General features: G+C 43.9%; 2 protein-coding genes across 4 annotated transcripts in view; both read right to left on the reverse strand.

The window, feature by feature from the left end:
* SLC6A20 (solute carrier family 6 member 20) overlaps window positions 1–4,149 on the reverse strand; it is a 46,004-nt gene extending 41,855 nt beyond the window's left edge. Inside the window, exon 1 of the mRNA XM_004368703.1 lies at window positions 4,029–4,149. Coding sequence (XP_004368760.1) covers window positions 4,029–4,149 — 121 coding nt within the window. The remainder of the gene's footprint in view (window positions 1–4,028) is intronic.
* A 27,364-nt stretch (window positions 4,150–31,513) lies between these two features.
* Window positions 31,514–51,607, reverse strand: LZTFL1 (leucine zipper transcription factor like 1). Of its 3 annotated transcripts, none has more exons than XM_023726272.1 (10): window positions 51,520–51,607; window positions 45,062–45,186; window positions 43,185–43,379; window positions 41,872–41,932; window positions 39,937–40,008; window positions 38,316–38,381; window positions 38,152–38,229; window positions 35,764–35,940; window positions 34,855–34,958; window positions 31,514–33,815 (listed from the first exon to the last, which is right to left on the reverse strand). In XM_023726272.1, exons 1-10 carry the CDS (start codon window positions 51,520–51,522, stop codon window positions 33,797–33,799), a joined length of 900 nt encoding a protein of 299 aa, XP_023582040.1. In that variant the 5' UTR covers window positions 51,523–51,607; the 3' UTR covers window positions 31,514–33,796. The 3 variants fall into 3 exon arrangements, with proteins under 3 accessions (XP_023582040.1, XP_023582036.1, XP_004368512.1); XM_023726268.1 differs by lacking the exon at window positions 51,520–51,607 and adding an exon at window positions 49,003–50,060; XM_004368455.2 differs by lacking the exon at window positions 51,520–51,607 and adding an exon at window positions 48,659–50,060.
* Window positions 51,608–54,691: the final 3,084 nt, after the last annotated feature.

Genomic DNA, 54,691 nt, shown 5'->3' on the forward strand with positions numbered 1-54,691 from the left:
CCCCCCCCCCCCCCCGCACACATATACACTTTACAAATGAACAGCGGTAGTGCTGTTCATCCACCCCTCCATAGACTAACCTGATGTGGATCAGTCTCAGGCTGGGTGCTGGACTGAAGAGCTGTAGCCCCCACAGCACCTGGGTCCAGGGGTGTGCTGGGGCTGGCTCAGACCAACTCACAAGAGACAATCGTGCACATCTTTCCCCAAGCCCTCATTCAGTGACATTATGTTGGTAGTCTGAAATCAGCCATGATGGGAGTATTTACACCACAGGAATTGGCAAATGCTGCAAATTAGGCCCTTCTCCCAAAGCCAGCTGTTAAATATTTCCAGTGTTTAAATGCTTGACACAGTGGCTGCAACAATGGGTTCAAGCATAACAACGATGGTGAGGATGGACGCAGGACCGGGCCATGTTTTGTTCTGTTGTACATAAGGTCGCTATGAGTCGGAACCAACTCAATGGCACCTAACAACAACCAAAACAGCAACAAATGGTAACCCTGCCTGACTTCTAACAGCTGGATGGCCTGGGAGGCACAAGAGCTACCCTGACCTTCCTCTAAACCAGTAGCTCTCAAAGTGTGGTCCACAGATTCAGCAGCATCAGCACCCCCCGCAGGATCTTCTTAGAAATGCAAAACCTTGCCCTCACACAGCCTTCTGAATCAGAATCTCTGGAGGTGGGGTTCAGCAATCCGTAGTTTATCAAGATCCTTAGGTAGATGGAAAATGTGAGCTGTAGTGCTCTAAGCAATTTTGAGTTGGCTGAGTAAAAGGGGCCCAAAGAGCTGTCTTCCCATCTGAGTGTCATATTCTCACCGAATCGTCAAGTGGCCTCTGATTTCTCCTCTTTATCCTTCAAATATCCTATACAGAAAATTTAAGAGGGACAAACCTCCATGTTCCCACCAGCCACACAACTGTTCTCATTTCTCCACTTTGGTCCACTGTTCGAGCCCATGTTTATATAAAAACAAAGCTCTGGTGTATTTATCTTTTTACACGTTAGGATTTAGCACATTTGCATCCTGATTTCTTTCTGAACCACCACTGCCTTAGTCTCTCACATGGCTGTCCAAGACCCGTCAACTTGTCCAAAAGAGACTTTGTGAAGTTCCTTCATCTGCCTTTTCTTGCCTCCCAGAGCCAGCGGCCAGTGAGGCACTGAGATATTTGGTACCTGGCATGTAATCTTCAGGATTAACATTCCTCGTGCTGGGCCTGGCCGGGAGACCAGGAGGGAAACAAGCCTCCCCAGTCAGGGGCAGAGCCCCTGGAAAGAAGCACAGGCTCCTAATCCGTTTTATTCTGGGAATTATTTTGGCACAGCCGGGCCTCCGCGATTTATAAATAAACTCTTTGTTTGCTGGGGGGTGACGGGTCACAGCCCTGTTTTGAAGGAAATTATACATCCCTTTGGAACCATACATGATGTGGTTGGTTGACCCTTTTACCTTCAGGTAAAGAATGGGTTTGTAAACTGCCTGGATTTCAGACAACATAAATCACTAATTAATAGGTGACCCCACTGGGCAGGAAAAAGCTTGGGAAAATTACCGGCATCCCCACCCTGTTCACTCTGCAGCTTTTCATAACAGACCTGGCTCGTTCATTCAACCAAGATTGGGTGCCTCCTCTGACTGGGCCACTTCACAGAGATTGGGCTAGTGGGGAAGCAGAGGGACTCCAGAGCCACGTGCAGGTCTTCTAAGTGCTCATTTGGCCTGATAGGGAGCAGGAGGGGCAGGGAGAACAGGCGGGAGAAGGTGACATTGGGCCTGGCCTTGGAGGCCTGGAGCGGAAGTTCTCCAGGCTAAGAAGGCATCCTGGGTGGAGGAACTGTCTTGCGCAAAAATGTGGAAATTGAGAAGTAGGCGTTCACAGAGAGTTGTTCGGAACAGTTGAAGTGGGAGAAAATGCAAGATGAGTAGCAGGAAATGAGGTGGAAATACAGGCAGGTGTTAGATGGTCAAGGGCCTTGTGGGCCAGGATGAAGTGTTTGGTTTTTATTCTGCAGACACATATGCCTGAGAGGGTGCTGTCCACCCTTCCTCGATCCACCACTCCCAGTATCCATCCTTTCATCCACTCACCCAGCAATTCATGCATCCACCCGTGAACCCACCAGTCCATACTCTACTCATCATCCATCCACCTATCTATCCATCAATCCATCCATTCATCTCTTTCTCCATCCAGCCAGCCAACCAGCTTACCAGCCTACCAAGTAAACTCTGTACCAGGCACAAGATTTCTTTTTTCTGGGATCTGAAGTTCTTGAGGTTTCCCGAGCAACAACTTGATATATATTCTATTTCAGAACTACTCAGCCCCACTCATGTCCACGTGCAGACCATGCAGATAATAGTACAAGTACTTAAGTGACCATGAGACAGGCGGCTCAGCTGGCCTGATGTTTGGGAAATGTGCACCCAGGATATCATGGCTTGGTGTGCTGAGAGCAGAAAGAAGTGGCGATCTCATTTAGACAAATAATTCCTTCAAAAGGCAGCTACGAAGCTGTTAGAGCACATGGCATCATGCACCCATCACATAATTATGGTGTATTTATGCGTTTCAAATTAAAAAAAGGAATTAGAGAATTTAAAATCAGTGCTGTGGATTAACCGTTGTCAAGTTGTTTTTGAGTTGCTAAAGGGTGAGGGGAGAAGGGAGAAGTGTTTTTGGTCTTGAAATTCTTAAATGGGTAACACTTTGTAAATACATCCTGTATTGTCCCTTATAGTGAAAAAAATCATCCATGCTGATTATAGAAGATGCACACACACACACACACACACACAGAATACAAGGCAGCAGACAAAAATCATCCAGGGATAACTATTGTTAACATGTAGGAGTATTTTCTTCCATTCTTTTTTTTCTCTGCACATTTCAAAACATAGTTCAGATCACCTATTTTACACAGCTCTGAATCCAGCTTCTCCTCCCTCCACTTACTAGATGATAATACAAGAAAATACTCATATAAAATTTTATGGAAACACCATTTTAATGGCTGCTAAGAGCACCATTACTTGGATGTGCTATTATTTATTGAACCAGTCCCCTGCAGTTGAGGGTTTGGGTTGTTTCCAGTGTTGTGCTGTAATTAAAAGACAGCAGCTAGCCTCCTATTTTCTACCTTCTGTCTGAATCTATTTTCTTTAGATAGAATTCTAGAAATGGAACAACTGTGAAGAAATTTTTTTTCAATGCTGAGACTTGAATCCATATTGCCACATTGCCTTCCAAAAGGGTACTTGGTCTTCTGCGGCTCTTGGCATGACATAGGTGTTCGTGGCAGTTGTAACTTTAAGGGAATGGAGTGTATGGTGCTGGCTGGCTGTTTCCTGAGTAGGCAGTGACGCCTCCAAGCAAAAATTTGTAAAAAGCAGAAACTGAGTGATTTAACTTTCCTGACTTTTGTGTTTCCAAACTCAAACCAAACTTTTTATACAAATTTTAAAGAAACAGCTCAAGATCCCTTTACCCTGTGTTTCAAAGTGTGCTGTGGGGGATTTAACACTCACTTCGGAAAGTGGTTTGTTTCCCTTGAACAAGAGAACTTCCTACCCACTTTTTACATCAAAACTTTTACTAGGAGTCAGACCGTCTCCATCTCTCTTCCTTGCAAAGGGGGATGCAATATCCCCGCGCCTTTGAACGCTCACATAGTAGCAGCCTGGCCAACGAGAGTGTGGGTGGGGGTCTCAGCCGCCCCTGGGATGGAGTTGGGGGGCTGCACAGAGCTCCAGACAAGGACTTTAGATTAGAGCTCAGGCTCTGAAATGCGATGTCCTGGGTGTGGAACCTGGTTCTGTAACTGTGGGCAAATCACTTACGCTCTCTGAGCTTCAGTTTACTCGCCTGTAAAATGGGACGGATCCCACCGCGCACCTTCGGGCGCGTCAGGACTTACCGACATCCAGACCAGAAAGCGCCCGGCAACATCCCGGCCCGGACAGGCGCAGCCCCAGGTCTGGTGCCCGCGCCCGCGCCGCTGGGGCGCGCACACTCACCTCCGCCGTACATCTGGCACAGGTAAGGGAAGCGCCACACGTTGCCCAGGCCCACTGCATACGAGATGCAGGCGAACACGAACTGCAGCGGGTTGGCCCAGAGCGGCCGCGTTTTCTCCATGGCTCCGGAGCTCCGTGCGCTCGGGCGCCGGCACAGTGTGTCGGTGCGCGCTTGCCAGGCTCACCGTCCCGCCCCGGCTCGGCCTGGGGGTGGCCCCGCGCCTCTGTCGCCTCCGCCGCCGCTTGTTGCTTTTTAATTGCTAATCTTATTAACTGCGCGCCAGTCGGAGGGGCGAGACGGGCAAATAGATGACGGCCAGCCCCACCCCGCCTGGACGTCGCGGCCGGGAAGGCAGCCGGGATCGCGGGGTTCCCGGTGGCGCACAGGTTCCCCTCCTGCTCAACGTCAGGGCCTTTGTGTCGTCTGCGGAGCTCCTTGGAGTGGCCACGTCCCCTCATCCATTTAACCATCATTTACTGAGTGCCTACTGTGTGCCGGGCATCGTCTGGGAACACGGCTATGAAAACACTAACACCCGCACCCTCCTGGCGCTGATATGCTGGCAGAGGGAGACACACAATAAACGCTTAAGTCGGAAGGGATGAAATGTCCCATTTTCCACTCTATTTGACCTACAAAAAGGGCAATTTCACTACCAGACGCGAGGAAGACAAGGCAAAGCAAAGGGGTTGGGGGGCGGGGGGTGGGGAGCAGGTGGGCTGAGTGGTCGGTGAGGTCTTCCCAGAGAAGGGGACATGACATTTGCCCAGAGACCTGAAAAAGGGAACCCCCGTCCTGCACGCAGAAGAAGAGCCGCCCGAGGAGCCGCTGACCAGGTAGTTTCCCTTCTTCCGTTCAGCAGTCAGGCGCTGCGTGGCTCTGCAGCCCATGGTGGCCAGGAATCAGGTTTCAAACTAGCCACTGGGGGAATTCTAATTCTCAGGCCAGTCTGGGGGCAGGGGCATAGCTAGGGTAAGGAGCGTCCAGGAGCAATCTATAAGTTGCACCCCCTACCCAATTTCAAGATGAATAGACGTTGACAGCAGGACGTCTCAGCAGAAACGCCTTAACCCCCCTTGTCTGGCTGCCTCAGTCAGGCGCCTTTCATATTTGTGGTGCACCAGAATGTCACTCCGCACCTCCTCTGGTGCTCGCATGGACTTGAGACAGGTGGCAACTGCTCCTCCTCTATCCACCCTCCACCCCCCACCCCATGCCTCCGTCTGGGGGCCAGAGATTCTCATTTATTAGGCCTAAGAACACTTCTATTTCTACCAGCCCTTCAGCAAGGTGGTTGAAGGTGGTCTCTGGCCTCATCAAAGCCTGGTCCTTTGGAGTAATGCAGAATTTGGCCCTGAATCCCAGCTCTGCCACTTGCTCAGCTGTGTGACCCTGGGCCAGTCACTTAACCTCTCTGAGCCTCAGTTTCCTCATCTGTAGTGTGAACAAACATGCTTCCCTCAAAGGGCTCACGTGAGACTTGACATCTTAACCTAGTACCTGGCACGTAGCAAGTACTCAGTAAATAAGTGCCCAATGAGCTGAACGAATAAATGAATGCATGAGTTATTAAATGATACACTAGAACAGAGCCTGGCAAATAGTAAAAGTTATGAAAGTGTTAAATTATGTAAATAAAAATTAAGAAGGAATGACAAGCAGGGTTGCTAGTGGAAATCTTACTTGAGACAGGTTGCAGAGGAGAAAGGTGGGTGTGGTGAGGGAGGTGGTGTGGTTAGTTGTGGTGGGGTTGGCTTTAACTCATGGTGACCTCTTGTATAACAGAAGGAAACGTTCCCTGGTCCTGCACCATCCTCAGAATCACTGGTATGCTTGTTTGTTGCAGCTATTGTGTAGTGCCTTCCAACCTAGGGGGCTCATATTTCAGCACTGTATCAGACAATATTCTGCTGTGATCCATTGGGTTTTCATGAGCTAATTTAAAAAAAAAAATTTATTGTACTTTAGATGAAGGTTTACAGAATAGTTTCTCGTTAAACAGTTACTACACATATTGTTTTATGACATTGGTTAACGACCCCATGACACATCAACACTCTCCCTTCTTGACCCTGGCTTTCCTATTACCAGCTTTCCTGTCCTTGTCCCTGGGCTGTTGCGCCCCATTAGTCTTGTTTTGTTTTATGGGGCTGTCTAATCTTTGGCTGAAGGGTGAGCCTTGGGAGTGACTTCATTACTGAGCTAAAAGGGTGTCCAGGGGCCATACTCTCGGGGTTTCTCCAGTCTCTGTCAGACCAGTAAGTCTGGTCTTTTTTGTGAGTTAGAATTTTGTTCTATATTTTTCTCCAGCTCTGTCCGGGACCCTCTGTTGTGATCCCTGTCAGAGCAGTCAGTGGTGGTTGCCAGACACCATCTAGTTGTACTGGACTCAGTCCGGTAGAGGCTGTGGTGGCTGTGGTCCATTAGTCCTTTGGACGACTCTTTCCCTTGTATCCTGTTCTCTTCATTCTCCCTTGCTCCGGAAGGGGTGAGACCAGTGGAGTATCTTAGATGGCTGCTCACAGGCTTTTAAGACCCCAGACACTACTCACCAAGGTAGAATGTAGAACATTTTCTTTATAAACTATGTTGTGTCATTGGCTAATTTTTGGATATAGACCGCCAGGCCTTTCTTCCTAGTCTGTCTTAGTCTGGAAGCTCCTCTGAAACCTGTCCACCATGGGTGACCCTGCTCGTATTTGAAATACTGGTGGCATAGCTTCCAGCATCACAGTAACATGGCAGCCACCACAGTATGACAAATTAACAGGTGGTAGAAGGGAGGTGTAGGCTCCCGCAAACATACTACCTGTCCTCATACTTTCTTATCTCCAAAACCCAAAGCAGAAGAAAGCCGACGGTGCAGGAGAGACCATTTACTTTGTAAACTTCAGATTCCCGATGATGTTTTTCCTGCCCTCTCACTTTCTCCCCCAAAGGAACCCACCATCTTGGTTTCCATCACCATGAGATAGTTTGGCCTGCGTTAACCTTTATAAAAATGGAATCATACGGTCTGTGCTCTTTCGTATCTGGCTTCATTCACTTAACGTTGTTCACGGAATTCACTCATGTTGTAGCTTGTAGTTATAGATCGTCCCTTCTCACTGTTGTATAGTGTTCCACAGTGTGAAGAGACTACATTCTACCGCCGATGGACATGTATGTTGTCTCCAGTGCGGGGCTATTGGGAATAAAGTGGTAGTGAGCGTTCTAGTACATCTCTGCTGGTGGATGCATGCACTCACTTCTGGAAATTGCTGGGCTATAGGGTAAATATTGCCAAACTGTTTTCCAGGGCGGTAGCACAGCTGTCCACTCCCATCAGAGTTTCGGTTGCTCCATATCCTCACCAACACTTGTCATTCTGTTTTTTAAATTTTAACCAGTCTTGTGGGTGTGTAGTGATAGTTTACTGTGGTTTCTAATTTTAATTTCCCTGATGACTAATAAGCCTTGTACGTTTTAATGGTAATTGGGCTATCTGGATACCCTCTCTCGGGAAGAGTCTATTCAAGTCTTTGCCAGTTTCTAACTGCGCTTTCCTTAAACTGCTGATATGTTGCTGTAGTTGCTTAGCTGCCAACTCATGGGACTCCACGCACGATGGAACGAAATGCTGCCTGGTCCTACACCGTCCCCAGGATCAGTTGGGAATTGGATCACTGTGATCCATAGGGTTACCACTGGCCAGTTTTCGGGAGTAGATTGCCAGGCCTTTATTCCTTGTCCATCTTAGTCTGGAAGCGCTGCTGAAACCTGTTCAGCATAATGGCAACATGCAAGCCTCCACTGACAGATGGGTGCTGGTTGCACGTGAGGTACACTGGCTGGGAATCGAACCCACGGAGGGGAGAATTCTACACTGAACCGCCACTGCCAGCATATGCGAAGAACTGACGTGCAGTTCTTTACATATTCTGGATGCGGGCCCTTTGTCAGTTTTTTGTATTGCGAATGTCTTCTGTCAGTCTGTGGATTGCCTTTTTATCGCTAGTGTCTTCTGATGAGCCAAGAAACCAGACTCATTGCCGTCCAGTCGATTCTGACTCCTAGTGATCCATAGGATAGAGTAGAACTGCCCCAGAGGGTTTCTAAGGAGCAGCTGGGTGGATTCGAACTGCTGACCTTTTGGTTGGCAGCCGAGCTCTCCGCCACTGTGCCACCAGTAGTGTCTGTCTTCTGAAGAACGGAAGTTCTTAATGTTAGCGAAGTCCCATTTATCCATCTTTCATTTTAGCGTTCTCTTTTAGCCTTTTTTAGGCCCTCTTTAAGAAATCTCTCCCTTATCAACTCCAAGGTCATGTAGACTTTACTGAGAATTTAAATTTGTGGCGAAGTAAGTCTCATTGATTCAAACAAGGGGCAGCCTTTTTAATGTTGTGAAACCATTTGGGCAGAAGGCACATTGCTGCCTTCAGCTTTCTGCTTGACTTGTTCCTGTTCTCATAAGTGAGTTTTCCTTAGACGGTACCTGGCTATGCCGTGACTTTCAGGAAGTGGGCACCTCAGGGAGATGCCTAGTGCAGTAGTCTGTGACCTGGAAGCCGAGGCCCTTTGGAGTTTGGTGGTTTGACATGGGCAATGGCCCTCCCTCAACTGCCCACCCCAGGGATCAGGCTGTTGCCTCCCACCAATCATGCTGTGAGACGCCCCGGTGGGCCTCCACTGTGTGAGGCCCTGGGTGGGGCTGCCAGCAAAACAGAGAACAACTCAGATTACCCCAGAACAGGACGAAGTACATGCAAATGGGGCACTCACTCAGGGCTCCTGGTGAGGTCACCACGTCCTCCGGAAACACATTCAGTGGTTCTAGTCTGACAAGACCGGCTGTGCTGCTGAGGCTGCTGGGGCTGCTGGAGTGGAGAGGACAGGCCTGGGAAGGGTGGGTGGGCTTCCACAGGGAGCAGGCAGAGCAGAGGGTGGAGCCTAGGGTTGGGCTGGCAAATGTTTAACAACCGGCTCTCTGAAGAAAAAGCTCTGATCTGTGGCATTTGCCAATTTCTATGACATAAATAAGAGGAGTCCTGGTGACCCAGTGGTTAAGTGCTAGGCTGCTAACTGAAAGGTTGGCAGTTCAAACCCACCAGCTGCTCTGAGGGAGAAAGATGTGGCAGTCTACTTCCGTAAAGATTTACAGTCTTGGACACCCTATGGAGCAGTTCTACTCTGTCCTATAGGGTCACTATAAGTCAGAATTCACTACGAGGTGGAATTCACTGTGAGATGGAATCGACTGGACAGCAATGGGTTTGGTGTCTTAATGATGTAAATGGAGCCCCTGGGTGGTGCAAACTGTTAACGCGCTCGGCTGCTAACCAAAAGATTGGAGGTTTGAGTCCACCCAGAGGCCTGGCCATCTACTGAAAAATCAGCTATTGAAAACCATATGGAGCACAGTTCTACTCTGACACACATGGGGTCTCCATGAGTTGGAATCAACTCGACTGCAACTGGTTTCGGTGTAAATGCCCCCACCATGGCCAACCTGAAGCTACCAATGTGCTGACTGAATACGGAGTTGGGGAGAGACACGGAGTAGCACACCATTGTATAGTATTTCCACCACACAGGTACAATAGACATGACTCCCCTCAAGAACGCAGATAGTCATAAAATAGAGTAGATAATTAAGAAGCGATGAGGTTTGAGTATATATTACCTCTGGTTTTACCAACTTATTTAATTGTAAGTTTATATAACTTAATTTTTAATAATGTCTGTGTTTGACAGCTGGCTCACAAAATCCCAGAAACTTAACCTGTTGGCTCTGAGGAACCTGTGGGAGCTAGTTCCGGCACACCAGAGGGCAGCTTGCAGCCGGGGTAGCAACTTCTGAGTGGCAGAGGCAAGGCGGCCCGTTCAGTTCTCAGCAGGGTCCAGTGCTCAAGGGCAGCAGAGTGTTCAGCTGAGCTAAGCCGCACCCGGAGTGCTCCATGGGGGCCTCCCCTGCAGGGATAGAAGGACCCTTCCTGTCCACTGGCGTGTCCCATCAGGACACAATGCCCAGCAGAATATTAGACCAGCTATTCCTGAGTTACCTGATTTCTGAAAGAGGGGACTTCCCTGACTCAATTGCATGGGTGTGGGCCACGGCCCACTCCAGGACTCCAGATACTTAACTCACCAGTGATGAAGGCCACACAACTTTCAGTAATTTGCTCACCCTGCTGATTCCATTGTTACTTAACTGTGGTTCCCTGCTCCCCACAAGATAAAGTCCAAACTCCTTAGACTGGCTTATAAGGCCCAGAGGAATTTGACCCTTGCTCACCTAGGCTCCGGTGTAACCTGACCTTACTAATGCCAGTAAATTTCCATTAGTCCTTAAACTAGTCCAAGACAGGTTTGGCCCACCCCGCATGTGTAGAAGGGCCAGCTGTGGCCCCTAATGGACCTCAACAGGAGACGCAGCAACAGGAGGAACGGATCGGGAGGAAAATCATCACCCAGACCCTATTTTGAAGCAAGAGGTCCAAAAAGAACCAAGTCACCTCCTGTTTCCTGGCCACCTTCTAGAATTTTCCTTCCCCAGAACACCGGCGTGGCTGCCATCTTGCTGCCCAAATCACAGATAAGACCTGCTTCCGCATAGCTCAGGGAGCCGGATCTGAGGAACTTCCTCTTGGCTTCTTGCTCTGCGCATTGCAATAAATTTACTTTCTCAAAGATTGGTCTCCAGATAATTGGCAAGTCTAAGCGCGCTGGACAAGGACCCACCTTTCTGGGTTCGGTAACAGCAGGAGAAGCCAGACTTTTCAACTTCCAGAAAATGCTGTGCATTTTTATACTTCCAGGAAGCTCCCTCCACCAGGAACACCATCACCTTTCTTGATCCAGGAAAATCCGACCTGTTCTTCTTGACCCAGATGAAATATTACCCTTTTAAAGAAAGTCTGGCACCCCCATTCGCAGCCGGAAGGCATTGCTCCCTCTTCCCTGTCCCTAAGCCCTGTGCACATATCTAACGTCTAAGGCTTACTGTAAGGAGCCCTAGTGGCACAAATGTTTAAGCGCTTGGCTGTTAAGCAAAAGGTTGTTTGTTCGAGCCCACCAATGGCTCAGCTGGAGAAAAACCTGGCGATCTGCTTCCGTAAAGATAACAGCCAAGAAAACCCTAAGAGGCAGTTCTACTCTGTCACAGGGGGTCGCTATGAGTGGAAATTGACTGGGTGGCACCCAACAACAACAAGGCTTACAGTGCTGTGTTGTGTTGTGAGGAAGAGTGCCAGGCTGTGCACCCCCTGGGCTATGGCTGGCAGCGTGTCTTATTCATCCTTTCCTCCCCAGTGCCAGGCACAGGGTGGAGCTCAATAAAAGTTGAATGAATGAGACACCGGCTGCAGAATCTGAGCACTGAAGTCTAAACTCATCCTTATCGTTCCAGCGTCAGCAACACTGAGGGGCTGCGTTTCAGAACATGACTTCAGCACATTCAAAGCATTAATGCACACCTACCATGTGCCTGGGGTCGGCTAGGCAAAACCTCAGGACATGACTGTCCTCCCCTCCCTGCTGCCCCAGGCACCCGCTCACGTTCTCTAGGGGAGCATGGAGGCACGTGGTGCAAAGAGGAGTCTGGGAGCGGGGGGCCCCCACAGGCGATTCTGCAGAGGAAACGTTGGGGGCAATTGGCCCAACTCAGGTGGTGGAGGAGCGGGTCCCCACAGGAGCCCAGGTGTGTATGTGCATCTGACGTGTGTGTGTGTCTGTATGTGTATGTGTGCAGTGTGTGTGTATGCGGTGTAAGCGTGTAGTGTATGTGAAGTGTTGTGTGATGTGTATGTGTGTATATATGTGATATATGCGTATAAGATGTATGTATGTGTGCATATGTATGTGATATGTGTGTATATTTGATGTGTGTATATGTGTGTATGTGCATGTGATATGTGTATACCTGTTGCTGTGGAGTTGATTCCAACTCATAGCCACCTCATAGGACAGAGTAGGTCTGTCCCATAGAGTTTCCAAGGAGTGGCTGGTGGATTCAAACTGCCGCCCTTTTGGTTAGCAGCTGAGCGTTTAGCCACTGGCCACCAGGGCTCCAGTGATCTGTGCGTAGTGTATGGGTATATGTGGATATGTGGATGTGTGGATGTGATATGTGTACATGTGTATATGTACAGGTAGTCCCTGACTTATGATGGGGTTCTGTTCTGACAACTCTGTTGTAAGTCAGTTCTGACATAAGTAGGATACTTCTTTTTTTCTTTTTTTAGTTTTCATAGCTTGCTATACGGTAGTGTTTTGAACAGGAAATCATAACGTTGAACATCTGTGAGGGAACATCTGAGAATGATAACATCAGCAATTACATGCTGCAACACTATATGTAGTACATATTACTAACGATAAGAGGTACTAAAAAAAAACAAAAACCTGATGATCGTAAGTGCGGTTCGTCATAACTTGAATAGTCGTAAATCGAGGACTACCTGTATGTGATAATGTGTGTATGTGTGTAGCGTATATGTGTATGTATATGTGATGTGTGTGTGTTGCTGAGGACAGGGAACTGTCCCATCACTTTTCCTTCAGACCTAGGATCCTCTTGGCTGCTGGTGAACCTTGTGGCCTCAGAACCCTGGAATCTCACAGTTGAAAAAGACCCCTAGAGTAGGGATCCTTAAACATCAGCGTGCCCACGTATCCCCTGGGGGTTTTGTCAAAGTGCAGATTCTGATTCAGTGGGCCCAAGAAGGGCCCTGAGAGTCTACATTTCTAAGAAGTTCCCAGGTGGTGCCGATGCTGCTGGTCCAAGGCCCTATATCCCCAAATCCGGCCCGCCAGTGCTTCCCATATTCCAGGCATGTTTGCATACTTGTAAACCAGCATTTTTGCCACATTTGTGAACCACGTGGACTATTATTTTTTCTTTAAATCAATTTACTTTTTCACTTAAATACATTTAAAAATGAAACTTTGTATTGTTACCCTAAATGTAAAGCTAGTATTTTTCTTAATGCATTTTAAGGTTAATCAATAAATATTAACATTTAAAAAAATCTCTGTCTATGGTGCCACCTCAAACCACCGTATATACTCCCAGGGGTAGGTGTACCATATTGGGCGTCACAGGCCTTGCCCACAAACTGTGCCCACAGAGTCTCAAAATTCCCAGGATGTGTCTGTGGGATTGTGTCCAGGCTTGGGAAGCAGTGGTGGGAGCCCAGCCAGAGTAGCTCCACCGCAGTCTGTCTTTATGCATTGTCTTTCTGGGTAGAATTTTATTTGACAAAAGAATGCTCCTCAGAAATGAGGATGGCGAGACTTCGTCTTACAAACTTTGGACATGTTAGCAGGAGGGACCAGTCCCTGGAGAAGGACATCATGCTTGGTAAAGTAGAGGGTCAGTGAAAGAGAGGAAGATTCTCAACGAGATGGATTGACACAGTGGCTGCAATGATCAGCTGAAGCATAACAATGATTATGAGAATGGCCAAGGACCAGGCAGTGTTTCCTTCTGTTGTCAACAGGGTCGCTATGAGTCGGAACCGACTTGACGGCACCTAACAACAACAACAGAATTCTAGAAGAAGAAGAGAGACAGAGAGAGATGTGACAGAGGCAATATTTTCAGTACTAACAACTAAGCATTTTCCACCCACAGATTCATGAAACCCATTTAATCCTATTAAAAAAGGAAGTTTAACATGTTAAGATGCATCATGATGATGCTCCAGAACATCGTGGTGAGACTCTAAATTATGACATAGACCCCACTGCAGAGCAGTGTTTGATTTGCGGGATTGGGGGAGGAAAAAAAAAAAGGTAGAATTTAAGACTTGGACAGGTAGAATAGCATGTAAGTTAGAAGAAGAGTGATAAGAGTTAAAATGTTCTAGGGAGGTTAAGATAGGGAAGAACTTTAGCCTTTGTGAAAGTACACAAAGTAACAATTTCAAGGAGTTGCCCCCAAATGCCTTTTATAGCTATCTAGGATTTAATCAGAGTTCATACATTGCATGAATAGAGTTGTTTTTAACTTAGAACAGCTTTCCTATCTTTTTGTTTTCATGACCTTAACTTTCTGAAGAGACCAGGTGAACTGTTTGAATTGCAGAATGTCCTGCATTCAGGATTTGTCTATTTCCTTGCGGTGTCATTTATTTTGGCTTAGTTTGCCTTCTAACTTGAGGAGAATGTTTTCAATTTAGTCTTTATATGGTATATATATATTTTTTCTGTTATTGATTTCTAGCTTCACTGCTTTGTGGTCAGAGAAAATACTGTGTATGATTTTAATCTCTTTAAATTTATCAAGACTTGCTTTGTGACCTAACATGTGGTCTGTCTTGGAGAATGATCCACGCGCACCGGAGTGGAATGTATATTGTGCTGTTACTGGGTGGAGTGTTCTATACATGCCTGTTAAGTCTAGTTGGTTTGTAGGGTCATTCAGGTCCTCTGATTCCTTGTTGATCTTCTTTCTAGATGTTCCGTCCAGTATCGAAAGTAGCATATTCCAACTATTATTATAGCGCTGGTATATATTTTTTTACAGCTTCGTATAAGTTGTTGTTAGGTGCCGTCAAGTCTATCCCAACTTATAGTGACCTCATGCAACAGAGTAGATTTGCCCCATAGGGTTCTCTAGGCTGTAAGTTTTACCGGAGCAGACCACCAGGTCTTTTCTCTCGTGGAGCCCCTGGTGGTTTGGAACGGCCAACCTTTTGTTTAGCAGCTGAGTGCTTAACCATTTGTTGCGCCACCAGGGCTCCATAGCACTGTATATTAGGCAATTAACTATTGGATGAACTTTTGAAAAAAAATGAGCATATAATCTTTATGAGTTTATATTTTTCATCTGCAAAATGGGGAACAGTATTGACTTTTGTCTTAGTCATCTAGTGCTGCTCTAACAGAAATACCACAAGTGGACGGCTTTAACAAAGAGAAATTTATTTTCTCACAGTCTATTAGGCTAAAAGTCCAAATTCAGGGCATCAGCTCCAGGGGAAGGCTTTCTCTGTCAGCCTTCTCATCAATGTTCCCCTAGACTAGGAGCTTCTTCGCGCAGGGACCCTTGGGTCCGAAGGATGCGCTCTGCTCCCGGCACTGCTTTCTTGGCGGTATGAGGTCCCCAGCTCTCTGCTTGCCTCCCTTTCCTTTGATCTCTTTTAAGATAAAAGGTGGTGCAGGCCACACCCCAGGGAAACTCCCTTTACATTGGATCCTGGATGTGGCCTTAGTAAGGGTGTTACAATCACACCCTAATCCTCTTGAACATAAAATTGCAATCGCAAAATGGAGGACAACCACACAATGCTGGGAAACATGGCCCAGCCAAACTGATACACACAGTTTTTGCGGGACAATTCAATCCATGACAGCTTTCTTCACTGACCACGTGTAAGCAATTTAGAATACCTGGCAAAAATCGAACAAGAGGCAGACAGCCCCAGGATGGGGAGGAATTGCTTGCCAGAACTAAAGACGAGGTGGCCACACAGAACTGGGGCTGGGTTAGCAGCTGCAGGCCATGGCTCTATTTCCTGCTCTGCTTCTGCTATGAGATAGGAATAACACCAATGGGGCAGAGATGACTTTAATGGTGGCCTTCAAAGCAAAAGAAGTGAGACTGGAAAAGAAGTCTAAGGCTTGGAAACAAGCTTTATATAAAATAAAGCAAACCCGTTGCTGTTGAGTCGATTCTGATGCATAGCAATTCTATAGGACAGAGTAGAACTGCTCCATTGGGTTTCCAAGGAGTGGTTGGTGGATTTGAACAGCCAACCTTTTGGTTAACAGCTGTAGCTCTCAACCACTGCGCGACCAGGGCCCCATAGTGTAGGGAAAAGCTAAAATAAATATTTGAATTTATAGTTTGCCAGTCCATACTGGTAAATATTCAGGATTTCCTATGACTTGGAGTAAGGTTAAAATAAAATAAATTTAATGTCCTGTGTCCTTTTGTCCCGAAGCCCACCTCCAAAGGACAACTGTTTCAAACCGCTGAGCGGATTATCTGTAAATCGATGCTTATGTAATTTGAAATAACTAACTTGAGTAAACAACAGAAAGAGGGCATCGTCTAGAAAGACTGGAATGGACAAAAACAGGCATCTTTCAGGTCAGAGAGAACAGATGCAGAAATGAGCTTATTTGGAAAACATTGTGGCTTCTCCCCACGACCACTCAGCTGATCACCTGTGTTAAGTAAGAGGTGGCCAGGCACTTTGAAAACGGGGAGCCCAGAGAGCTGCGATTCATCTTTCCGTACTTTTTGTTGATCTTGGCTAAATTTATTTCTTCACCTCAAATATTTTTGCTGGGAACAAGCCGTCAAGACTAACAAGAAGGCATAATCTGGGGGAGAAACACAGATGGAACACTGTGCAAATATTTCTAACGGTCAGGGTACACTTGGGGCCACGCTGTCTCAATTAGTCACCCCCTAAGGACTTTGACTATGTCCCGTGGTGCTTTTGGGGGCTTGTTCTTTCATTTCATAACAGAAAGGCTGTATGAATCTCGCTATGCCAAAAACCACACATGCTTCATTTCACAAGCTCAACAGTTCAAATCATATTTGATTTCTTCCGCTCCTCGGTACTGGAAACGGAGATCAGCAGCAGCGGCGTCACCGGGAAGCGAGTGAGGAAGGCAGAGTCTCAGGCCCCGCCCTGGATCTGCTGAATCAGAACCTGCGCGTTGACAAGACTCCCCCGGGATTTGTAGGTACGCTGAAGGCTCAGGGGCGTGCAGGTTTTAACCTGGCGGAACATCGGGATTGTCTCCGGGGCTTTAAAACACAAAAACGAGTCCCAGTGAAAAGTGGACTTGGCTGCGGAATCTTTTAAATGTTCAGTATTTCAAAGTTGTCGGGGCGGCTGGCGCAAGCTAACGTTTTCCAGGAGAGGAGACGCCTTACCACCCACCACTCACTGCTCTGCCGCTCTTTTTATCACCCATTGCAGATCTTCTCCCCACGGAATCCCACCACACTTTTCCATTTTCAGTTTCTCTTGTTGATGGTAGACTTCTGCCTGATCTTTCCCACCTTTTCCGTATCTTCTCTAAAATACATTTGCAATCAGCAGAAAAGGGTCTTAATTTTCTCTGGTATGCAACAAAAATTTATTTTCATGAACTTGAACATGAAGAGCCCCCAAACGTTGCCCTGCTTGCCAAGGTACTTCACTGCCTGAAAAGAGCTCAAGAACCCTTTGGGAACGGTTTTGCTACCTCTATTCCCTGTAATAGAAGCTTCCAGAACTTCCCTTCTGGCTTTCTTGTTTCCATTCCCCAATATGCAACCTACTCGAAATTACTTTTTATCATCCTCTGCCATGTTTTGTTTTCATTTATTTAGTACTTTTTTTACTGTGCTATATAGCACACTGGTAGACAAGTGCATATACGGATATAGTGTAACAAATAATTATAAAGCAAGTACTCATGTAATCCAGGTGAAGAAATAAAATATTTCTAGCATACAAGTTCACTCCTCTTGAGCATCTTTTCCAGGTCTTCAACCCCTTCCTTCCTCCTCCCCGAGGTTACCACAACACTGACTTTTATGATAAATGTGTCTTTGCTTTCCTGTATGATGAAAAAGGGTCTACCTGGTTTTGAACTTTATATATCAATGGAGTCATAATATCTATCTTTTTTGTGTTCCACTTTTTTTGTTTAATATCCTGTTTGTGTGACAAATCCATGTTATGTGTTGCAATAACTTGTGTATTTTCACTGCTACAGTCAATTTTATGAAAATAGCAGTTGGGAATTTTCAGTAGAACATACTTTGCGTGAGTCGATCTGTGGATCTCGGTTGAGACATCCTTCACGGTGTAGCGGATGGCCAATTTTCATAAATATTCTGTATGTGCTTAAAAAAGGTGGATTCTGTGGGTTGGAGGAAGTGTTTTATTTGTCTCTTAGGCCAAATTTATGAAGCCCTGGTGGTGCAATGATTAAGAGCGTGGCTGCTAATAGAAAGATTGGTGGTTCAAACCACCCAGCGGCTCCGTGCAAGAAAGACCTGGCAATCTACTCCCATAAAGAGTACAGCCTAGGAAACCCTACAGGGCAGTTCTACTATGTCACTTGAGGTTGCTATGAGTCAGAATTGACTTGACGACACCTAACGACAACAACAAGGCCAGATTTGCTATTGTATTGTTCCTATGTTCTATATCATTACACTCACGTCCTCACATATCCACATGGTTAGGTTTCAAATATGAAGTTGTTATATGAAAATTGGCATTATGCAAAAATGGAAGATGACCACAGCAGATCACAAAAAGGAGGATGACTGCATGATTACGTAACTGCCAAATTACATCATTACATAACTGCTAAAATATCATTACATAATCGCCAAACCACTGAGAATCTTGGCCCAGCCAAGTTGACACATAACCTTAACCTTCACAGTCAGCTTTACTCTTTTCTCAGACCTTAGTGTTCGTTACTGCCAGATGTCCGTCATTAATGTCCAAAATAGTTGGATAGTAGATTTTTTACTATTGTCGTAAATTTGAAATGTTGGATAATGAGACAGTCGATAAGTGAGAAGAAGGTGTATTGATCTTTGATGTCTGCTTGTTCTATCAATCACTGAGAAAAGTGTGTCAAAATCCTCCACTATGATTATGGATTTGTCTATTTCTTTTAATTGTGTCAACTTTTACCTTATTCAGTTTGAAGCTATTAGGGGCAATCAAACTTTAAATTGTTATCTTTCTAGAGGATTAAAACTTTTTTCATATGGAGTGACCTATCTATCTCTAAGCAAAACAAAACAAAACAAAACCCTTTGCCGCTGAGTTGATTCTGACTCATAGAGACCCTATAGGACAGAGTAGAACTGCCCCTTAGGGTTTCCTAGGCTGTAATCTTTATGGGAGCAGATTGCCAGGTCTTTTCTCCTGTGGAGGTGCTATGTGGGTTCAAACCATCAACCTTTTGGTTAGCAGCCAAGTGCTTAATCCTTGTGCCACCAGAGCTCCTTCCCTTACGGATAGCCCTCTCTAAAATGCCACTACCATCCCCAATATTTTATGTCCTCATTCCTGCTTCTGTCTCCTTGATACTTATCACTATTTAGCACATTGAATGCGTTTCTTATTCATCATGATGGATTCATTCCTTTATTTAAGAGAGAGTTTTCGAATGTACTTATGTGCCGAGCAGTACTCTGGGTACTAAGGGTACAATAATATCTTAGTCATCTAGTGCTGCTATAACAGAAATACCACAAGTTGATGGTTTTAACAAAGAGAAATTTATTCTCTCACAGTCTAGTAGGCTAGAAGTCCGAATTCAGGGCATCATCTCCAGGGGAAGGCTTTCTCTTTCTGTCGGTTCTGGGGGAAGGTCCTTGTCATCAATCTTCCCCTGGTCTAGGAGCTTCTGTGTGCAGGAATCCAAGGTCCAAAGGATGCGCTCTGCTCCTGGTGTTTCTTTCTTGGTGGTATGAGGTCCCCAATTCTCTGCTTGCTTCCCTTTCCTTTGATCTCTTGTAAGATAAAAGGTGGTGCAGGCCACACCCCAGGGAAACTCCCTTTACATTAGATCAGCGATATGACCTTAGTAAGGATGTTACAATCCCACCCTAATCCTCTTTAACATAAAATTATAATCACGAAATGGAGGACAACCACACAATACTGGGAATCATGGCCCAGCCAAACTGATACACACATTTTTGGGGGGACATAATTCAATCCATGATAGATACACATATTTTGGGGGGACACAATTCAATCCATGACAAATAATAAACAAGACAACCCCAGGTCCCAGTCCTCATGGAGCACACAGTCTAGTGGTGGAGGCAGACAAAAAACATGCTCGCTCTTCTCCTATCTTAAAAAAGAAGACAACAACCCTTCTCTTGACCCCACTTCCTGTTTCTTTGCCCTGTTTATTTGCCAGCCTTGGTCTTGTTTCTTGGCTCTGTTTTATAGTGGTCATTGTCAGGTGATGCTGAGTCGATTTTGACTCATAGTGACCCCATGTGACAGAGTAGAGCTGCGCCATAGAGTTTTCTTGGCTGTAATCTTTATGGAAGCAGATTGCCAGGTCTTTTTCCCATAGACCCACTGGGTGGGTTCATACCACAGACCTTTCAGTTAGCAATCAAGCTCTTAACCATTGTGCCACCAGGGCTTCTTTGTTTTATAGTAAGCTCATCAAAAGTGATGTCTATTCTTACTCTGTCTCCAGCTTTCCCTCCTCTCATGTCCTCTTACAGCCTCCTCAACCAGGCCTTCCCACCACCTGTCCAGCAAAATTCTTGTCAAGGTCACCTATGACCCCACATGGCTGAACTGAATGATCAGTTCTCAGATCTCATCTTCCCTGACCTCTGAGCAGAGTCTGATCCAGGTTTTATTCCTTCCTCCTGGTCTACAGTCCCCAGTTGGCTTTAGGACAGTGCTCTTTCTTGGTTTCCTCCTGTCTCATTGGCCGCTCCTTCTCAGTCTCCACTGCTTGTACAGCACAAGGAAGCAGAAGACAGAAAACCAAAACAGAAAGCAGGAAGCTGCTGATTGTTGGGAGTCTCACCAAGGATGCACACACAGAAGACATTGTTAGCAGAGTCCACATTGTCACCAGGCACCATGGCGTCCCCCTTGCTGCATCCAACCCCCAGGACAAAGGTCAGAGCCTCAGTCATGAAAGGAAACCATTGCTGGGCTAACAGGGACCACACCCAGGGCATACTGGTAGTTGTTGATTGGCCCCGTGCTTCTCCTTACATACGACCTGTTCTCTTCTTTAAGATGGGCTTAATTCTGATGAGAGATCATTGATATTATTTACGAAGTGGAGTAAACAATAGTAGAAGTTTTCAAATATTTAGTTGGACACAATAGTAAAAGTTTTCAAATATTTAGTTGGACAAATATTTAGTTGGACACAAATTTTTTTTAAAAGAGTTAATCAGTTATTGATTCAGAAAGACTGTTGGTAGTTTTCAAATGACATATGTTTTACAAGAAAGGAAAATTCCAGACCAATCTTTCTCATGAATATTGATGCAAAAACCCCAAATAATATATTAGCTAGTAGGAACAAACAAGATATAAAAAGAACAGCCCATCATGCATCTTGCAGGTCAGGACCCTGGGGAAGTGGACTCTGAGACAGAGATTGGTATGCAGGACATTTACTAGGAAATACTCTTGGGATCCGAGTCCCTGGGTGGTGCAAATAGTTAATGCACTCAGCTGCTAACCAAAAGGTTGGTGTTTCAAGTCCACCTGGAGAAACCTTGGAAGAAAGGCCTGATGATCTACTTCAGCCATTGAAAATCTTATGGAGCACAGTTCTACTCTGATAAACATGGGGTTGCCATGAGTTAGAATTGATTCAATGGCAACTGGTTAGTTAGTTAGTTACTCTGGAGCAGGGGCAGATTAACCAGTAAGTATATGTATGCACCAGCTGGCACTGAGCAAGGTACACCATGGGCTTAATTGTATTTACTCGCTAATCTGTGGTGAGCAATTTCACCTGGGTTTCACCACATCTTTGATGTGGGGGGAGACAGGTGGAATTGTGCACTGCAGATTGGTAGGAAGGCACAGCTGGGCCCGTGTATACCTTGCTTATTGGGTAATCAATAAATATAGGAAGAGAAGGGAAGAAAGCCCACTTGGGCAGGCCTGGTGGGATGGCTTCTGACCCTGTGGGGGTTCTGCAGATAGGACACATGTCAGCACTGGTCCCCACTGGGGCGAGAAGGCCAGACCTTCGTACTTCTGCATCCACCAGCATTGGATGGAGCCACCGAAGAGGAGTGTCAACTTGGGTGAGGAGATTCTCTTCACTGGTGAGTCCTCTGTGGGCAGTCAGCTGAGGGCCACCTGCCAGCCCAGTCCTTTACTCCTGAAGGAGGATTTCCAAGCACACAGCAGCAGCCAAGACAAGGCCAAGGTCTGACTGATTTAGATGGAAGAGATACAAGGAGCCACTTGTAGATTCAGACAGTTTATTACTTACATAGACAACAAGAGGAAGAGTAAGCCAAAGGTGCCGATCTGTGTCCCACACAGCAAAAAGGATGACACTAAAACAAAAGGGGCAAGGTGACAGCAACGTGAGCTGTGGGACACCCTTTTGCTGAGGAGCTCAACCTAGACTGCAGAAAAGTGGTTGTCTATTCTGCAGCTCTACTCTGAGCTCATTAGAACTACATCAGAACCCTCCCAGAGGAGATAGGAAGGAAGGGAAGATGGCGTTATAGCAACTCCTCAAAGCTTACCAACTTCTCGTGCTCCAGAGGACCACAGGGCATTCAGCCAAGACTCGGATTAGTTGCAGTTCAAGCCTGGCCTGCAGGGCCTCCATGCCAGGGCACCATAGTAGAGCCGTTCTCCTACAGGTACCTGAGAAACATGTCACAGCATCCTTCACAATGGCCATGTAGGGTGTATTTCAGGACTGTAGGGATAGTTTCCACTACCCATCTGGCAGTTTGTTGTACTGTAGTAGCTTGTGTGTTTCTGTGATGCTAGAAACTAAGCCACTGGTATTTCACATGCCAGCAGGGTCACCCATGATGGACGGGTTTTAGCAGAGCTTCCAGACTAAGACTAGGAAAAAAGGCCTGGTGATCTACTTCTGAAAATTAGCCAGTGAAAACCTTAGGGACCACAGAACATTGTCTGATTCACTTGATTTGGACATATCATCAAGAGGGATCAATTACTGGAGGGGGACATCATGTTTGGTGAAGTAGAGGGCCAGTGAGGATGCGGGAGACCCTCGGTGAGATGGATTGGCACCATAGCCACAATGTGGACTTGAACCTGCCACTGATCATGAGGATGATGCAGGACCAGGCAACGTTTTGTTCTGTCATACATCAGGTCACCACGAGTTGGAATCAGCTCCACGGCAGCTATCTATCTACCTACCTGCCTACCTACCTACCTATCTGCCTGTGAGTAGTTTAACATTAGAAAATTAAGTATTGCAATTCACTACATTAACAAAAAAAAGAAAAAGTATATCATCATTCCAATCAGTTCAGAAAAGGCATATGGCAAAATTCAACACTCATTTATGATTTTTTATAAAAAAAATCTTAGCAAACTAGGAAGAGAAAAGGAGTTTCTTAATCTGACAATATTGCAAACTTTATCCTTACTGGTGAAATATTCAAAGCTTCCGCTAATATTGGGAACAAGGCAAGGATACTCTCTATTACCACTTCTATTCAGCACATTACTAGAGGCCCTAGCCAGTGCAAGAAGGCAAGAGAAATAAAAGGCATAATATCTCACTCATCCAGGATTATTTACCTGGAGATCCCAGTTATCTGAAACAAAGCTGATAACATGGAAAATTAGCATTCTGTTATAGAACAATCTAGAAAGTTCTCGGAGCTGCCAAGGAGCTGCAAAATTTATGCTCATCACTAACAGAGGAGTTCCTTAAGCCCTCATCTGAGGCTACACATATTTCTAATAAGCTTCTCTATTTTCCAAGCCCATACCACAGCGACAGAGATAGGCACACCGACCACCACTAGAGTGTTCGCGACGCCTGAGAGGAAATGACGTGAGCAAACCAAGACGTAGATGCAGTGACAAAAAACACAGTTGATTGTAAACCACTTATAGGGTGACAAAAACATAGTTGATTGTAAACCACATATAGGGCAAACAGTTCTCCACCCCTCAGCAGCCTTGAGGTCACCACAGTAAAGGACAATCATTGGTATTTGTAAGGATAACTTTGAGCTGTCAGAAAAAAAATAAAATTATGCTTATGACTCACTGCTTAACAGGGCAGGAATTTACATTCTGTATTAAAGTTTTTTGTTTTTGTTTTTTTAATGTCTAACTTTAAAGACGTTTAAGTATTTAGATGCAGAATCGTTAGTATTAGGAAATTAATTTACAAGAGTGTCTAATTTTTTACACCTACCCAAGGTTTTTCATGGCTTATGCATTCATTACTTCTGCAGGAAGCAGAAATTCAATTTAACAGATGTTTGGATTGAGCACCTGCAATGGGCCTGGTTCTTGAGTTGCTTGGTCCAGGTACTCAGTCCAGGGATTTCTTTTTTTCAGATCTGTTACTATTTAAAGGCACCTGTGGCCTGGCTGAAGCCCTGGTGGTGCAGTCGTTAAGAGCTCGGCTGCTAACCAAAAGGTCGGCAGTTCGAATCCACCAGCCACTCCTTGGAAACCTTATGGGGGGCAGTTCTACTCTGTCCTATAGGGTTGCTGTGAGTCAGAATTGACTTGACGGCAACGGGTTTTAGGTGGCCTGGCTAGGTGAGCGCACTGGGCTAAAAAGGCCAAGCAGGCTTCATGATTTCTTCTAATTTGAGTTTACCCTTTGACGAGTATTGACTGTGTGCATGGACTGTCTATTGCATTTGCTCTTCTGTCTCCTAGGTTCATTGAGTAACTAGATGTTATTGATGTTCCACCTGTAACCCCTTATTTTAGCTTGGAGGATGGACTGCAGAAGGTTCCTTGTATGTCTTCGCCTGGGGGCCATTCCTAGCCGTAGGAGCATGCTAAGCCCGGACACAAGAAGTGCTGGGAATTACCTCCCCAGGAGCAACTCTCAACCAATGGTAATGAGGAGTTGGTGGATACATTCTCCAGCTTTGTCACCCCTCAGTGGGTTTAAGCCCAGTAACCTGCTATTAACATACCCTATTAGATTCCTTCCCTTCCCAACCTCACGCCCACATGCCCTTACCATGATTCCTGGTGACCCTTGTCTCAGGGCCTACTTTTGGGAGAGCCCAACTAACACAGTTGGTGCCAGAAGTGGTCCTAGACAGCAGCCCCTCAGGATGAGATGCTGGACTTGGATTACTCACCAGCCAGATGACAACAGGATCCCGTTGCTGATGGTAAATGGGGTGGTGATAGCCCCTGATGTGCTACTGGGTCACAGTTACCAAACTCTCACCTGTGGTAGACTGGAATGAAGGAAGATAATGACAAGTTGGGTGCCAGGAAAACTAGGAGGTCTGCCGCATGGCGACACTTAGAGAGACCACATCTCCTGAGTCCAGAGAACAGAATGTGCTGAGAATCAGGCCCAAGATTGGCTCAAAAGGTTGGTGCAATTACAAAGGAGACAAAATTCACAGCCCTGGGAAGTCTCCTTTGCTTAAGTCAGGCCCTGACTGTGAAGGAATGACTTGTTCTGGTTTGATCCCCTGTGAAGATTTGCATTTCCACCCCAGATATACTGAATCAGAAGCTACAATTTAACAAAATCTCCAGGAGCAGTTTGAAGCCCTAGACATAATATCCAAACCAAAACTCACTGATGTTGAGCCGATTCCGACTCATAGAGACCCTATAAGACAGAGTAGAACTGTCCCATAGGTTTCCAAGGCTATAAATCTTTACGGAAGCAGACTGCCACATTTTTCTCCTGTGGAGCAGCTGGTGGGTTGGAACCACTGACCTTTTGGTTAGCAGCCAAGCACTTTAACCACTGAGTCACCAGGGCTCCTTGGACATAATACCAAAACCAAACCCATTGCTGTCGAGTCAATTCTAACTCATAGCAACCCTATAGAACAGAGTAGAACTGCCCCATAGGGTTTCCAAGGAGCAGCTGGATTCAAACTGCTGACCTTTTAGTTAGCAGCTGAACATTTAACCACCGTGCCATCAGGGCTCCTGGATATAATACAGGGGATCCCAAATACCATCATAGCCCTCTTGCTAGAATGGGAGCTTAGAGGGACCAGGTGATCAATAAAGTTCTGGTTCAAGGCCATCTCACAGTGGATCTAATGGATCTGACTCTGAGAACCCACCCTGTGGTTATTTCCCTGGTTCCTGAGTGGACAACTGAGATGAGTATGCTTCACTGATAGACCCTTCATTGACCTCTTGATCTGAGGACTAAGAGCCATGTTAGTAGAAAAGGCTAATTTTCAGCTCAGAACTGCTCTTCCCAGCCCCTACCTCCTGGCCAAAATCAGAAGTAACATCATATCCCGGGTGTTATAGTAGTGATCCCTATGCTATCCCCACTGAATGGCTCTTAAAAAAAAAAAAAAAAAAAAACCCAAATCAAAACCAGGTTGATCATGGAAAATGGAGGTGGACTAACATAAACCAAGAGGTAGCTCCAGTGGCAGCTGGAGGTGGTATCTCTCCTAGAACAAATCAGCACAACCTCTGACACTTTGTATGATGCTATTGATCTGGTTAATAAGTTCAATCCCCATCAGTAGGGAATTTAAAAATAGTTCACATTCACCTGGGTCAGATAACAGTATACATTCACAGTTTTGCCCCAAGAGTAGGTAACTCCCCACTTTGTTATAATACAGTTCAAAGAGTCCGTAATCATCTTGACTTTCTGCAGAACATCATGCTGGCCTACTGCATTGATGACAAAATGTTAATTGGACCTGGTGAACAGGAATTGGAAAATTATCTGGATGCTCTGTAGGACACCTGTGCACCAGAGAGAAGGCAGTAAATCCTACAAAGATTCATAGGTCTAACATAGCGATAAGGTTTTCAGAGGTCCAATGATCTAGAGAATGCTGGGATATCCGACCAAAGTCAAGGACAAGTTGTTGTATCTTGTGCCTTCTACCACTAAGAAAGGCACAGCACTTGGTAGTCTTTACATTTTGGAATGAGCATATACCACACTCAGGAAGCCCTCTCTGACCATGGGGTCACTCAGAAGGCTGTGGGTTTTGAGTATATAGAGTCAGAGGGGCCTCTGTAGCCCTCTCTGGTTCAGGCTGTAGTGCAAGCTGCCCTGCCACTTGGGCAATATGCCCCAGAAAATCCATGGTGCAAGAGACATCTATGGTAAAGATGCTGACAATCCCAAATTAGAGAGTTGTGGTGCAGAAACTTCTAGCCTTCTGGAAGAAGGCAGCAGAGAACTATTCACTTTTTGAAAAGCAGACCCTGGCATGCTACTGGGCCCTTGAAGAGCCTAAGTTGTCCATTTTGAACTGGGTCTTGTTAAAACCACTAAATCATAAGTTCAGGCAGGAGCATCATTAATTCATAATAAAATAAAAAAGATAAATTCCGGATTGGGGCCAAGAGGGTCCAGAGGGCAAAGCAAGTTGCAAAAACAGATGGTCTGGATCTCCATATCATTGCACTGATACCTCTCCCTTAGTTTACACCTATGGCAACAGAGGAGGAAAAAAAAAAAAAAAAAAAAAGTCCAGGCTTGGTAAATGAATGGGTCAGCTCAATATCTGAGTGGAAGCTGAAAATGGATTGTTGCTGTTCTACAGCCCCTCTCGGGCTGAAAGACAGTGTTGAATGGAAATTCGCCTAGTGCAGAACTTCAGTACACTTGATCAACTATGTGTGGATGGAGAAGAGGTTGGAGGTAAGAATATACACGGACTTCTGGGAGTGACGAATGGTTCAACGCGAGGGCCAGGGTCCTGGAAGGAGTAAGTTTGGAAGACTAGAGGTAAGGAAGTGTGGGGAAGAGGCATGTGGATAGACCTACAGGAGTAAGCTCAGAGTGTGGGGATGGATCTTTTTGTTTCTGTCGGTGCCTACCAGAAAGCGTCCACTGCAGAGAAGATGCTGAACACCAGGTGGACAGAGGGACTTGTCCATATGTGTCTCAATCAGCTGTGTCCTCAGTCACCCCACATTTGCACAATGAACCCTTAAATGAAGTAGTCATGGTGGCAGGCATTAGAGGCTATGCATGGGCTCCCTTTCACCAGTGCTCAACTAGCTAGTGCTGCTGCTGAAATATCCAACCTGTTAGCAGTAGAAATAATGCTAAGCCCTTGATGTAGTGTTATCACTCTAGAACAGTGAGTCAATTGGTAACAAGTTGATTACATTGGACCCCTTCTGCTCTGGAAGGGGCAGTGATTCATCTTTATTGGAACTGATATGTATTTCAAGTGTGGGTTTGCCTTACCTGTTCACTATGTTTCTCCCAGTACTACTGTCCAAGAGCTCACACGGGATCCTGCATAATACAATCTCAGATCAAGGGACCCACTTGAAGGTCAAAGAAGGGATAATGGGCACATGGGCATGGAGCCCACTGGTTCTATAATATACTGCATCACCTTGGAATTGCCACCTTATTAAATGTTAGAATTGCCTCTTAAAGGAGATGATGCCCTGTGGGACTCAGGTGCTTTCCTTCAGGATGTGGTATATGTATTCAACCAACAGCCAAACTACATAGGTTTGGGAATGAAGGGGTGGAAGTAGGAGTGGCTCCTCTCACCCATCATTCTGTTATTTATTTGGGGGATTGTGTACTTCCTGTCCCTGAAGCTTTAGGCTCTATGGGATTAGTGTTCTTGGTCCCCAGGGGTGCTTCCACCAGTACATTGTAAAGGTTCCAATGAACCCCAAACCATGACTGCTGCCTGGTCATTTTGGCACTCTTCAGGCCAGTAGACCAACAGGCAAACAGGAGTTACCATACTGGCAAGTAATTGACTGTAATTATCATGAGGAGCTAGGGTTGTTACTACATAATGGGGACAGGAAGGAGTGTCTGGGACTCAGGAAACATAGAGTTGCTTCTATGCCAGGCGATAACAATAAATGGAAAATTTCAGCAGCCACAGCATGCCAAGGGCAAAATAATCAGAGGCTCAGACTCCTCAGAGAGGAAGGTCTGGGTCATCCAAATAGGTAAGCAATGGTGACCAGAGAAGTGCTGGGTGAGGGTGAGAGGAACTCTAGAACAGGAAGTACAGGAGGGAGATGATAAACCTTAATTATGGCTTCAGGACCAACTGCAACAGTGAGGACCACAGCTTGTCCCACTAACCTTCCGGTAGACTTTTTTTTTTTTTTTGATTTTTTTAAGGAATTGTGATCAGCCGTTGCTTTGACTCTAATGTACCTAAATATATCTGTTGTTGTGTGCCACTGAGTCAATTCTGACTCATAGTGATCCTATACAGCAGAGTAGAACTGCCCCATAGGGTTTCCTAGGCTGTAATCTTTTTATGTGTTTTGGAGCCCTGTCATTGGGTACGTAGATGTTTATTACGGTTATGTCTTCATGGTGGATCGTCCCTTTAATCATTATATAATGCCATTCTTTGTCTTTTACGGTGGATTTTGTTTTAAAGTCTATTTTATCTGAGATTAGTATTGCCACTTCTGCTCTTTTTTGATAGATGTTTGCTTGATATATTTTTTTCCATCCTTTGATTTTTTTTTATCATGTATTCCCACCTCCCCTTTTTTATTGTACTTTAGATGAAGGTTTACAGAACTAGCTTCTCATTAAATAGTACATATATTCTTTTATGACATTGGTTAATGACCCCATGACATGTCAGTACTCTCCCTTCTCTACCTTGGGTTCCCTATTACCAGCTTTCCTGTCCCCTCCTGCCTTCTAGTCCTTGTGCCTGGGCTGGTGTGCCCCTTTAGTCTCGTTTTGTCCTATGGGTCTAATCTTTGGCTAAAAGGTGAACCTTGGGAGTGACTTCATTACTGAGCTAAAAGGGTGTCTAGGGGCCATACTCTCAGGGTTTCTCCAGTCTCTGTCAGGCCAGTAAGTCTGGTCTTTTTTTGTGAGTTAGAATTTTGTTCTACATTTTTCTCCAGCTCTGTCCGGGCCCCTCTGTTGTGATCCCTGTCAGAGCAGTCAGTAGTGGTAGCTGGGCACCATCTAGGTGTACTGGACTCAGTCTGGTGGACGCCGTGGTAGTCGTGGGCTGTTAGTCCTTTGGACTAATATTTCCCTTGTGTCTTTTTCTTCATTTTCCCTTGCTCCTGAAGAGGTGAGACCAGTGGAGTATCTTAGATGGCCACTCACAGGCTTTTAAGACCCCAGATGCTACTCACCAAAGTAGAATGTAGAACATTTTCTTTATAAACTATGTTATGTCAATTGAGCTAGATGTTCCCTGAGACCATTCTTCCCATAGCCCTCAGCCCAGTAATTCGGTTCCATCCTTCGATTAAATTTATGTCTTCGTTTCTAAGGTGTGTCTCTTGTAGACAGCATATTGATGGTTCCTGCTTTTTTTTAATCCATTCTGTCACTGTCCGTCTCTTTATGGGTGCATTTAAGCCATTTACACTCAGTGTGATTATTGACAGGTGTGAGTTTATTGGTGTCATTTGGTAGTGCTTTTTTTTTTGTGATGGTGACATTTTGTTTCTCTTACGCTTCTGTGCTGAATTCCTTTTTTTTTCGTTTCTTCCATTTTTGTAGATACTGTGCTGAGACTTTGTTTTTCTTCTTTATTTTGATGAACAGGTTTGTTAACTTTCTTTGTGGTTACCTTGAAATTTACCCTTATCTTCCTAAGTTTGAACCAAATCCTTAGCTTCGGGCCTGCACTTGGGAGAACCCAACCAGACTCTTCAATAAGGTTATCATGAGGTCTTTGTCAAGCATCTTGCTGAAATCCTGATAGACTCTCTCTCTCTCACACTCTTAAGAGACAAATGAACTTAGTCTGCTGTGATTTCTTGTTAGAAGACCCAGGCTGGCTCCTGGTGATTTTAAGTTTCTTTTCTAAGTGCTCACGAAAAACCATAATAAGCTGCTAGTTAATTTGATAGCAGGCTCATTTTTCACTTTCTAAAAATTATGAAGGATTTTCACATTGCAATTTTGCTTTTCTAACAGCAGTATTTTTTATCTGTAAAATTTAAATGATGTATTAAGGTACAAAGGAGAAGTTATACTTCGTATCATGTAAGAGACTGACTACTCTTGCCATCAGTGTCCTAAAGTTGGCAATACCACAGCAGGACACAGCGGGACGCTCACTGGACAGAGGAGATGATGACACAGTGTGAAGGACACCATGGTCGCCCTTCAACAGCACCCAAACCTGTCATCACCACCCCACTCCTCTATTCTCTTCATGGCAGAGGTTATTACCTTCCGTTAAGTAAAATATTGCCCCACAGGAAATACACTTTAATTTTTTCTAAGTGGTGGTGAATACTGTTTTGTCTAAATACTATTTGTCAAAATAAAAACGAAACGAAACCCACTGCCATTGAGTCGATTCCCACTCATAGCGACCATACAGCACAGAGTCGAACTGCCCCATAGGGTTTCCAAGACTGTGGTCTTTACAGAAGCAGACTGCCACGTGTTTCTGCCTCGGAGTGACTGGTGAGTTGGAACCACCAACCTTTTGGTTAGCAGCCAAGCACTTAACCACTGCACCACCAGGGTTCCTTATTTGTCAAAATACTACTGTCTAAATAATAAATACTACTTTGCTGACATGACTTGTCCTTCTGAAAGCTTTGCTTATGTGAGAGGAATCATGTCTTGCATTTCTAATAGCCAAGCTCTAGAACGGAAGCATTTACACATAAGCAGAGGGGAACCATTAATGCCTAAGTTTTGCAATCCAATATATCTAAAAGCACCAGGCATTTAAAAATGCAAACATCTCTATAAACCCTTTTGAGTTCATCAGAATGAAAATCACAAATGGCAAGGCTTCATCAAATAGGATTACACGTTCAGTGTGGATCAATATTTTCCTTACAGTGAGTTAGGTAAGACACAGCCAAATCCTCATTTAAACATTTAATACAGACTCATAATACATGATTTGAAAAAATAAACACTTAGATGACAAACAGAAGAAATTAGTAACAACTCTTTACATTTTATTTTACTCTACAAAGGGTCTGAAAATAATTTAGAAGTGAAGACATTTCAAGTCACACCAAAGCTGCACTGTGATGGCCGCCAAGGTGTAGACTATCTACACAGTTTAGCACATGAAAGGTCAATTGAGGCTTTGCACCAATGCTCTTGGAAACCAAAAATGTATAGACTGAAAAAGGCTTTGTCAGTTAAATGAGATAAATCTTAAAGCTAGCAAATGATTAAAAACTTTTTTTTTTTAAACAGCATTTTGCTAAGGGTATGAGTTAAAAGAAACAAAAGTGACAAAACCAGGATCATAAAAATGTGTTTATACGTGAAGGAACCATCATGTTGATTTGTGTTAAAGAACATCACATTTGTTTATTTTAATGCCAGGTACAGTTAGATTTTAAGCCTCCAGAAATACTTTTGAACTTATTATCAAACAACTGGAACACACTATACAGAATGTTCCAAAGTTGCTCCAGAAAAACCAGTTGAAACTCTCCCTAGCAGCGCAGGATTCTCAACATAGCTCCTGTCCTTCCCTGCTGGCCCCAAACTGAGAAAGGTGTAGTGAGAACACAATTCAATGGTGTCTGAAGAATACACTACCCATCTCATCAAGAGTTCTGCTGCTGAATTATGTAGAATACCCAGGGCCACAAATAACAGAATGGATTTTTGCAGAGTATCAATTTTGGGTGAAAGAAACACAGGGTAGGACTGGAGCCCTCAGTGAAAGCTCTAAAAGGACCCGGGACTGATGAGCAACCCAAAAAGGCAAGGAAACAACCTGCAGGAAATGGCAGCGGGTCGTGGGACTTCCCCCGCCTTCTGTGATCCACTCATCTTCTCAAGACTGCCTCAGTGCCCTCTGGGGGAAATTATCCTACCTTTTATCACTTTTTTTCAACACTTCAACACAAAGCCTGCAAGAAACACGATAAACTCAAAGCTAATATTAAAGGCTTGAATAAAAGTTAATAACGAGACTCATCCTGTGATCAGTAAACACTTCTCGAGGAATAAAATCTTCATTTGAGGAATGAAATAAAATGAATGGTGTTCATTTAGGGTAAGTGATGCTCTCTTTTTGGAAGTGGGAATAATTACTAAATACTAAATGTAGGAAAAGTGCTTTCCGTCTGAGGCCTTAACGCTTTATGGACTTTATTAATCCTTCTGGTATATTGTTGCATCACTCAAGTCCAAGTATGATGCCTAATTTCCAATGATTTATCCAAAATCACCAAAGAAAATCAGGAGAAATGGAAATATAATTAAAGTCTCTTGAAAATGAAGTTACTGTAGATGTATATAAATAAACTATAATCAAGGTTCAATTCTGAGGTCTGGTGACTAATTTTATGTTGAATATAAGTCTTTTTAAAAGTATTCCTACTTAACGTGTAATTTAAAAAAAAATTCTAGAAACTGAAGTATAAAGATCACATTTGTTCTGAGCCCAGACACCTTCTAAACCACCGAAGTAGAGGATGGATTTGATTTCTCCATCAGCAATACAGACTCATGATAAGCTGTACTGAAAAATGTCCAGACCTTCTTGGATAAGCACAGCATTTAGATAGAGAGACCGAAGTTAACTGAATCCTCATGCTCACCACTATTAATTTTCCCTATGACTGGTAAAAATGCTGCCTATAATAGACGGTATTCACTTTTTCAGTGAATTCATACATTTTTTGATGATCAGCTAACAAACAAAAAAATGAATTAGATTTCATTTAAAAAAATAAAAATAATGTTTATTGTAATAACTATCTTTAATAACTAATATTTACCCTGGGGAATGCACAAGTATAGGCATTGTTAGCTTCTTTAACATTCATTAAAAAGGTACACCCTTTATATTAATGCAAAAGGTTAAGACTCTTCTTCTCACTACAAAAAATCTCCTCTTTACTGTAAAGAACTGTCACTGCATTTGAATAAAGACTCTGGAGCCCTCAGCAGACAGGTGTTGCAACGGCCGGCCGCAATCGGGGTTTTCTCTCTTGTCAATTAGGCAACTGAAAAAACAGCAATTCTTTGGTGGGGGTGAAGTTAACAGCAAAGTCTAAATATTAGAAAAACAAAGGCAGGGAATGTAACAAAATGCTTCAAAGTACACGCCTGAGGCGAAAAACAGCTTATACACTCGTGTGTGGCAGCTTTCAGGTGAAATCTTCATCAGCTTTTAATCTTCAGGTTCGTATCTAGAAAGAGATATAAATGAAGAGCATAAAGTCATGAAAATTTGTTTTTGTTATTATTACCAAACAAGTCACTAGTAACTAACCATAGCATTGTGTGCTTCAGTTATAATCATCGCTGTGGGCAGAAGTCAGATCCACTCAAGGCATTACGACATGACTCAAAGGAGATTCCCGGGGTAACTGCTAAGGTACTTTCAGACTCCTAGTCTCTACACTAGGCATTTAGATCCATGATAGCTGCGTGGAGACCCAATAATAATCCGGATCGTCAGATCAACACATCTAGCTGATGTGGCTATGTGAACAAAAGGCTAACAAACCTCCTTCTCTAAGGAAAAATCTGATCTTGGATTCACTTTCTAGCTCCGTTTCCTGGGGACCCTCATAAATGTAAAATGTCAGCTGAGTTACCAGGCAACACCGCTGATGGAAACAATGACCCTGACTGGTGGAGTGCATCTGGACTGGGAGGACTGGGGATGATCTATAAACACCTGGGGAGAAGCCACAGCTCTGGGCTTCCCTCTGGGTAGGGAGATCCTGTGACTGGCCGTGTCCCTCACCGGGCATGTGGCTGCTACAAGACATGCCGGGCCTTTCTGGAGCATGGGCTTCTAAGTCCAGCTGGCTATGGCATCCATCTGTGTGGATCTCTCACATCAAAATGGTCACTTGGGGGCACAATAAGACCAGCTCTCGGGCTGCTGCGAGGACACCCACAGAAGAGATCGGCCAATGCTGCCCTGCTAGGTGGCTATGCTTCCCGTTCTACATTCTGTAACTGAATCCACTACCATGAGTAGCCAGCTGTAGTCGTGTGTGAGTCTGAGGGTCTAGCTGAACCAAAAAGAAGCCCTGGTGGGCATTAGACGTCAGGCCAGGCCCAAGGTCCCCTGCTTTCCTCAAACACAGGCTTTTGGGCTGAACGACAGAGCAACTATCCACTGACCTGACCTCTGGACACACACTTAGATTTAACGGAGAAGAGACGTCAGCCCAGTGGAGAGCTAAACCTGCAAGCGAGATCAGCGGGACTTACTTTGCCAGTTTTTTCCTCAGCTCCTTGATCTGGTCATTCTTCTTGGTAAGAATCTCTTTCATGTTTCGATAAGCAGCTGTTTGTTGGAATTTCTTTTCCAATTCCTGTTTAGTGGAAAGTGACAGCCTGTTACTGGGGAACAGTTGAAGAAATAAAAAATCTGATAAAAATCCAGATTTCTTGCTCTAATTTTACTAACATTCTACTTATATTATTTTCTAATTTCTTTAAAATGTATACTTACATAAAATTAAGACTCTCCAAGCTTTAAAAATATATTATTTCAAATGAGAAGCAAATAAAGTATTTTTCCAAGTATAATATTAGCAAATAACTCAAACACTATGCCCTAGACATGGGGAATATTATGCTAACTTGAAATATCTGAAACATTAATTTTTGAGTAAAATAAGCACGATATTTTTCCAAATCCCAAAGATGTATTGGTATTTTAGGAGCCAGACTTGTAATTTAATTGAACTTTAACTTCCATATTATTGAGGCAAGAAGAATCTAACCCCTAAAGCGAAGACCCCAGCTCCCTATATATTACATATAAATTATGAAAAAAGGATAGAACTTCTAAAGAGAGTACCCCACTCCTCTGCCAGGCTGTAGGAAAAGTAAGCAGGAACGCAACGTGAGGGAGTGCAGGGCAGTGGAGTAAGCCCGTTGTGGAGGAGTATTTTACCAACCACAAGAAAGAGCAGAGATTTCCTATTATCACAGATAGTTTAGTGCCAAAGACAGAACATGATAACCCTTAAGAATACACACTGGCGAATTCCTTAAAAAGCCCATCTGCATCCGCAGTAGTTCCATGTTGACATTACTTACACATGTCCCTCCATCCTGCATCTACCAGTTAATTGGGCATGAGCCGACAAATCCCTTAAACAGTCTTCTGACCTTTTCAGCCAAGCTCAGCTGCTCCTGAACCCGGAGTAGGTCATGTTTGGCTGTCGCTAGATTCTCCTCCAGGGACTTCTGGTTTTCTGTCTTGTCACTTAGTGTTCTCTGAAACTCACTCTTTAAAGCAGCGACTGTGTTTTCCAACTCACTCAAGTCTTGGGCCTTTATAAAATCCTATGGAAGATAAGAACACTAGCACGAGTTCATGTGGACGTCCTAAATGATACCAGATCCGACATCATAGGAGATGACAACAAATTGTGCTGCGTGTTGTGTCAGCCAGGGGACGCGCCCGCTCCCTCAGGGTTGTCACCGCGCCCAGTTCCGCCTCAGCACCCAGTCTGCGTGGTGTCTCGACACAGCAGATGCTCAATGGTTACTGAACTCCAAATATATAAAATATGATTTATGAACTGCTGAAAATTCCAGTCAAAGAGGAGTAGGAAAGAAGTAAGATCCTGAATTTGATAAGGCTATGTGTCCCAGAACTGGGATGGCAAACAGGTTTCACTTGCAAGGTCAAGAAAAGAAAATTCCTGGTGAATTCTGAATGATACAGGTGGAAAAAATAATGAAATTAATACAAGTTATAGTAAAAATTCAGAAACCCTAGTGGTGTAGTGATTAAGAGCTACGGCTGCTAACCAAAAGGTCGGCAGTTCGAATCCACCGGGTGCTCATTGGAAACTCTATCTGGGGCAGTTCTACCCTGTCCTATAGGGTCGCTGTGAGTCAGAATTGACTAGGTTTGGGTTTTTTTTAATAGTAAAAATTTAATAGCGATATGCTTTAGTCGTTATTTTCAATAAGATACTATGAAAAAATAATGATCATTTTCTCATTTTACAAGATTTTTAGTTTTTTTATATTATTCACAAGATAGGCACAGCTTTGCATACTTTGCCAAATGCAACATAATACAAGCAGTTGGATCTTCTGCCTGTATTTTGTTTCTGACCATTCATGCTACAAAAAAGACTTATTAATAAGACAGGAAAATGGTGTATAACTGCTAAATGTACAGGTGAAGCAGTATTATCAACAAGAGAAAAAAGAATTAAAAATATTGATATAATTCTTCACATGTTCCATAAAATTCTTGCTCATTTTTGAAACCTGGTCTTTAAAAAGATTTTATTTCATTGCAATGAGGAAAGGCATGTATACATATTGCTTTTGTGTCCAAAATCTTGAAGTTAAACTGGAGCATTGTCCAAAATAGCCTTCAAATAAATTTATCATCCAAGAATGTTTACAATTGTTTTAGTTTTGATAAATTACAAAACTGCTCTGAACATTTAGCTCTGTTTTATAATCTATGGCCCTAGGTATATAATGGCTGAAATTCATATATATTTCCCTTTGTAGTCATATAAAAAAGATCTTATTCTAAAATATTACAAAAGAAATGATTTGATATCTGATATCTGTTGGAAGATGACACAGCGGGGAGGAAGGGGTGCAGTAGAGATAAAGATGAAACAAGATTGGCCATGCGCTGATAGCTGTTAAAGCTGAACGGTGAGTACATGGGGGTGTATTCCACTATCATCTCTACTTTGTGTATGTCTGTAATTGTCCATATAAAAAGTGTCACAAAAATCTAATGAAGCAGGTTTTGAGATTGCTTAGCAGACACTGACAATGACAATTAAAAAAAAAACAAGCAAGCAGTTGCTGTTGAGTCAATTCCAACTCACGGTGACCCCCTGTGCTGCAGAGAAGCACATGACGATACAACCACTAAAAAAAGCCAGCGCTGCACTGAAAATCCACCCCAACGGTCACAATCATATGAAACCACATCACAGATAGCGTCCAGACTCAATGGAGAGGCCGCAGGAGACAAAAGTGAGCACACGATGCCTTCCAGCAGGTGGCAACACGCAGTCACCACGCTCAGACAAGCGTGTATGTAGAACTACAACACTGGATTTTACTGCATTACGCCAATACCACTAGATATAAAGCGATCTGAAGATTCATAGCCAGCAAATTTATTTCACTTTATCATACTCATTGAAGGCAAGCTTAAGTAATGTTCAATATAATAAAACCCAAATACACCTCCAATTAACTAAAAACTTTTCCTGTTTCCACTTCCTTCCCCCTTTCCCATCCCCACTGTAATTGGGAGTATCAAAGTGAAAGGAGGAAAAACTTAAAAGGAAAAAAAAAAAAAGAGTATCTTGCACGCCAGTGAAATCCCAGGACATGTCAGGCAGGTGAGCCGTGTGTCTGTCCCCTCTGGCCTTTTCCTGGACAACAGTGGCATCTGTCTGGGGGAGTGGCAGGGGTGGGGCATAATGAACAGTGACTAGGACTTAAGTTTATACATTTATTCTACTTAGAAAATATAAAAAAGATAGATAAAACTTGTTTCACCTTTTGATTTCCTTGATCAAGCTGTAAATCTCGCAGTGCTCTTTCTAGTTCTGACTTCTCATCCAATGCGTTTGTAGCCTAGAATCAAGTTTAAGCAAAACGCATTCAGTATTTAATCTGTAGGCAATGCCATCAATAATTCTGTTAAAGGATTTCTCAGTTACCTGTATTTCAATGGTCTTCAGCCTTGACTTCAATTTCTCATTCTCTTCTTGAAGCCTTAAAATTTCCTTTGTGAGTAAATTCAAGTTTTATTTTATGATTTTAAATGAAGTATTCTTAATACTTGAAACTATTGTTTCATTAAAAAAATCTGCTTTTATAAATTATACAGCAGCTCAAAAATCCATATACCCTGGTTGTGGGTAATATCCCAGTTTCGCCCACCCCACCTGCCTCAGCACCTGAGAGTCATCTTTGGTTCTAAGACTCCTACTTCCTTCTCTCACAGTCTCTCAAACACACCTTTCCTCCTTCAGCCCCATTCTCAGCCTTCTTCCAACCCCCCTCCCATCTCTCACCCAGCTGACGCCACAACTCTTGTGTCTACCCTCTGCCTACACTGCACACCACTTCATGTATCCCCAAAACACCATCCTCATCGTTTCAATACTCTGCTCAAGCCCCCACATAGTCCTGGCTGAGCCAAGGCCAAACACCTTTGCTCTTAGCATTTCCGTCACGAGTGTCCCGGTCGGTCCAGCCTTCATTCTATGCTCCATTTCACACATTGGCCCAGTCAGAGCACGGCACACAGCTCCAGAACATGCCACCTCCTTTCTGCCTTCGACTGTTGCCTGTTCTGTTCCCCTGCCTGACATGCCCCTTCTCTTCCTTCTGACACTTCAATCTGTCTTCACCCTTCAAGGCTCAGCTCAAATACCACTTTACCTAAGAGCCTGTCCTCAACTATTCTCATCTACACGGAACTGTGCCTTCTCTGCGACCCTAGGACACTTGTGGCACACAGGTTCATATTTTCCTGTCTCTAACTCTTTTAGGAATCTAGGTTCTACCTTCCCAACAAGTCTAAGTTTTTCCGAGGTCAAGGGACCAAGTATCCCACTGCTTTTTATCTCTAACAATGTTTAGCACAATGTTAAGAACATAAAACCCATTGCTGGTGAGTTGATTCTGACTCATACGGACCCTATAGGGCAGAGCAGAACTGCCCCACAGGGTTTCCAAGGAGCAGCTGGTAGATTCAAACTGCCAACCTTTTGGTTAGCAGACAAGCTCTTAACCACTGTGCCACCAGGCTCCGTTAAGAACATAAACCAAACCAAACCAAACCCGTTGCTGTCAAGTCAATTCTGACTCATAGCGACCCTACAGGACAGAACAGAACTGTCCCATAGGGTTTCTAAGGAGCAGCTGGCAGATTCAAATTGAAGACCATTTGGTTAGCAGCATAGGAGGTATTAAAAATATTTATTTTTATGTTGATAATTTTTATAAACATATTTAAAAACAAAAAACCCTCCTTACTACCACAGATCACAGACTTCAAGTATCAGTCAGTCGATATTGTCCCAAATTCCACGCTCTTCACTTCACTGTGAAAAGAGGCTATCAAGGACTGCTTCAGTCTCTCAGGAAGATAAGGGTGCCCTCTTCTGGCCAGCCCGGTACCATTCAGTAAAACTGCCACAACGGACTAACTACCCTCAGTGGATCAAATGCTGACCAGCCTCCTTCCACCTGTTTCTCTACCCTAGACTTGGGCGGGCAATGAGAGGACAAAGTTGGAGGGTTTGCCATTTTCCAAAATGATGATAACGTTACCTTGTTCAGGAGTTCTGCTGTTCCGCCTTCGTTAAGTGGAGCGAGTTTTGGCTTCACGACATCTAAGACAGGCTAAAACAAAAGGAAGGAGCCCAACTGAAATCAGCACAGAATGAAGCTCTTAGAATCACTGAACACTTGCACTTTATAATGGCAGACACTCTGCAAACATATCACTGGGATGTCAGCGCTGAGAGCACCGGGGTTTCTGTTGGTTGATTCTCGGCTATGTCCAGTGCCAGCGCACAGGGCCCGGTACATGTTAGAGAGAAAAGTGAAGCCAACCCTCCCCGTGTGGTTTTAAAAATACACGTGGAAGGAAGGGAGGGAGGGAGGAAAGGAGTTCAAAGCCGGACCTGGATGGAGATTCTAGCGATAGGAACTGGGATTCTAACCTGTGGGAGATGAAACAGATTTCCGCAAGCACCGCAGACTCTGTGAAAAGCTTTGTGATATTGGCAAGGATTTGGACAATGACACAAAAGGTGAAGAATAAATCGGCACAAACATCCTGCCAGTTTAGCGCTGTGTGTCCACAGCAAAAGAATCCATGCCCTCTCACCCAGACACTTTGTAGCCAGAAATACGTCCCAAAGGAATAGTTGGCAAATTGCTGTCTATGTGTATGTACAATGGATTCATCTCAGCAATTTTTTTTTATTTTTGAGTTTCTGGTGCAAGTTTATATAGCAAGTTAGGTTTCCATTTGACAGTTTCCACACAAACTGCCCACTGACATCAGTTACATTTATCACAATTAACCAGCATTCCCTTTAGCTGTGTCTATACCCATCCATATGGCTCACTCGTTTGTGCTTCGGTTGTGCTGTCTCACTACACCCACATTCCATGCCACTTTTCCCATTACCCAAAATAACAAGTCTCTGTGGTCCAAGGCGTACTCCTCTCCCCACAACCACCAATGGACATGAGTCTCTACTTATTTGTTCTTGTCTTCTTATAAAAGAGGGATCATACAATATTTGTCCTTACATGCTTGACTTATTTCACTTAGCATTATGCCCTCCAGGTCCACCCATAGTATGATATGTTTCACGGGTTCATCACTGTTCCTTACGGTTGTACAGTATTCCATCGTATGGATGTACCACAATTTGCTCATCCATTCATGCGTTCATGCGCACTTTGGTTGTTTCCATTTATTTGCTATTGTGAATAAAGCAGCAATGTCATTATTTCTAGGTCTCTAGGGTATATACTTGAAGCCTTGGTGGCGCCGTGGTTAAGAGCTTGGCTGCTAACCAAAAGATCTGCAGCTCGAATCCACCAGCTACTCCTTGGAAACCCTATGGGGCAGTTCTACTCTGTCCTATAGAGTCACTATTAGTCAGAACTGACTTACCAGCAATGGGTTTGGTTTTTTTTTTTTTTTTTTTGGTTAGGGTACATACCTAGGAGTGGGATTTCAGCAACGTTTTAATATCCAGTAACAGGGAATATTTATGGTACATCCATACACTGGAATGCTGAGTGGCTGTTGCAAATGATGAGAAGGATTAGAAAGAGAAGTAGGTAACTACTCGTATTGTTTCCACTTGACAGATGAAAACAAGGTTCAGCCATGTCAGGCAACCTGCTAAAACTCACACCGCTAGGGAGTGACAGCCAGGATGTCTGGCTGACCCCATGTCCACGCCGCATCGTCTGAGAGAAGAGGTTATTGTGGCTGGGATTCAGGTTGGATTGCTGGGACTGGGTTGGTGTGCCATAATAGACAAAACTGAATCTTTCACCATTATTTCCAAAGTGTTTCCTCTTTTGCCTGAAAACCTGAGAGGTAATTTTTGAATTCTACTCTTGAGTCTAATGCTTTTCTCTTTGAGAGTTCTCACTTTGACTGCTGAAGGCTTTGAGTGACTTAAGGATTTTAAATACTGGATATTAATATATGCACTCAGAAGGACCAAAACTTACCTTTTTGTTTGAAGATGTAAATTCTGCCTTTTCAAATTCTGCAACTTGTTCTAGTAATTCTCTTGAAGATAAAAGCAAATATGAAAAATGTTATTTAAAATGTATTTGTATCACATACAAAAATAATAAAATCACTAGTACTTTATATCCCAGAGAGAACAGAATGAGATAGACAAAAAATGACACTTAGTTACACATGATCGAGAATCCAAACCCCACAGACTCAAATGTGAATCCTCCACTAGCACTCTGCACTCACTGGGTGTACAAAACACACTGCTCGCATTCAACCACAACGCAAATACAAATACGAGCAAACCTGTAGTCAGCTCTGTATCCCCGAGGTGCGATACGGAGACTGCTCTTTTACATAAGACACACTGCTAGCTAGTAGCTGTTCAGAAATGCAAACTGATTTTTAATAGAAAAATGGGATTACCATACAACATCTACTGAAACGAGTTTCCAGAACAAACATGGTTTGACGGTGATCCACCTTTTGATTTCCTTTAATTTGCAAAGGTCAGAAACAGCTTACAGCATGAACGGCAGGAATGCCCCTTCCAAGCACTTATTTCCAGAATTTTTTTCCCAGACCCATGCCAGTTTCTAAAAGCTTTCCCTCCAGCTACCCACTGTTGCTGAAGTTGAATGGTTTTCCTTCCCCACCCACAGGGCTGTAATCAGTGCCCACTGCTCGTTACACAGGGCAACACACTCAGAGAACAGCTCACAGGCCCGGGGGTCAGTCTTTCCTATTTCTGGGATGGCTTTTCTTACAATGAATTGGGAACTTCAGTGTTATGGCTTTTTTCAATTTCATAAGCTCTTTGATATTGCTCAGACTATAAAAATGTAAGGTTCTATTTTAAAGATATTAAGTACATAATTTTAAATGCAACTATCGAGAAATAAACTTCTAAGACCACCAGACTGAACTGATGGTATTTATGTTTGAATTAATTTCTCAGCTGCTTCGTCATCTTTATTTCTTAGTTGACCTAGCACTAAAGACTGACTGTAATATTATCACGCTAACAAAGGTGCTGTAATGAATCATCAGGGATAGCCTAGAAAGCAACTTCATGAATCTCAAAGGCTTTTATACTACCAGGAACTGCGGAAACAGAATTCTAAAGGCCACTGGGAGGCACCCACGAGATCACTCAGAAACTAGCTGCATTTTTCTGCTCTCCTCCGCAAATCTTCTCACACAGCAGCTACTGGAGAAAGCAGCAGCCAAGAGGTTCACTGGCTTCTACGGATTTCGCCTGGGCCTCTAATGTCATGGTCGCAGCTGCAAACTTTATTACCTGTTTTCAAGTTCCGAGATGTCTGTCTGTAGCTTAAGGTACCACTTCTCAGCTTGTGAGAAGAGCTGCCGCAGGAGCAACACGTTGGTGTAGGCAGTGTTGATGAGCTCAGACTCCACCTCACTGTGAACCACAGCCTGCAGGCCACTTAGGACCTCGGAGACCTCGTCTATGGTGAAGGTCTCCTCCACCAGCCTGAAAAACAACCATGACCCGAAACTTCCGTATAAACAACAAAAGCAGCAAATAAAATGCACATCTTGTCATCTAAGGGATTAAAAGGTTACAGTGAAAATCCCTCTGGGAACTATTGTCTTTATCAGTAAAACAGACTGAAAAGCATTCAAGTTCAATTAATTTTGATGTCTATTCAAATGACTAAATTGGGGCTAATTCTTCAAATGTGTGTACCGTTTAATACAAGTGCAGTCTCAGAAATATTCCTAAAACTTCACCTACTTTTTTCTTTAACTTTTCAGTTTTAAATGTTTCTCATTTTTTATTTCAATCTCCACTGAAAGTGTTCTCATCACATTTAATAATTTCAAAAGCCAAGTGAAAGGTATAATTTTTCCTTTTTTATTCTTCTTTACACTTTAATAATTGTATAAACTATTTGCATAAAGAGACCAATTGTTACACCTTGGATGGCTGCTTGCAAGCTTTTGAGACCCAGACACTATGCAATGAACTAGGAGGTAGACCAGAAACACTAGTAACAGTATTAGGCCAATTAACTGGGCTATCCCATGAACAGGGATGGGTTACTCAATAAACAAGGTAGGCAGGGGCTTGCTTGTGGTTATTTACTAATCTGTAGTACACCGTTCCACCTGTTCTTCATCATATCAAAGATGTGGTGAAACCCATATGAAATTGACATTAATTACATTAATCAGCTGTGCAACCATTACACTTAATCAATGAGAATTTTCCATCACCATAAACAGAAACTCAGTGCTTGCTTAAACCTTTTTTTGACGACCCAAGGTCATTATTATGAACAGCAATTAAGGCACTCTGATGCCTAAGTACATTCTCTGGCCATCCCTCAGCGTCTCTAATTAAATTGCTGTTTTCACCAGCTTGGGGTCAGGAAACCAGATTACCAGGTTAGATTAACGGTCTAAGTAGATAATGGCCTCAGGCTGATGGCCTTCCCTACTGAGGGAAGTTCATGGCTTTATGACAGTTGTAGCTCACTCAAAGGCCTGTTTCACTTAAGGTCTTACTTGACATTTGAATGCACCAAAGTCTGATCCTCAAAATAATCTGATGCCCCTTTCTTATTCTCTTATTCAGTCCTTTTCTTTGGTTCCCCCATAATCCTCCAGATCAAATATACATTTTCTAGGACCTTTAACTATTTTCAATTATTGGTCCAATTGGACTAATTATCACCTCTTGCTACAAATAACTACCAATTTCGACAATTTCAGTACCGGTCAGTAAGCTGGTTTTATGGTTTCTTGCTGCCTTCCCCACTCCTAATTCTTCAACACGAACCGCATATCTTCTTACTAATTGCCATGTCTTATGGCTCTCATCTTTCCATGAATAACTTAATTAAAGTTCTGGAATCTTTAATAACACAACCCAATCATTAATCCACAAGCCCTCTGCAACTTCTTCATTGCCCTTCTGAAACTTTATTATCATCTATGTGGATTTCTGACAATATACTATATTCACTGCCCCCACCACTATCCAATTTCTTGAGTTTCATATACCAGGCTGCTTAGTGTAATTTTTCTGACTGAATAACTGATCACCATACTCCCAGGAACAGTTTGTTATAGCCTCTGCTATGGTATCTCCATACTGGCTACCAGAAAGGACCCATGTTCCCATTTGGTTTCCTTAGAGTCTGCTGATACCTGCTCTCCTTGAGATCTTGGAAGCAAGAATCTACCGTTTTGAGTCTCAAGCCTCTTTTTGAACGAGCAAAACGCATATAATTAATAACTTCATTTTGATGGTGGTCATTTAGGCCCAACTCTGCCTGAAAAAGACAGAAGTAACTTGTTAGTCTTGAAGATGCGATAATAGAACCAACACTGAAAATATCCTGTGGTAGACTGCTAAACGTCTACCGAATGCTGTTCTTCCCCCTTCCTGGGTGTGTGGCTTGCCAGCTAGACGACACTTCCCAGCCCTCCTTGCGGTCAGGCATGGCCTAGTGACTACTTCTCAGCAGTGGAATGTGAGCAGAAGAGATGTGGGCCATTCCCAAAGCCTTCACCACACCCTATTTCTCTAAAACCTTGTCTAGGTGGTGACTAGGCTGAACTATGCAGACAACAATGCCCTAGGGGACTGCGGAGCAGCAAGAGAAAGGGACCCGTGTCCCTAAATGTCCTCACGGAGAAGCACTGACATACTCACCTGAGATGAGCCATGAGATGGCTCAGTGAGAGAGAAATAACCTTTTTTAAGCCACTTTGGGTACCTATTATAGCAACTTAACCGCACCCTACTTAATACAGCTGTTATGGACTGAATTGCGCCCTCCCCCCACAAAACACGTGTAGGAATTCTAACCCCTACACCTGTGGATGTAATGTAATGTAATGACCATGCACAATGCAATCTAATGTAATATAATCAACCTATCAGTTGAGGTCCTACCCGTGTAGGGTAGATCCCGGACCTAATCACTTCTGAGTTATATAAAGAGCAGCACAGACACAGGGAGTGAGTGCTTCCAGCGTTGCATCTGTTTGTTGAAACATCGCAACTGGTATTCTATCAATTCCTGGGGCCTTGTTTTTCACCAATAATTCAGTGCAGCTTGGACTTCTTCCTTAACTACCATCAGTTCTTGACCATATGCTACCTCCTGAAATGGTTGAACATCAACCAATTCTTTTCGATAAAAGTGACTCTTTAAAATGTTAAAAGCAAAGATGTTACTTTGAGGACTTAGGTGCATCTGACCCAAGCCATAGTATTTTCAATCGTCTCATATTCATGTGAGAGCTGGACAATGAATAAGCAAGACCAAAGAACTGATGCATTTTAATTATGGTACTGGCGAAGGATATGGACTATACCATGGACTGCCAGAAGAACGAACAAATCTGTCTTGGAAGAAGTACAGCCAGAATGCTCCTCAGAAGCGAGGATGGCAAGACTTCGTCTCACATACTTTGGACATGCTATCAGGAGGGATCAGTACCTGGAGAAGGACGTCATGCTTGGTAAAGCAGAGGGTCAGCAAAAAAAGAGGAAGATCCTCAACGAGATGGATTGACACAGTGGCTGCAACAACGGGCTCAAATACAGCAATAACTGTGAGGATGGTGAAAGACTGGGCAACATTTCATTCCATTGCACACAGGGTTGCTACGAGTCGGAACTGACTCTACAGCACCTAACAACAATCACAGACACAGTGCCATGTGGGGGGAAAACAGACACAATCTGACATCGACAGAGGGAGATGAATCTATAATCCCAGGAACTCCAAGGACCGGCTGCTACTAGAAGCTACAGTAGACAAAGGACCTCTCCCTAGAGCCACACCCTGAATCCAGCCATCTAGCCTCCTGAACTGTGAGAAAATAAAGTTCTGTTCCTTAAAGCCACCCACTTGTGATATTTGTGTTACAGCAGTACTAGGAAACTAAGACAGCAGCTTTAAAAAATGAATTTGGTTTGGAAATAGCTGTTAACTGATCTTTGTTTTAAATTTAATTTTAAATGATAATTTGACAACTATGAACTAAAGATTAATGAAGTTTGTTTTTATCTTATAGCTGTACTGAAAAGAAGGAAATTATAAAATTGAACATCCAGTGTCGGGGACTAAATGAGTCAGAATTAGATTTATTTTAAGAATAACTTGATTTATCATAGACGTCTTATGGGAGATAAGGTCTAACACCGAAGCCCCCTTTCCATGCTGCCCTCTCACTCTCAGCACCCAAAGTTGCCTCCAACATAGCGGGGCCGAGACCATCAGGCATGATGTCCTTCACCCCCAAACACCCCACACCATGGCTTTTCTGCATCCACATACGTCCTTACCTTCTCTGTGCCTTCTCAATTTCCTTAGAACCTAAGTCTGTGAGGGCCAGAACCTTGCCCATCTGGTTGCCTGAGATATCCTCAGTACTCATCATACTGCCTGGTGTACAGCAGGTATATGTCCAACATATGAACTTAGGGAGTGCTCCTCCTTTTGAAGGCTGCTCTTTCATGGGGCCTAAATCAGTTCTCTTCCAAACTCCTGGGGGACTTTTAACTAATTATTCCGCTTCTCATTCTCTATAGGTTTCTTTCCTTCGGGTTATAGATATGTTTAAGCCTCACTCATCCTAAAAAAAAAAAAGAAACTCGAGTTTCCCTCTAGCTACCACACCCTTCTCCACTTCCCTTCTACTCCTGATATTTCCATTTTACCATCTAATCTTTAAACCCATATGTTACTCCAACTGCTTTTGTAAAGCTCACTAGCAACTTCTTAATTACAAATCCAACTAACAAGGCCAATGCCTTGCTCTTAACTGACCTGCTACACTTTTTGGCTTCATCTTTTTTTTTTTTTAAATATCTCATTCGTAGCCTTTTCTTTTTAGGCTTGCCTCTTAAAACCCAGGGCGCTGTTCTTGGGCCCTTACTCCTCCCACTCTGTATCCTCTTCTTGGTGATATAAATTATCTCAAGGTTTCAACTCCTGTCTGCATGCGTATGACTCTCAAGCGTATCAGGCTGAGCTGCAGATTCATATCTCCAACTGCCTGACGGACAGCTCCACCCAAGTCTTTCTTTCCATATTGTTTTTAATCTCTTTACAACTCAAGATGTTAAAGTTGAATAATTTAAGAACTACCCAGGACCTCTGATGCTCTTTAATGGCTATTTATTCAGTAGGCTAATGTTCCACAACAAGCAGCTGAGGTATTCTGACCAATGTAAATGAATACACTTGCCTTAAATCTCATGACTCTATTTTATTCCATTAATCCCGCAATTACGCTTCTGTCTTAGGGCTGGGCAATGTGAATGGAAAGAAGGAAGAATTTTCTTATGTTTTGGTTTACACTGATTTTTAGTCAACTCCCCAAACTAATGCTGAACATTAGGAATAATAATAGCAATGATGATAACAGCTAAAATTCACTCAGAGCTTATAACATGCCAGGTACGTTATAATCCTCATTACCACCCTATGAAAAATGTGGTATTCTTCCCAGTTAACAGACAGAAAACTCAGGTACAGAGAAGAAACTTGTCCCACACTACTGAAATGGTAGTGGTAGAATGGGGATTAGAAACAGGTAATCTAATTCCAGAGCCCGCAATGAACCTCACTGGCTCAAATCCTTTTCGGAAATACGGCAAAATTTAAATAAATAGAACATATACATGTTATACTTGCATATGCATCTGAGTTGACCAAGAAGACAAATTTCCACTAGGCATTAAAAACAAACGAACTAAAAAGTCATATATATTAGAGATAACGATACCTGTTATAGTCACATTAGTATAGCTGAGGATATTCCGTAATTTGGAAGTATCTTGAAATAATGTCACAATTTGCTAAAAAAATGTAAGCCACGAACACAAATTCTCAATCATTCTTCATTGGCTATGGCATTAAATCTACAATCTTCAGCTCTCAAAACCCTGAACTTTCTCCAACCCTGTTGCCCAGGATTCTACTATATGAATGCTCTACTTTTAGCCAAACCAGTCTGCTTAGCAGCCTTGAAACATGACTTCATATTTCCTGCCTTGACTTTTACTCATGTTACTCTGATCCTTGCTTTAAAAATGCCTCTCCACTCCCGTTCAAGAATCTCAATCTTACGCGGTGGTGGGCTGGCAAATGTTGAACCATCTGGCTCTCTGAGGTGTGGGAGGAGGAGCTCTAATTTGTGGAACTTGCTGATCTTCCCGGTGTGACTACTCCCATCATGTGATGTGACCGGATGCAGAGCTGAGAAGAGACGTGGACGACTTTCACCAGCTGCTACTGGCATGCTCTAGCACACCACTGAATTCCTCCCCGTCCTTCAAGCCCTCACCTGTTCTCCCTGCTCCATGAAGCCTCCCAATCCACCTCAGGAACTCTAGTTATGCCTTCCTTTAAAAACGATTATTTCTGCTACTCATTTGGCACCACCACAGACAGACTGATGACTACTGTGTACTATTCGTCATCTGTTTTCTTTTTTTCCAGGTGTTGCTTTTCCAACTAGATTGTAAGCTTTGTGAGGGCATGAGTCACTGCTCACACCACACAGCACCTAGCACAATACCTTGTGCACAGTACGTGGCCAAATCCTATTTGTTAACTATTTTCTCGTGCCAAGCAGAGTTAAGAATGTCCTAGGACCAAGAAGAAAAAAAAATTACTCAAACTGAGAAAGATGAAATTTAGGACAAAGGGCAGAGAAGTCCCTCTAAAATAGATAGGAACAAGGGAAGGGAGCAGAACTGGACAGCTGAGTTCCGCAGGAAAAACAGCATTAGTCTAGGAAAAGGCCATTCACAAACCTTGCTTCCTCGTATGTGCACAGGGCTCAAGCCATTATGGAGGAAAAGGAAGAGGCTGATGTGTGGCATGAATAGACAAAGTACCGGGTTAAAAACCACCTTTAAGTCTCGTTCCATAGCTATCTACTGATGTGACCATCACCAAGTCACTTAACCTCACTAACACCAGTTTCCTCATCTGTTAAATGAGATATATACATATATATATATATATAGTCAGCTCTAAAATATTTAGAAACAATGGAAAGCATCCAAATAAGGAAATCAGAATTTTGAAGTTTTGTTGCAGAAATGTTCTATTCAATTATTAGAAAGAGCTGAAAACAGAGCAAGAAATCCTATCGGAGCAGAAAGCTAGTGTCTTGAAATAGTGTCAAGAAACGGTGGTAGGGGTGGGATGGGGGTGGTTCCCTGCTCTGAACCACGCCCACAAAGCCATATACAATTTCACAATGAGGAGGATTAGGAAGAAACTGTAATGATAAAAATGAGCATAAAGTAATAAACCTATCACATATTGAGTGTTTAATATTTTAACAGGTACTGTGCTATTTATTGTATATGCATTATCTCGTTCATTGTTTAAACAATCCTAGTATAATTATTATTATCTGCAATTTACTAAGGAAAAAACTGAGCCTGTTGTTAGTGGAAAGAAAGGAATGAGAGTAGAAGGGAACAGATGTCAATTTGCTGTAACATTATCAGTTTTTCAACCTGTTCTCATGAAATTTTGGGGGAATCAAGAGAATGAGTGGGTCAGGCTCTAAGCTCAAGGAGGGTACAATGGTGTTTTGTTCACGGCTTTACACTCAGCTCCAAGTCAGTGCTTGGAACATGTTGTTGTGTGCCGGTCCAGTCGATTTTGACTCATAGCGACCCCATATGACAGAGTGGAATTGCCTCATAGAGTTGCCCAGGCTGTAATTTTCACAGAAGCAGATTGCCAGGTCTTTTCTTAAGCGGAGCCGCTGGTGGGTTCAAACCCTCGACCTTTCAGTTAGCAGCTCATCGCTTAATCACTGTGCCACCAGGGCTCCTTGCTTTGAACGTAGGTAAGCTCAATAGGGACACTGGTTGCTGAGGAGATATTTCAGTAGCCCATTGAAGTAGTGCCCCCAACTCTGGTTCCATTCCTTTTTCTGAACACTTCAGTACTGTGCATTGCTCTAAGTATGATTGCTATTTAAACTGGCATGCTATATCCGCTGGGGGAATTAGAGGGATATGTGGATTAGTGGCATACAAGAAAAACTGGTCTTTTCGGAACGAATCAAAACAACGGAAACATCACCTAAGTTTACTCAGCTGCGAAATAGGTAGAAAGTTGGATTCCATCACTTTTTTCCTACTCGGCTACTTAATTTGTTTATGCACCCAAAGGAAGGTGGGTGCGGGGCTGGGGGTGCTGTGTGTGGGCATGTGTACAAGACAGAAAGAGGACAAGAGCTTGGAGCATCGTCAGGAACAGAGTGCTCCCGCCCTGCGCCCTCTGTTTGCAGCGGTTCCCTTTGGCTCTCTTCACCCGTCACCTGCGAGGTGCGACTTGGCCCGGGTCCCCCAGCAGAAGAGAGGAACGAAGCCACGCGGCGGACGGAGGCTGCTGGAGACAGCTTCAGCCAGGATTATTCCGAATGGGCTTCGGCCGAGGTTAACCGACCCCTTCCCCCCGCGCCCGGCGCAGCCTCCCTCCTCGGAGAAGCCCAGAAACGGGACTCAGACCCGTCCCAGGCCATGCCATCGCTCGGGGCCCACCCACTCCGCGCCTCTAGCGCCGACCGCAGCTCTCTCCCTGGAGCGGTGCAGCGCCAGCGGGTGGGCTACTCACCATGGCAGCAGGCTGGACTCACCAGCTTCCAGAAACGGGACAGGCCGAACAGGGAATCGTGAAGGGTGGCCGGACCGCAAATAAAGGGGGGGAGGGAGGGAGGGCGGGTTGTTTAGAAGCCTCCCGTTGCTATTGGAAACGGAGGCACGTGGTCTTGAAGTTTTGCATTCTCATTGGCATTCAAGATCACGCGACAGGAAGTAGAGCGTGACGGGCACACTGTCGCATGCGCATTCTCTTCCAGACGAGAAAATCCCGCCTTTTCATGCCACGTTAGCTCTGGGAGCTGGCCGCGGTTGCCAAGGGTAACGGGAAGGGAGGCGTTGCCTCGGGCCCTGATGAATTTCGATACCCTTGATCCTTAAGGCCTGGGCTGCAGGTTTTGTGCCGCGCGCGTTTCCTGCAGCCTGGCGCCCCCCAGGGCGGTGACTTGGAGGGCCATTCCCGATCTTCCAACGGCTTCACGGATTGTGGGCCGCGCCCCAGATTTATTTCTCTCGTGGAGTTTCTACCAGAGCGTCAAGGTGGCAGACGTCCCCAGCGCTACCAGAGTCCTGGATAGAGGCCTGAGCTTTGAACAACCCTCCCCTATCCCTACCCAACATTTTTCTTTTCATAGTCCTGCTAAAAATCTCTAATTTTGCACGTTATCTTAGTTATCTAGTGCTGCTACAACAGAAATACCACAAGTGGGTGGCTTTAACGACAGAAATTTATTTTCTCACAGTTTAGGAGGCTAAAACCCACTGCCATCTAGCCGATTCTGACTCACAGAGACCCTACAGGACAGAGTAGAACTGCCCCATAGGGTCTCCAAGGCTGTACATCCTTACAGAAGCAGACTGCCACATCTTTCTCCTGAGAAGCGACTGGTGGGTCCCAAGAACCAACCTTACGTTTAGCCGAGCGCTTAACCACTGCACCACCAGGTCTCTGAATTCAGAGTGCTGGCTCTAGAAGGCTCTGTCTGCTCTGAGGGAAGGTCCTTGTCTCTTTTCAGTTTCTATTCCTAAATTCCTTGGCGATCAGGTGCCACGTATCTCCCCCTCCATTTGTGCTTGCTTAATCTGCTCTTTTTATATCACAAAAGAGATTGATTTAAAACACACCCGTCACTAATACTGCCACATTAACATAACAAAAAAAACCCCATTCCCAGATGGGATTATAACCACAGGTATAGTAAAACAAACAAAAAACCGTTGCCACTGAGTCGATAGGGGTTAGAATTTGCAACACATATTTTTGCAGGACACAATTCAATCCATAATACACCTCTTCCCTAAAAACAAGCAAAAAAAAAAAAGCAAATGGTATTAGTTTCCAAAAGAGCATGATTTTCAAATTATTATGCTCAGAATTGTCAGGGAAGTTAGTTGAATAAATATCTGCCCTAGCCTCATCCCAGAAATTGATTCCCCTCAAAGTCTAATTTGGGTCCTTGGGATCTGCAGTGTTTACTGACCTTCCAGGAGTGATCACAGTTCACTCTTTAAGAAATGCTCCACTGAAGAGGCAAAGATGTAGAACCTGACTGATTCTCGTAAATAGCAGAGGCTTGGGGCTGGGTGGGCAAAGTCCATGGAGTGGGCATTTCGGCAGCCTCAAAAGACAAAAACATGAGCCAGATCCGATCCCTGGGGAGGCAATGGATAAGCTAAAAAGTTGAGCTCAGTGCCATCTTGTTGTTGTGAGGTGCCGTCGGGTCAGTTCCGACTCATAGCCACTTGATGTACAGCAGAACGAAACACGGCCTGGTCCTGCACCATCTCACAATCGTTGTTATGCTTGAACCCATTGTTGCAGCCACTATGTCAGTCTGTCTCATTCAGGGTCTTCCTCTTTTTCGCTGACCCTCTACTTTACCAAGCATAATGTCGTTCTTCAGGTGCTAGTCTCTCCTGATAACATGTCCGAGGTATATGAGATGAAGTCTCGCCATTCTTGCTTCTAAGGAGCATTCTGGCTGTACTTCTTCCAAGGTGGATTTGTTCGTTCTTTTGGAGGTCCATAGTATATTGAGTATTCTTCACCAATAACATAATTCAAAGGCGTCAGTTCTTTTTCGGTCTTCCTTATTCATTGTCCAACTTTTGCATGCCTATGAGGCAATTGAAATACCTGGCTTGGATCAGGCGCACCTTAGTCCTTTAGGTGACAGCTTTGCTTTTTAACACTTTAAAGAAGTCTTTTGCAGCAGATTTGCCCAGTGCATCGTCTGATTTCTTGACTGCTGCTTCCATGGGTGTTGATTGTGGATCTGAGTAAAATGAAGTTCTTGACAACGTCACTCTTTTATCATGATGTTGCTTATTGGTCCAGTTGTGAGGATTTTTGTTTTCTTTTTCTTTGTTTATTGTTGTAGTTTAAGCAAAAGTTTACATTTCATGTTAGTCTCTTATACAAAAATTTATACATACGTTGTTATGTGACCCTAACTGCTCTGCCTGTACTGTGACAGCACACTCCTCCTTTCCACCCCTGATCTCCCGTGTCCATTGAACCAGCTCCTAACCCTCTCTGCCTTCTCATCTCACCACCAGACAGAAGCTGCCCGTTTAGTCTCATGTATCTGCTTGAGCTAAGAAGCACACTCTTCACGAGTATCATTTTATGGATTTTTGTTTTCTTGATGTTGAGGTATAATCCATATTGAAGGCTGTAGTCTTTGATCTTCATCAGTGAGTGCTTTAAGGCCTCTTCACTTTCAGCAAGCAAGCTTGTGTCATCTGCATGTTGCATGTTGTTAATAAGTCTTTCTCCAATCCTGATGCCCAGTTCTTCTTCATATAGTCCAGCTTCTCAGATTATTTCCTTAGCATACAGATTGGATAAGTATGGTGAAAGGATATAACCCTGACACCTACCTTTCCTGACTTTAAACCATGCACTATCCCCTTGTTCTGTTTGAACGACTGCCTCTTGGTTTATGTACAGGTTCCTCATGAGCACAATTAAGTGTTCTGGAATTCCCATTCTTCACAGTGTTATTTTTTAATTATCTTCAGCAAAATTTTACTTGTGTGTGATATTAATGATATTGTTCAATAATTTCTGCATTCTGTTGGATCACTTTTCTTTGGAATGGGCACAGATACGGATCTCTTCCGGTTGGTTGGCCAGGTAGCTGTCTTTCAAATTTCTTGACATAGACGAATGAGCACTTCCAGCG

Source organism: Trichechus manatus, unplaced genomic scaffold (assembly GCF_000243295.1).
Source record: "Trichechus manatus latirostris isolate Lorelei unplaced genomic scaffold, TriManLat1.0 scaffold00001, whole genome shotgun sequence".
Lineage (NCBI taxonomy): Eukaryota > Metazoa > Chordata > Mammalia > Sirenia > Trichechidae > Trichechus > Trichechus manatus.

Excerpts from the sequence above, each read along its gene's own strand:
- LZTFL1 (XM_023726268.1), bottom strand. The coding sequence starts at position 49,032 with ATGGTTCAACATTTGCCAGCCCACCACCGC. Across the intron at positions 43,380-45,061 it reads CAAGATCTCAAGGAGAGCAG|GCTGGTGGAGGAGACCTTCA; the intron begins GTATCAGCAGAC and ends GTTGTTTTTCAG. Across the intron at positions 40,009-41,871 it reads TTACATCTTCAAACAAAAAG|CCTGTCTTAGATGTCGTGAA; the intron begins GTAAGTTTTGGT and ends CTTTTGTTTTAG.